At 41.3% G+C, this 72,089-nt stretch overlaps 1 protein-coding gene and 1 long non-coding RNA gene across 5 annotated transcripts; one reads left to right on the plus strand and one right to left on the minus strand.

Moving 5' to 3' along the window:
* The first annotated feature begins 2,458 nt into the window (after positions 1-2,458).
* NEUROD6 (neuronal differentiation 6) lies at positions 2,459-39,020 on the plus strand. Of its 4 annotated transcripts, XR_004407774.2 has the most exons (4): positions 2,459-2,715; positions 4,982-5,075; positions 37,495-37,537; positions 38,642-39,020. XR_004407774.2 is itself a non-coding variant. In XM_032997428.2 (3 exons), the coding sequence occupies exon 3, from the start codon at positions 28,689-28,691 to the stop codon at positions 29,700-29,702; it is 1,014 nt and encodes a 337-aa protein (XP_032853319.1). In that variant the 5' UTR covers positions 2,459-2,715; positions 4,982-5,075; positions 28,668-28,688; the 3' UTR covers positions 29,703-30,600. The 4 variants fall into 4 exon arrangements, 3 of the variants coding, with proteins under 3 accessions (XP_032853319.1, XP_032853320.1, XP_009972037.2); XM_032997428.2 differs by lacking the exons at positions 37,495-37,537; positions 38,642-39,020 and adding an exon at positions 28,668-30,600; XM_032997429.2 differs by lacking the exons at positions 2,459-2,715; positions 37,495-37,537; positions 38,642-39,020 and adding exons at positions 3,837-4,512; positions 28,668-30,600.
* Positions 39,021-49,372: 10,352 nt separating this feature from the next.
* On the minus strand, positions 49,373-51,823 carry LOC116962740. Its single transcript, XR_004407766.1, has 3 exons — positions 51,756-51,823; positions 50,686-50,730; positions 49,373-49,452 (listed from the first exon to the last, which is right to left on the minus strand). It is a non-coding gene; the product is annotated as an uncharacterized LOC116962740 (long non-coding RNA).
* Positions 51,824-72,089: the final 20,266 nt, after the last annotated feature.

The raw sequence follows: 72,089 nt of genomic DNA on the forward strand, positions 1-72,089 counted from the left end.
AGATTTTCTCTTCCTTTTTCACTTTAATCATCACCTACTTGTCAACTGTGTCCCCATTTCTGTGTTGTTCTCCTGCCTCTTCTGCTCATTCCTCATCTGTTCTTTGGTTCAATCACTAGCAGTAACTTTCCCAAAACATTTCAGTGATTGAAGAAGTTACTCCGGCATGATTTGGCAGTTCTCACGCAGCTTTCCAAAAACACCTCATTTTTTGACTTTTACTAATTTGAAACACAAGTAATTGCAGAGGATCATGTTCTGACCATCCTGTCCTAATGGCCAGTTTAGGTATGGTTGCTCCTGCTCTCAAAGGACCAGGTACAGAACTCAGATCTGGCAACTTCAGAGAGCAAATGTCCTGGATTTCTTACTCCTTTCTAGTACTTAGGTCATAATAGATCACCTCAAAACAGGCCTCAGACATTTTTGAAAACCAAATGAGGTGTCTTCTTGCATCATTTTCTACCTAGATAGCAGAAAACCCCCCATACATGTCTTATTAGTTAAACTTCTACCTTCTTGAAAATCAGTGGGACTTAGGCTTCCGTATTTCTGCCAGTCTTGAAAGTTGGACTTGGGATTTTGGAAGTGAAGGTCCATGCTATGAATCCTTCTCTATCAGACCTGGCTCAAGAAAAAATTTTCTGCACCCTCCCAAGAACCTCCCATTCCCACAGCTTCCCTGTCAAAGACTACGGTCTCTCCATTGTGACAATACTTGTGTCTTTAAATTCAAGACCAACTTTTTAAAATTTCCTTTAAAAAAAGAAAAATATTATTTCACACAAAAGAAAGGATGGTACTACTACAGTGATGAACTGGAGCTGAGATAGAAAAGAAATTTCCTAAAATGATTTTGCGAACAAATATTTTGTTAACTAGCATCTAAAACTAAATTATTTAGGGCCTTGTAGTGTTCAATGACCAGCAAGGTGGGCTTCTCCCACCCTCAGGCCTCATACCACTGTTACATCCCAGCATGGGAGGATGGGAGCAAGAGAATCAAATGCTGTTGTCACTCTGACATATCTCATCTTTTTATAAAAATACCCTTATCCCATCTAGATCTTGAGATCACACTGAGACTTGGTTTGTCAAGGTTTAGGTCAAACCAAGCATTTGCAAATCAGTTCCCTATTTTTGACTGTAGCGATTATGATGTGAAAAACAAACTTCAGCAACAGAACTGCAGGCACAACTGCTGCCATATTTTGGATGGTGTGAGGTGTCTGTGAAGCTTAGTTCATCCTTCTAACACAACATTCAGGTAGGGTAGCTGCACTACGTTCCAAATTGTGCTATTTTAAAGTAAATTATTTTCCTTTCACAGCACAATAATTGTCAACTGTGAATATTTGCAGCCACTACAGGGGTACACATAGGAGGCAGAGTAACGGAAGACTTGTTAATTTATTTTACCAGTGGGATATAATGGTTCCTCAGCACTTCTCTTCTTCTTTCAGAAAAAAAAGAGGCATGAGGTAAAGATTTGCTGTATGTCTTCCAAACTCTCCCTTTGTATCATCACTGAAATTAGATATTTGTATAAACACCTACAGCATCGTTTGTAATGCTGCACTCTCTAGAACTGCTCCTTTAATCACATGTAATATAGGCAACAATATGTACAAAGCAGGAAGGAAGACAGGTGTTCAACCATACTTGACCTGATATCTCTTGACTCTCATGAGAAAGTCCAGAGTAGCAGGTTCTGGAGGCTGAAAGTCAAATGCTTAACCATCACAAATGTTATGTACAGATTCCTGTCCCATATACCTTCCCATCTAAACCACGACAAAGCTTTCCCCACCCACAGCCATCATCAAAAACGAGAATACAGTTCAGCCTCCATTCCCATTCTGGTCTTAATATCTGTGCTAAAGCAACTGCAAGAGAAGATCTTTAAAGCCAATGGTAGCCATAATCATCTTGTTGCTTGGCCAGATCTTCCACTAACTAGGACTCAGTTTCCACAGGATGCCAAACCACCACCAGATGGTTCTCTGAAACCCTTTTTGCCAAGCTCACAGTACGATTTGGATGAAGATGCAAACCTTGTGTTAGAAAGCCTCTTTCTGCCACCACCAGTATTTCTGGACCTCTCAAGCTTTTCATCCCCTGTACATGCCACCCACGCATGGGAGATGCGGCTCTGTCGCACTCCTCCACGGCAGGCATGTTAAGGCATGGTGGCATGACCCAGAGAGAAAGCATATTTCCAGCCTGAGCTCCTTGAAATGTCATCCCCATCGCTCTGTTTTGTCATGATCTCTCCTTCCCACAGACACTTCATATCCCATGTCTCATTGGTAGATGATGGATCAGGAAGGAAACCACAAGGCTGTCCTGAATATGCATGAAAATGAGACCTAATTAGGAGGAGGCGGAACTTGATTGTGTAAGACCTGCACGAGACACATGAGCCTTGACTACTCGCATTCTTCTCTGTGGGACTGTCTTTGCATTCAGATGCCTGCCTTCTTTCACAAACCACAGTGGTGTTTGGTGCTGTGGTTGAAAGGAAATTTCTCGGGGTTTCCCCTTCACTGGAAGTCCCCTGGTTAAGGCTGCTGTTGCTGGGGAACTCGGTGCAGGCTTTCCTCTGGTTGAGGGCTGAACCTTGTAATCTTAATCTTTAATTAGCTTTCCCTTGACCCCTCCACAAGGCTTGCCACTGGAAGGCTTCTCCCTGGGGTGAGGAAGACACCTGCTTGCGTAAGTAAGACATTTTGATGAATCTCTTTAGAAGTGCTCAGGTCGAGAGTGCTGCCAGGACCTGCATAACACTTTGTCTCGGCTTCACGATAACGGGGCTTTCTGCAGAATACTGCCGAGTGGCCACCAATTAAGGTCATTTCAGCTTTGGCCCTTTGGTCTTACTGATGTTGTGGGGGTTCAGGCCATTCCCAGCCATGAAGATTTTACACAAGATGGAAGAAAACAAGAAGGGCTGATTTAATAAGTCTTTTCACAAGCAGACCGCTGGATCTCCGCATCCCACCTAGGTACCCACATGCAAGGAGACTGTCTCTCTGTTAAATGGACATCAGCCACCTCACTGGACATAGACATGAAGTATTCTCCGTCAAGAAGTCAAGGAAGTTTGGTAACGTTGCTACTACAGAACCAGAAGCAAGTATTACTTTCTGAATGCAAAGAGACGTGAAGAAGGATTATCACAACACCCACCACGGGGCAGCTTCCTATGGAGCACCCACCACAGAGCTGAATTCCCCAGGTCTCTCCATGGTCAGCAATGGGAAACAGGCACCGTCAGAAAAAGGAGTAGTCCAGGACCCTACCGCAAGCACTCAGGACTGTCTTCTAAAGAAGTTTCTCTTTCTCTTCATTGACTATAGATGATTCCTTGGAAGATGAGGCTATAGTTTGGCAGTTACACCAGTTACACCAGTTGGGTGGCTAAATACACACTGGTAATGCCATTGACTGATCATGTTTACAGGGGTTACAATTGTGTTCTCCCTTTACTCTTCTTGCTGGCTTTCGTGATTGCTGCTAGCAATCTCACTCACAGTTTCTGCATTTCAGCCTGAGTTTTCATTATCAGAAACAGTTGAACTAATATTAGCAATTCCCTGGAGCCTGCAGCTTCACTTCGATAACTACTTTTTCTAACTGAATGTTTTGCATTTCACCTGGGTGACTACCACATCAGCCTAATACTGTCCAATAGGGTTTTCCTCTGTTAGAAAGGAGGTTTTCTTCCACCTTACGGCCTTTAGTCATAGGAGGTTTTCCTCCTCCTTCCTCCTGCCAGCAAGTTGTATTAATTTGCTGAGCTTTCCAGTGTTGGGCCATGAAATGGACAACACCTTCACAACTCATAACTGGAGTCAGGGGGAAACCTCATCAGGCATACTGAAGTGATTCAGCTGTCTGAGGAAACAGTCTGGCTCCTCTTCTGTCACGCGGGCTTGCTGCCCCTGGGATGGCGTGGCATGCAAGCCATTAGTTGTTTGTGCATCAGATACCCATCCTCCAAAATCTTCAAGAGTCTTCAGGCAAAACGTCTTTTCTGCTTTCTGGGCTTACTTTGGTGGTAATACAGTATCTATCAGTCTTGTTCTCCTTGAAGTTGCCTCAAAAAAAATCTGTTTTCTTCACTCACCATTAGGTAGTTTTTCCTCCGTGTCAGAGGAGACCAGCTGCTGCCTCACTTTTCTAGGTCCAACACGTGTGCTCAAAGGTTCCCTGCAGCAACAGCCCTGCCACATGGAGCAAGCCCAGTATTTTATCATTGGGCTATCTGTGCACAAATGTTGAACTGGGAAGGAGTGTCTCCAAACCGTATTTTGGATGGTGCTACATGAAGGTGTCTGCTGGGAATATTTTTTCTGGCTCTGGCCACAGCTCCTTTGGACTCAACTTGCTACACTTCCCACAATTCATTTTATTTCCAGACCAAAAGGAACTTCGTCTTGTAAAGACCCTTTTGACATGATCTCTTTCTTCAAAAGACTGATTACATTGTCACTTTCTGTTTCTTTCCTGGTAAGTGTTGCTGCAGCTCACACATCTGCTCCTTTAATTCTTCCTCCACTTTTGCAACATGCTGCACCACAAAACTGCAGTCAAGAAAAATCTGCTAAAGGAATTTTTCTTCTGGGCTTGTACTGTGCTTTCAAGGAGCAACTCCACAGATTAAAAGTGCTTCAATGTAGTCTTGGCCATGCAGATACGAGAGGTTTATCAGGAATGTCCTCTGGGGGCCTGTGATCTGTTTCAGTGGTAATAGTACAGTTATATATATTCTGATTAAGATCCTGATACCCAGGGACAAGAGCAATAATCCATTTTTTTCCCATCCGAATATCATTTTGTTGTGTTGACAGCTATACTATAAACCCTTTCACTGTGGAGCTGCTTCTTGCACTAGTGCTGTTCCAACAGCTGCTTCTTAAGCACTTCCTTGTTGTTGGACTTCCCTGGTTTTCATAAAGTATTTTGTTTCTTTCCCAAGGCAACAGCGTCCTTCATGTTGCAGATCACTGCCCCATCCCAGCTGTTATGGAGGCCCTGTGACTTCTGCTGATCTTGGTACCCAGTATTAGTTGGTAAGTAGTTACCCAACACATGGCTTCCAGTTTCTCTAGGGGAGGTTGTTTTATGGCAGTCACTTCATTCATGGGGCTTGAAGTCCTTCATTTGCTATGCAGTGATTTACATTATGCTGTGATCCAGGTTTAGTTTATGCTTCCCAAACTTTGGCTGAGTGGCGGTATTCCCTCGTGTCTTGGTCGCATACCTCTAAGTTGTCATATATGTTTTCACCTCCTGTCAACATTCATGCATCGCACACCCTTTTCCCAGGAAATCTCGTGTGCCGATAACAGGCCAGCAGGTGCTTCCTACCAAATGTTGTGGCTGCTCATCTCTTCTTCCAGTCTCATCTGCCTCACCCGGGATAGGCAGGTTATATTCAGGATATGCTGCGGAGTCCTGATAAATAATAGCCTATAACATAGGGAGCGCATAGCCTATAGCCACCTTGAAATACTGAGTTGCTTTTTTTGCAGTGATTGGTACGTATCCAGACTGTAATTTTCCTCTTCTTTGTACCCATTTTAGAGGTTTGGCTACTTCAGATCATACTCTTGTGTCAGACACTAAGGTTCCTTTACCTCTTTGCACCTCGCTTGTGAAAGTGGCTCCTGAAATACCTGAGCTATTGGTATCAGAACCTTGGGAGGTGACTTATTTTTGCAGTTTCCAGGATATAGCCCATGACTGTGGGCAAAAAAATCTTAACTGTTAGAAAAAAATCCCATTTTACTTGCCTCCACTATGAAGTGGATTGTACAGACATCAAGTTTTTTATCAAGTGAAACCATTTTCTGTTTCGGGACGGATTTGCCAGCCTGTCAACCACATAGAAAGAAAGATTCTGACCTTTCCCTTTGCATCTGTATTCAATTTCTATTTCTCCAACACTTGGGGTGGAAGACCTCCATATTTCGTTAGTCCTACTGATGCAGGCAACATTAGAGTCCAAATGGGAGCTGGCTATTGCCCATCTTCTGTCCCATGAATACAGATTACTTTTTCCTGTTACCAATTTTGAATGTCACAGGTTTTCCTTTGGCCCTGTGAAGCTAATTAGACCTAGGAAGCTAGCTGCATTGTGATCCTTCTCTTTGTACTGTACCGTAGCCAAGAAGAGTGCTGTGTCACTGCTGTCGCTCGAGTCTCTTTGGGGGTGCTCTCCTACTGCAGGCACTGTACACCCTGTACTTTTCTGTTTGCTTATGCGTCATGCTTCTGCAAAATGGTTTACTTTGTGGTTGGAATCAAACAGCCTTATCAAAATGCAACTCTTCAATAAAGCTGAAATGAAACATTTGGACCTCGTGAAAACAAAATGTTTTGCTATTTTGCACGGGGGAGTTTAGGAAGAAGGTGAACAGCTTCTCAGTTGTTGAGTCAGCATTTGTGGGGGGTGAGAGGGGAAAGGATCTCCCTAAACGGCCAGAGCATTATTTTCTTTTAGCACAGTTTTGACGGTCAGAATTGGAGACAATGTCAGAACACAAAGCTGCAAATATGGGAAGATGATATTTCAATCTAGATCCAAAAGCAAATTCACAGCTGTCTGTAAATTAAAACAAAGAACCGCTCAGTGGCTTGGGAGCTTGCAGACATGTAGAGCTGTGCATCTGCCTGCACTTCAGGCTGACAGGGCAGGCACTGAGCAGCCCTAACCCGCCAGGAGGGTAGCTGTGTGCCTGAGGTGCTGAGTCCTGATAACTCGCCTTGTGAGCTGGCCGTGTGTCCTACACCGGGGTGAACACCTACATCACAGGGTGCCACAGCCCCTGGGCCAGGGCTGCCTCCCTGGCCTCCGAAACGGCTCCCACCTGCCTCCAGGGCTAGATTCTTAAAGAGTCCCAAAGGATGCAGGTAGACAACTCGATGGAAGTGGGACGCTGAAAACAGCAGTGGGAACCAATTCGCCTCTATAGGTCCCGAATGTGTTTGGAAATCTGGTTACGTTTCAAGCATAGTAATGACTTGGGTCAAAAGCAAGTTTGGTTATTTGGTCCGACAGATTGTTCATTTTTCACCTGAGATGACATTCATGAAGGACAAGCTTTATTTCTGCTCCTATTTTCTCCTAATTGTTTACGACGCAGTTGAATATGACAGAATTTTGAATAATATTCTTATGAAAAAAATGACTGTAAACCCTATATCTTTAGCTGTAGTAGTAAAAAGGTTCTTTTAAGTAACATTCTTTACCCATATTAGTTCTTTCTGCATCTAATGCTTATACACAAATTCTTTCTTACTAGTACTGGATCTCATAGTTGAAACAAATAATATTTTATAAATAATAGTAATAGGAAATAACATTTGCTCATCTTGTAATTATTTTCAAATACTGGTGGAATTTATCCTTTTTTTTTTTTTTGTATTAAAAGAAGAATTAAAATTTACTGATTGGTAGAGGGAAAAAAAGAATTTTGCTTGTAATCCCCACACAGGCATTATAATAACAAATTATTGTACCTGGGTGTAGGTGTATAAAGGAAAAATAGGGGTTGTCTCATTTCATAGGGGTGATTATGTTTTGAATTATCTTGCATACATCTAATCTGCCAGGGGCATCTTGGGAGCTAATCAACACCTGCAAATCTCACAAAAATTAATGGATTCAAGTTTATAAGATATTCCTATTGACTTAGGCCCAGTTTGCACTTAGATTTTACAAACTAATGAAGTTATACCAGAGGGGACAGAGTTTATACCTGCAAAGTGTACATTACCTTAAACTCATTCCTTGAACAGAATAGAAATATACTTTATTGAAGATATAACTGCATCTATACTATAGCTCTAACTGCTGTAGCTAGATTTTTAAGCTTAGTAGCAAAAAAAAAAAAACAAAACAAAAAAACCCCCCAAAACAACACCAAAAAAAAAAAAAAAAAGAGGAGCAACGTAACTTGCTGTGATACAGTAGAGGAGTGAGAGGAAGCTGCTATAAGTCTTGAACCCCACCGTGCTGTAAATTCACGGTGATGGCAAGTGGTGGGCAATACCCATTTGAATCTCCCAGAAGTGTCACAAGTACCACCAACAGCTAAAATCTGATCAAAGCTTTTGGACAAGGATGCAGTGAGCTTTCAGAGGACTGTCACAGTAATCATGAAGAGGAGATGGTCAGTCTCGCTGAGGGAGGACTGGAGATTTCCTCCAGCTGTAGTGGAGAGAGCAATGTAAAGTGCCCCAAAGAGGTATCAGGGCTTCCTCTGCTGACCCCCATGAAAACCAGCTCTGCTCTGGCACCCTGAGAGGACCATTAGTAATCAGCCTACAGATATTACGGCATCTGGATATATTACCCAACAGACAGACACATCTCTCTTCAAATGTCCTCTCAAACCTCATTAAAACTTGGGACAATGGCTGTCCAGGCATACCAAGTTCAGGTATGGAGAGCAGAAGGACTGTCGAGATGTATACAGAGAGGCATGCCCACAAGGGTGTCCAAGGAGGAAAAGGCGACAGCACAGCAATCTGGAAAGGTAATCGCTTATCCCAGGTTTTTATGGGCTCTGCTGAGTTTGACCTCTCAGTGTTAGCAATTGTTAGACGATGTAACTAGGAAGAGGGGAAATATCCCTGTCCCATCTATCACATGGCAAGGAGGCTCCTTACAGTTCCCCTTCGGCACCTAAATCAGGAGATCTGCAGCAGCTACCCTCCCTTAAAGATGTGACTGTTCGGAAGCACCAACGAGTTCCGTGGTTGCAGCAGCTCATTGCAGGAAGTAAATTAATGAGAAAAGCTGCTGAAAAGGTGATTAAAAAGCAAAAGCAAAAAGAAAGATTAAAAAAAAAATTAGCAGTCTTAGTATCTCAGACCACATATTTGCACTCCGTTCTTATAACAAAAGACATGATGAGCTTGCGCGCGCGCACACACGCACACGCTCATGCTTATTCTATGCTTTTTCGCCTCATCTGGCAGCCGCTTTCCGGTCCAGCAGACACTAACATCTAATGAGTCAAACTTCCCATTTTCAGACTAATCAGTCGGCTGCACTAATTGCAAATGCAAATATGCAAATTTATATTAATTAATTACTCTGCTAATTAGTTCTGCGGTCTTTTTGGGGTAATAAATCATTGTGCAGTGGAAGGGAAACACGTCCTGTCCCATTTCACTCCACATAAAAATTTAATGTACTCATTGAAGAAAATATATAAAAAACCCTCCGATTCTGATAGCTCTGCTTCCACTGATGAGTCCCCTACAGAAAGGTATGATTGTAAGAAGGCTTTCACATCTCCAGCAAATGCCATCACTAAGGTGCCTGTTAGCAATTTAATTATCACATTATGAGCTCCAGGAAAAGCCAGTTTGCTGTGCTGCAGGCTGTGACTCTGAGCTCCATAGTTCACACATTTTGCAGCAAATGCTGTTTATACATACATGAAAGATAATCTAGAGGAAAGCATTCCGTTTGCTCTACCTGAACGGACTGCTAAATCTTGTGTTCAAATCCCAGGAAGCTGGATCTGCTAAAACTATCACGATTATATACGCTTTAGTTCTGCAGCCTTGCTAGATCACATCTGAATGGGTTGTCAGGAAAAATGAAGAGTAGCTGAAGAAGAAACGGCTTTCAGACCCCTTTCCCAGGCCTTGAATTTGTCTCTGATCCACTTGAATGGGGAACTTGTGGCTCCCCAGCCAGTGCCACCTCTCCCTTGCACCCCTCACCTCCCCAGCGCACCCCAAGACAAGCGAGGGTCACCCTACTGCCCCCCCGGTGGTGGTCTGCCCAGCCTCAGGGGGTCCGTGGCCTTCCTTCCCCATGCCAACATGTGGAAGGTGCAGTGAGCTCCCCACACCAACCTCGTGCCCCGGCAACAGAGCGCTGGTGGAGGATCCGGTGCCAAAGCCCGTCCATTCCAAAGGGTGTGGAGATTAGCGTGGCAGGGCTTGTTCTACATCTTCCTCCTTTTAGGACAGGAGAAAAACCTCCCCCGTAGCATAGCAAACCCAACGGCACCTGACTGTGAGAAGAGAGTCGTCGAGTCCCCTCATCAGACAGAGCTACACCAGTTCACAGCAATGCTGTGGTGCACAGCTCTTCACGGGCATCCCGGGAGCCAAAGGATGCCACAGCTCTTTCCCAAGAGGTTTACACAGGCAATAAACAAAGCGCATCCTCTTGCCTCACACAAGTTAAGGCTAACTAGAAATACAGCATCTCCCACAGCTCTCAGAAGGTTTCTTATCCTCCACTTGCTTACTTTTCACTGTTCTATACCATTGTTTCAATAAACATGAAAGGTTCACAGAGCATTTTGTTTAGAGCTTGAATGGGATCAAGTGAGTTAATCCACCTCATGGAGATAGGCTGAAAAGCAGATAAGGATGTTATAAAAGTCAACAAGACTATTCTTGTATCTCTCAGAAAAAAAAAAAAAAAAAAAGAGGAAGAAAAATCATCAGCAAATGTTTTGCTTTATGCTTTAAATTATTGGGTTTAAATTGAAACAATAAATGAGGTTTACAGGTAATTAAATTCCAAGAGCCTATATCATGCTAGGTTTAACCAGAACTTGAGCTGTATGTTTTTCTCATGGTTTGGAAACCTAGGATAGCTTCTTTCCTATTTATTTATCTTTCCTATCCAAACACTGAAATAAAATACTGTCGAACAGGTAATCCGAAGTCCTGTGACTTAGGTTCTGGGAAATAGAGGAAACTAAAAAAAAAACCAAAACATCTTAAATTGACCAAGCAGTTTATGGAACAGCCAAAGATTAAATTTTATCTTAAAATGTTGCCAACTTTGCTTCAAATACTAACATGTACTATAATGGCTATGCTATTTAACATTGTGCAAATTAAAATATTTATTTAAAAGCAAACCACCTTTGTGATCCTTCTAGGTTTGCAGGATCCTGGAGTCACATGGGATCCAAATTGTTTGTTATAGAGTACAGTTCTCCCCACCTACTGTGAGTTTTTCCTGATATTTAAAAAACAGCTTTTTTTTTTTTTTTAAAAAAAAAAAAAGAAACTGTACAAGTTTTCAGAGATTAATATGTAAAGATTTTGACAAAACTCTGCAGGTAACTCTTTAATAATGAATAGGTACAAGACGGTAATGGGACTTTGTTCTGGTTGTCTGTAGTGTTCTTTAAAGAGTTACATTTAAATCGTAATTGCACTGGGACATGAGCTATAACTTAAAGACATTTGACAAAGTCTCTAGACCCTTTGATGGGTTAGCTTCAATTAGAAAGCTTCAGCAGCACATGCATCTTTTGGAAAACACAGTAGGCTTCCTCACGGCAGGCACCGTGAACAAAATTATCTTCTTTTTTTTTTTATTGTGTTCATAAAATAGCTAAGAAAGTTCTGTCAATACTTATTTCTGAAGAATATTGTCCTGATTCAGAATACTTACATACAGTCAGAAAGAAGCGATGCTAATAAAAATTCCATCATGATAGTCTATGTTTATTCCCTTTCAGTTACTTCTGGCTGATATTTATTCTCCTGTCAGGGCTGTGAAATTAAGACTTTTCTTAACATATAGGACAGCAAGACCCATTTGGCATCCAAGATGAAACCCAGATGAGTGTTAAGATTGACAGTGTTTTCACCCTTATAATTAGCTATTCACACAAATGGGGTTTTAGTTTGCACTTATGCTTGGAACATGGCACTTCTTCATACAGAGAGCAGCATTCACATGTTAACATTTTCACTTTTGTTTTTTGTTGGCACGTAAACCAGAGTACTTGCTATTGACTTCTGTTAGCGTTTTGCTATATATTATTCACTATTTATTAATGCCCTATTTAAAAAGAATTTGACATGAGCAAAGCACAAATGAGAACTACAGTGGTGCCCCTTTCCTTCGCCCTGCACTGGAGGTGGATGGCACCTCCAGAGTCTCTCTGCCACTTCCAGGTGAATGCTTTGCACATGCATAAGCACTGGGGCACCGCTTTCCAGCATAATTTTTTTTTTTTTTTTAATTTTTTAAGAGTTAAAGACCCCCCTCCCTTGCTGAGGGAAGAATGGGTGGCCCCGGTGGAACAGAACGCATACCATGCCGAGCTAATTTGCAGCCTTGTCCTCGGCTGTGCACTGACTCAGTGATGTCTGGAGGAAGGGCACAGAAGTAGGAAACCTTATGGCAGTACAGCAACAGTTGCCAGAAATTCATCAAGGATTGTGATGGGTTCTAAACAAGGTCCTGTTGTTCTAAATCGAGGAATAAAAGGCTCTCAGTGATGGAAAAGAAGGCAAAAGGATGGATAAAATGTCACTTTTTTTTGCTAGATTTGAGATGTGACTGATTTGCTCATACACATTAAGAGTTTGAAACAGAAAAAAAACAAACAAACCCAAAATAAAGCATCCTAAATGGACTGCACTCAATAAGTACTCAGGCCAGAGAGCTCACTGCCACAAGAAGTGGATTTCAGAAATGTGTTTGCAAAAAGGAATTGATATGCATATCAGAGTTACTGTAATTAATTACAATAACGTTTTTGGGTCATGCTTCAGGGCTCACAGAATTCAGCAACTGTTAGAGAACGGGCTGAGATTTAACAAGGGTAATCTCTTTCTAACCTTCATGTACACACTTTAGGGGTCTCTCTTTGGCAATGGCTATTGCCATAAAATAAGTACAAGATGAGACCAATCTTAGGTCTAAACAAACAGGAAAAATTCCTGTGTTCTCAGCTGTGGACTATAGCCCCACGTGGTCCTTCCTCTCATGGGAATGGATGGCTTTTGGCAGTTGATTTAGTCTCTTTCCTAATTCTTTATGAGGCTAGAATAAAAAGGGGATGAAAAAAAGAAAAGGAAAACTTGATCACTTCAGCAAAAGAGGTGGTATAATACACAAGGTCTTTTGCACCAAACAAATTAATTAATATTGTTTATCTCTTTAGAAACAATTGCATCTACAATGGACAAGAGGACAACTATCAGGCTAGATTAAAATGAAGATTACATATAAAATCACTGGGGGAAAAAAAGGAGAACAGACTAATGGTGGAGAAAAGGCACAGAGAAGCCCTAAAGGCAAACAATAGAATGAATAAGTATGGTAACTGCAAACCACCTAAGCAAAAAATAAAAATAACGATTGGGCAAATAGCAGTAAAATGGGAAAATCATTTGTCTATACCGAAGCTCCACGAACGCAGCTCTTTGCCTCCAGGCACACCAAGCACAAGGATGCCTTCTCACCCAAGTTGTGAGATATCCAGAGAAGCAAACCGAGACTGCTGCTCCTCTCCCTCAGAGGAGCAGAGCGATGCCTCCCTCTCCGCTCCCCCCATCGATGCAGCACCACCACCATAGCTCAGCGGGGGCAGCCACCTGGGGAACTGGTCCCGAGGCCAGGCCGGGGAGGGTATAGCGACCTACAGCAACAGCAGGAGCCCAGGGCTCGGACGCTGTGGTTGCAGCTGCCCGGGAAGGCAGCAGCAACGAGCATCTCTGATGCAAATCAAGGTGTGAAGCAGGTCAGTGCTTCGGGGACGGGGACTTCCACTGGCGCAGGTCAGAAAAGTGGAACCGAACCACCACATCCCTACCAGAGATAAAAAGGTCCGGGTTACTCTTTTTTACTGTATTTCAAAGTGCTTTGCTCACCTTCGTCAGGGATACTTCACAGCGCTGTGCTGAGGCAGAAACACTGAGCTGCTATGTGGCAGGTTAAAATGGAGTTGTGGCCACAAGGCACCTTGGGGTCACTAAAATTAAACCAAAATCAGTGTATTCTTCCAGGGAGCTATCCCAAAATTTCTGTGTTTGTTTTCAATCCCAGCCATGATGAAACATTGCAATATTCAATTGACACCCTCCCTAACTGTATTGTCAACTGAAAAACTATTTAAATTTCAGAAGCTGAACCTTTTCGGCTTTGATGTACAAAGTAGGAAACAACAGCCCATTGCCAGAGGCTTAAAAGAGAAAAATGCCTATTTCTCTCATGATACTTGGTATTGTGGGAGTTTTTCTCAGGAGCAAGTGCCCCCTGCAAACCTGGCTTCCTGCCCCAGCTGCACATGGTGGTACAGAGGGATGGTCATTCAGGGGCAGGATTGCACCGTGCCCTGGAAAACACATTATGGCCAAAGAACAAAAGCCACAAAGAAGAATTGGGGTGCCCAGACCACAGCTCCCATGACTCAATGTTCCTTCTGGGACAGGACACATTGACATTTAACTGACTAGAGAAATATACATTTTGGGGCAGCCCAATGAACAGATTATTCCTGCCGGGCTTTATTGATCCCACAAAGGACTGGTTTTGGCTTTCTGAGCAGAGAGTCAACAGACTCCACGAATGATAAAACATGCCCAAGAAAATTCTGATTTGTGAGGGCAGCTTTACCATGAAGAAATTACTCTAGCAAATAATTTCCATCTAGCTCTAGTCCTGACCCTGCAAAGACCTACAGTGGAATTCAATTTACCTATCATCAGCCACCAAAAATATTGTCTGTCCTGAGCAGGTTGCCTAACACATGCAGAGAGTTAGTGGTAGGTAGTAGAAGGTGATGCACTGCACTTAGTTTAGGCACCGCAAGAGAAGATGGTGCCTGCTCTTCCCATTCTCTACAAGGCAGCTTAGGCAATCGGCTTTCACTCAGGCAGCTAGTTAGCAGTAAACTGGGGGTATGCGAGTCCTTGCACAGCTCCACTTGTACGTGCAGGGTTGTTATTCATTGCCCATCTAAGGTGGTGCTGGAGCTGAGCTCTGTGAATAGCCCCTACCCTCAATGTCATCCTTACCATCACCGTGGCTGCTCGTGGATGCCTGGACAAAAAGAAAAATAACGTTCCTGGCTCTATAAGTGTAAGTGGCAAAGACCTGAAGCTGTGGCATGAAATATGTGGCTGAAAGCAAAGGTTGCAGCAGCCTAAGATGACAGGAATCTCTTTTTGTTCCTTAACTGGAAAAACTCTAATTGGAAATGGGACTGGTGGATTTGGAGTAAACTTTTGATGGGATTTTAAATGTCCTAGCAGTCTCGAGTTGGCTTTACAACATTGCCTAAAGTGTTTAGGCAGGTCAAAACCAAAGACTTGAAATGAGTGTACTAGTACCTAAATAAAGAAAAAATGATCCATGGTCAAAAAAAATCCTAAGGGAAAAACAAAACAAAAAAATCAACTAGAGTTTTGGGAGGATTCTTACATGTTTTAAAAGGTTTGCTTTGGGGAAAAAGCTTTTGTTGTTGTCAACTAATCACTGATTTTTAGTTCAACTTTTGATCTCTCATTTGAATTACCCTCTAATGTAAAGAGCAGAGAGGAAAATAATTTTGTACGTAGTTCTTTAACATTCACTACCTAGCTAGCTTAGTGAAAAAAACAATTTAAAACACCAGCTTTCAGTTAAATAATTTTTTCATCAGTTAATTTATTTTACTGTATCTTAATTATTTTTCTTTTTCAGAGTTTTACTTATCCAGGGTCAAAAATTAGCTCTGAGCAGTAACATGATAGGAACAATGAAGTTTAAGTTTGTAGCTGATTCTAAAACCCCATTTCCTACATAAAGCATGTGAATTTACACCTGTTTTTCTGCAAGAGCAAAGACATACAGTTGTCATATTTGACTATAGCTTTATGTACACAGAGGTTAAATAAAGCATTAGTGTACAAGATGCCATTTGACCAGAGCAAAGGTTTCTTGAACATACACTTGCAAGACACATTTTAAACATCTGGGTTCCCTGAAAGTTAATTATTCAGTTCCTCTGGAATAGAAGAGGCAGAACAGCCAGGTCTGGATGGATTTTATCAGACTGCAAACTAGCTGTGCTGTAAATAGAGAAATACTTGAGCTAGATTAGGCAGGAGAGGAACAGAAAAATGTTGATGCAGTGCTGCATTACCAATAGTACAACTGCGTGCTCCACAGACAACTGTCACTGACCCTTCTTTTTTCTGCTCTACCCTCAGTCTATCCTCTTCTAGATCACACCACCATTGCCCCAGCTCAGTAATAGTCAGTACCACCATTCTTGCCTCAATCTATCACCAGTAAGAGATTTCAGAAGGCAATCGGCCCAGCTGGAGAACACATCAAAGTGGAAAATATATTTGCACCTAGGAAACGTTACGTGTGTACTTGGGACTCGGACACATCAGGCTCTCTCATACTTCTCTAGCCACCTGAGCACCCTCTTTTCCTAATCACTTGCAGATATAAATTGGGCTCTGTGCGCGTGGTAGTGTTGTACATGGAATTCACAGCAATATTCACAGCATCCACCTCAGGGAACTTGTCCCTTATGGTTTCAGTCAGGAACAGATGTTTTAAGTATGTAGTTTGAATAGAAGTTTCTTTGTTTTCCTTTGAGGTTGAAAAATAAAATTATTTCTCTGCACGACCTTCTCACCACTTAAAAGTTAGAGTTAGGTCGATGGGAAGGGCGCAGGTGCCTGTGGGTTAGATCCAGAGTCTGAAAGTTCCTGAGCTCTCACCGGATTTCCCACTGTACGGCTGACTCACCACAGGAACTTGAGCAATAGCTCCTCCGTCTATGAAACACTGATATGAACTCACTGACCCAGCAGGCACTAACGCTTAATTTCAGTGTGTACAGTGCTGCGAGAGCTTTATTTGCTGTGTGCTGCAAGAAGAGCAAAGTAACTTTCACAGTACCAAAAGTAAAAGCAAGTAAAGCGCATTTCTCTTGCACATTTCCGATACAAAGTCCTTGGTGCTGTATCTTCGCCCGCCACTGATGGGATTTCACCATTTTAATAGTAGCACGTACAAAAATGTTCCAAGTTTTTATTCCTCAATGCCACTTTTGTGCATAAACAGTTATTAACTTTGCATCAACGTCTCCATGGATTAAACAGTCCCTAAGTACACATTGACAGCACGGATCGTTATGGGCCCTTAACATTTAAAATGGGAGGGGAGGGAGGTTGCATGTGTGTGTATTCATCTCCTTGCTCCCTCTCTTTCACAAACTATAAGGTTTAATAGCGATTAACACTAGACCACAGCACTTCTAAATTAACGATAGCCCTGCCAATTCTAATTGGTATTCTAATTAGTCTGACAATTCTACTAATTAAGAACATTAAACTTTTTAACAAAGGCTATCTTTTTTGTGTTGTGTTTGGCAAAATGGAATTGAGGGTATAGGGGAACTTGAACTGCTACTTCAGAGAATTGTTGATGATTAAAGAAAAATAAAATATTTGAGGAGCATGTAGAAACATTTATATATGATAGTTAAATAACAAGAATAGGCTATCTGAATTACAGGATATAGTCAATGATAGAGAAGTGGATTACTAAAGCGAAAACTGCAAATCCAGGATACATGGCTGAAAGAGGTTTGCCTTTTGGACACACTGATTTAGCCCAGGTGCTACAGGGATTTTGGTACAGTACTCAAACTGAGACATTCCTTTGTTTGGAGAAAGCTCATGTTTTTAAATTTGCTTTCCTCTATATATGAAAGAAAAGAAAAGAAAAAAAAAAAAAGTGTTCCACAATGCAAAATTTTCAGTAAGTATTTGTTTCACATCATTTGAAAGGTCTCATTTTGAAAAAAAAATATTTCTCTGATCTTGATTTTGTATGATATGTGATTTTGAAAAGAAATATCCTCTGAATCCCTTTGAAATTAATTAGACCTTACTTTTCCTAAATGTATTATTCTCAGAATGAAATTTCAGTATAATGCACTTAATACACAAAGTTTTATACTGAAAATAAAACATGTTATGTTTTCTGCCACTTTACGTTATAAGGTAGATCTGCAAATATCTTGCTCACAATGAAGATTTCTGTTTCCACGGGAGTCAGAACACTTGCACAGCCTTTGCAAAAAAACTCCTTGATGTTAGTTGGTGCTGCAAGAAGCAAATGAATAACAGACCGAACTGAAAGCAATATTTACTCCAAACCCCACGAGCCTGAGCCTCACAGATTTTACTCTTCCAACACCCAGCCTTGAAGGCACAGTGCAGGAGCTCCGAATCTCTCAGGATTTGGCCCCATGCTGTAACACTGAGTGTATTTCCTCCATCACTTCACCAAATCATTATTGCACTGCCTGTATTCACACTGTTCAAGGGCTTAGAGGTATGGGGAGAGACGGCTATTCCAGTCACCATCTGCTGGTGACAGCAAATGTTCTCCACATGGCTGTCTTCAAAATTCATAGCAAAGTACCCTTTTGAGATAAATTTTACCTAGATAGCTTTACATAGTGAGATGCCTTACAGGTCCAAATGCAGAATGCAGAAGCCAGCACGTCTCTCTAGGCAGAAAGCGCACTTCAAATTTCAACCCAAGCCACATATAAAACTCCTGAACACAAGAATGAGACCCTGAATATATTATAGTACACTCTTCAGAATGCATATCTTTGAATACTTTGTAAAGTGCCTATTTTTTCTCTCCTGGACACACTGCAGTAGTAATGATTCAAACTGCAATAAGTATTTCTCAAAAAATAGCAACTGAATAAAGATCATCATGAAGAAATCAAAATAAGTCCAGATACATACTGGCTGACACTACGAACAATACCATAGTGAAAAAAAAAAAAAAAAAAAAGAAGTTCTAACTTGCAAAAATATATGCATATTCAGTACTGTATCTGCTGACCACTGACTGTTTTAGCGTTTTGCAAACTATGCCCTGTATGAGCTTTTCCCAGCACTTCAGAGCTGAAAGAGTCAGGCTCCCAGTAAGGCCATGCAAGCCAGGTAGAAAGTCAGCTTATACAGCAGCTAACACAACAGAGAGGAAACACAGGCAGGATTTGGGCTCATCAAGCCTTACTCCCTTCCTAGGAAAGGGAATTTGGCCAGAAAAGAAGGCTTTTTGCCAAACTTCCAGGTGCATTCTGGCTGTGGTTGCTTTAAACTATGTGGGGATTTGAACCACTCCTCAGCCAGCCAGGGGACTGAAATGAAAACTCTGGGCTGCCAAAAGATACTACTCAATTTCCTTTGCACACCCTGCAAGGTGAGGCCACTTTGCAGAGTGGTTACCTCCAAAAACAACACTGTGTGCTCAAGGCTGTGGCATGAAATGCTGATTTTCACGCTGCCTGGTGGCCAAGGAAGCTGGCAGGCTGTAGGGCTTACACAGCTCCTTAGAGAATATGCAGACCTAAGAGATGGAAATTACCGAAGCTACTGTTTACTTCGGCTTGTACTTACATACGTGATAACCTCACCTCTCTTTATGGCAGATTATAACTCCACGTTGGTTTTGGCAAATTTTATTGACCATTGTTAGGCAATGTTGCTTCCAAGGGGATGTCCACAGATCTTAACAAGAACATCTAAGCAGGCATAAGCAAAATCCTCCCTTGAGCTCTACTTCTTTCAGTTGTGTACTTGAATAGATGGGAACCATTGCTCTATTCTTAATCTTCTCCTCTTTACTCTGTACTAGGATAATTATGAGGCTTGCAATGGGAGTCTAAGAAATTTACAGTTTACAACATCAGTGTGTCAACTTGCCCCAGAAATTTGGTGAAAAACTCATTAAAATGGTTTTCGGTAAAGATGAGAAACATCAGTTACTCTAAAAGTAGATCCACAGCTAGGAGTAATAGAATTGTTCATTCATCACTGAAAAAATGTTCTTTAAACATCAGTTTTCCAAAATTATTTTGGAAAAAGATCATTACAGCCCAATCTGAATTCAGCATCATTTTACAGCTGAGCTGAAATTGGCTGTGCCTTTCACTTTCTCAGAAGCTTGGGGATTGAATCCAGAAAACAGTTTTATAAAATCCTGTTCTATTTGCGGTCAAATTCTGCCACCGAATCTCCAGTACTGTCAGGGGAAAATTGATCCTGTGGCTAAAAGATTGCAAATGACCCAGCTTCCAATCTTAACTGTGACAAACTTTGTGTCTTGAGGCAAAATCTGATGGTCAAGATCATCTGAAGTATATTGCTGTCCATCTTCCACTGCCTTCAAACCAATGAAGATACATATAGCTTTGTGCAACAGGAAAAAGCAGGAAGGCTAGAGGATCCAGTGACTGTACACTTCACCTAATCTGCTTCTGAAAAAATAGTTTCTGAACTGCTTATCAAATAGACATTGGGTTCTTGATTATTCCTAACATTTGCATTGATCTTTTTAAATCAGGGAGACAAGCTCAGGATCTGTGCCATAAGATCCTTGTGCCTCCCTTTTCCTTCTGGAAAATAGCATTTCCCTGCTTCATAGGAGTGGTATAAAGATAAACATTTAATTCTGGCACCGCCTTAGTTTTGTTTGGTTTTTTAAACCCAAAGTTACTTTTCTTTTTGATAAGGGAAGATCTCCAGTAAGGTTTTTAAGTACACGCATCATCACATGTTGCAGATGCTGGCTGGCAATTGCAGAAGCTGGGAGGGGTCAAAAGTGTAACACAGATTTGGGAAACGTAAGGGAGGCCATAGTTCATTAACAGATTGGGTTGCCTGATTGCACAGCTTTTCTGTTTTTTGAATGGAAAATTTACTTACCTTCATCAGGCCAGTACCTCAGGAATTGTCCTGCACAAGGAGGGTTATAAATTCAGATAATATAAGGCAAACCAAATGGAGCAGATATTCCCATTACAGTAAGCCTGATTCATCCTGCCCCACACTTTATATTGTTTCCTAAAAACAAGCACTTCAGCTGAGCCATGCTGTTAAGAAACTACCTGTGTCTTTGTACATAAACAGAGGCAACAGAGGTTTCATAGGCCACAGTAGCACTGGCATTTCCTACAGTCAGCCACTCAACTTCTCAACTTTAAAAATGTGCTTTCAAAACAGGTTTAAAGGAATTATTATTTCTAAGGTGGTGGTGGGTTTTGTTTGTTTGTTTGTTTGTTTGTTTTTTTTTTCCCCCTCTAAGATGTTTAGGTATTATTTCAGCATACTGCTAAAATTTGCCTGAGGAGTACACACAAGAGAAAGGAAATGATGATTCTTAGTTAGGAGCTTACTGCTCACCTGAACCTGGATAAAATTTCATGCGGGTAAAGAAAAGTCATTTCTCTAGCCTGAGGGCTTTCTCCCTGCTGAGTTACAAAGGTCTACTGCAAATAATGGAAATGTCAGAGTTTCTCATATACTTTGCAAGGATCTTTGACAAAGTTCCCCTTACAAAACATCCTATAATTTCCTCGGAGGGAGCTGTCCACCAGAAGGTGACGTTACTCTTGGATTTATTTTGCACTTCCGTCAGGTCAGTGCTAATTCAACTTCCCTGTTTCCTTGCATCTTGCATTTATTTTAGAGCATGCTGCACAGTCCTAAGCAAACATGTGTTTTCTATGAGACCGCTCTGCTCTTCTAACCGAGTCGCTGCCATCACCACACGCTCAGAGCATCCCCTCACCAAGTAGAGCTCAGCATATTGTCCCTCCCTGCGCAACAGATAATCCTCTCACAGGGAGAAGGCTGCAGGAAGGGGAAAAAAGTGTCAGGAACATCCATACAGGTGACCTAGGGAGAGAATATCCCATCAGGAGCCCCTTGCTGAGGGAGATTTGCAGTGGGGAGAGGAAAGCACCCCCATCAGCCTCAGAGAACTTGCAAAGAAGGAGTGCTCCCTGGTTTATGGAAGAAAAAGCACGTGTCATAGCCATGGGGTCTGCTCAGTGAAGGGGAAGCAGCACAGGTCTCTTCTGGGGTCACACACACCCACACTGCCTCTTCTAGAAGGGACTGGCTGCAAGGTCCATCCCCAAAAACACTGTCTGATGGGGACAGAGACATTCTTAAAATGGAAACACGGAGGAAGCGTGCCTGTGAATCACTGTAGGCACCGGCAGAAGAAAGGGAGTTAAAAAGCAGAATCACTAACTAGCTCTTTGACAGGGATTGCCATTAAAGAGTAAACGCGGATCAGCCGCGTCAGGGCATGTGCTGCAGCCTCCGAAGGCTGCCGAGCTCACTGAGCTCAGAGCATCCTCAGGGTAGGGCAGCAGAGAGTGTGACAGACCCAGCCACCAAGTATGAATGAAAAAAATCAGACAGTTTCTGAGTTGTACTTCACACCGCAAAGCAATAGGGATGATCTTAACCCCGTGCAGTTTCAAGAAGTGACTGGTCTGACTAGAGCATTTTTCCCCAGGGAGAGAAGTACCTTAAATCCGATATTGCTGCAAGGTACATACCACCTCAGTCTGGTAATAAAACTTTCAGGCTATACTGTGCCATTACTTTTCTAGGTGGAAGGCATTTTATTAATTGTTTTTTTAAATGTCTTTTCCATTTTAAGATTATTTGGTTCCGCCCTCTCTCAGCTCATTTATATTAGTGTAAGCCAGGAGTAGCTCTAAATTAATACGATTATGCCAAATGTATATCATATCTAAATCAGACCCATTCTAGTTATGTGTTGCAGAAATCTTAGAGCAATGTCTGGTCACAAACTCATTTTTGGTTAACCATTAGCAATTACTATTAGAGATTGTTCTCAGATTCTAAATTAACGTTTTACTCAAGCAACTCCCATTAAAATAGACTAACTAACCCCTCCACAGCTCTTTCATATTTGTCCCTAACAGCCTATTCAAAACATAAAATTAAGGATGTCTGATTAGAGCAAGAAGTACATCATCCTTACAGGGGTTTTAGATAGCGCAAAGCACATTTATAATACTGTGTAGCATTAGCAGATGGGTTAAAATCACATTTTCAGACTGAACCAAATCCTCTTGAACTAATGTAGGTTACTTCTTTGAAGTGGGGGTCCTTAACAGTGTCTTCTTTAATCTCTCATGGGAGAGGGATGTATATACCTGAGCATCATCTTAGCGCTGGTGGGAGAGGGCTTAACCAACTTGATGGGAATGGCAGGTCCCCCTCACAAAGCAGTCCATAGTCTACAGCAGCATACTGGGGATACAGAAAGGGTCTGGGCAGGGAACGCACATCACTGCACTCCCATAGTGTGCAAGTTGCACACAAGACCGGCAGCTGGCACACAACATGTGTGTGGCACACTGGTCTGGGTGTTCCTCTGGCAGCGCCTTCTCTAGGGACAAAGTCCTGCCTTCAACAGAGGGTCCCAGCTCTGACCAGCCTGCAACTCACTGGGGCTGGCAGACCAGAGTCCCTGCCCAAGACACTATCTTCTTTTGCACTACTTTTGTAAAAAACAAAAACAAAACAAACCAACCAACCAACCAAAAAAAAACCCAACCCAACCAACCAAAAAAACCCAACAAAGCAAAACAAGCCCAGCTCACTCCCCACAAAAACCCCCAAGCAGGTATTTCCCACCTCCTCCTGAGCTCTGAACTCAGCAAGAGACTGGAGGAGGGAGCTGCTGTTTTTCACACTGTTAGTCATGTATTTGCCCCTCGTAGTCTGGATTTGCAGTTTAGGCTGCTCTAGACATACATTTTCCCCCAGTCTCTCTCCCAAGGCAGCGGAGGTACCTGTTGAGGGAAGCCAAGAGCCCAACTCCGCTGCAGGCTTACGGTTGGGTTCTGGCTTAGACACCAAACAGCAGAGCCTGCTTCAGGCTGAGCGGGTTTGGAGGGGGTATTTCTGGTCCTCTCCCAGGTGTTTGGGTTGTGACAGGAAAGCAAACTCACACCACATCGCGAGTGAAAGAGTGGCATCGCAGGATCACTGTTGTAACTTTACACGTGCCAGGAGCAGAGTTTCGGTGGTTTAGTGCCTACATTAGAAAGATGAAGAAACAAAGAAAAGAAAAATATTTGGCTAACTCCCCCTTCTGAACAGTTCCCCCACTGCCCACGAGGTCCCATTGCTACCAGTGAAATAACCCAGATTACCACACACCTAACTGGTTCTGAGCAAACGTCATTAGAGTTCCTTACTTCTGATGCAGTCCTCCTGTTTCAGAGAATCTGGGAGATACGGGCCAGTTGGGAAGGGGTGGGAGAGAATGATGGAAAAAAATTAAAAATAAAAGAAAAAGGGAAAAAAAAAGAGAGAAAAAAAAAAAAAAAAAAAAAGAAAAAAGATATGTTCCCTGGGGATCCAATGATAGAGTATTGAAGTTACTGGAAGGACTCCCATTGATTGCAGTGCAGTTTGGGTCAGTCTCCCTGACGCACCGTGGAGGTTCTGCAGCCCCTTGAACTCAGTATTATTTAAGTGAATCTATTAATGTTTGGCTGAGTTAAATGTATTATAATATTACATTTGAAACACAGTCACTTATAATTCAAAACTATACAGCCTGAGCACAGGGAAAAAAATCCGTGGTATATGTTCAGTAACATATTTGGTGCTGTGCAGCCGTTCTATAGAGTGCATTTAACTGTGTTTTGTGTATTATTCTTAACATGCATTCACAGTAGACAGCAAAGCAGCAGTTATGGGGTATGCTGTGAATGCATATTAACAGCAGTACACATTTGCATATCATGGATCCATAATACAAAATGCGTAGTAAAATCCTTATGAAAAGTTATTATGCATGCACAGTGGAGGCTTTTTAAACCTTGATATCTCAGCTATTTTGTTTCTCCACTATTTATTTGAAAATATTAAAAAGGTCAAATGATGGATTAAGAATCTGCAAAAATGTAATGTTACTACTACAGAGGGAATCCTTCAACACAAACTAATTCATTTATTTTGTTTTTAATAGCAATATAAAAACCATTCTTAAATGCATTTTACAATAACATTTGAATACTTTAAAAAAAAATCTACTTCAGCAATAAAAAAGGACAGAGAAAATATTTTTATAAAAGAGTATTTTGGAGGCTGGGTGATATAACTGGATTTTTTGATGGTCCTTCCTTTAACACAGAGCCACTACAATGTCAATCTCTCTTTCAATTTCTTGTAGTATTTTTAGTATGCATTGAAACAGGGTTTGGTTCCTCAGGACTTTGCATATTTAGATTATCGTGCATTGTATAATACTCTGAATATGCAAAACGCTTGAAAAGGTTGACAACCCTTAGGACCTTCCACAATATAAATCTTAATACATAAATTCCTATTGAGAATAACAAGATTCTACCCTCTCCTCTGTTACACAGATTGTAATATTTGGGATAAAGTGAAACGAATGTTATGAACAGTACAGCTCTTGCTCCTTTTGAACAGTTGCCACTTAAGTTTTAACATCTTTGTCACTTCAAATACATTTGCATTGAAAAATTAAAATTAAACAAAAAAAGACATGAGCTCCATAAAGAATGAATGACCTGAGATGTCTCAGTACTGTAAAAAAAAAAAAAAAAACAAAGTTTGGGGTGAGGGCTTTTTATTTTTTTTTTTAATGAAAAGCTCCAAAATCACTAAGCACATTCACACAGATGTACATAACACACTGTCCCCCCTCCACACACATGTTGTTCTGCTGCTGCCTTATTTTTTGTTCCCCTCTCTAATCAAAAAATGCTCAAACAGATTTAAATGAAACTTTGTGAAAACAAAATAATTGGATCAGGGCTGAGAACATTAATGCCAAGCTTGGGCCCAATGTGAATTAAAGCAGATGAGTTATAAACCCTTCAAAACCAGGATTTATAATGGAAATGCTGACACAGACCCATAACAATAGCAGCTCTGCCAGGGATTATTTTAATACTAAAAGCATACTCAGTCGCTCACTTTTTTAAACCAGAGATTACTTAGTCACTAAAAAGCAGTGATAGGCGATAATAATGAAAGCAAACTTTAAAAAAAATGTTTCTAAGATGACACATCGTTCCCTCTGTAACTCTCTTGATATCGCTTGTATGTGACACGACACTCATAAAATAAAAAAAAAAAAAGAAAAAAAAAAAAAAAAACAAAAAAAAAAACAAAACACCACAAACCCCAAACACACCAAGGTGGAGTTTGCCATAAGCTCCATGTCAAGGCTGAGCCGAGAGGCTTTGTCAGCATCATTTAACAGTTCCTTGCATGTGTAAAAGAGACAAAAGGGTTAAGGGAGGAAGAGCAGGGCGTACAGGAGAGGCAGCTGAGGGGAGAAACAAGGGCACGAAGAAAGGAGCAGCCAGGGAGGCAAATGGAATAGCAGGGGGAGATTTTTTAGGAGGAGGAAGAGTGTGTCTCCAAAGGAAATAACTCAGTTTTTAAAGAATTTTCGGGGAAGCGTTCGCAAAACAGGCCAGGCAGGCAGAGAAAATTTGGCCGAGGGGCAAACCCTGCGAGCAGCCCAAGTGACACCTGCGAGCGTGTCACCCCGGCGGGAGCTGGGGTGCCCTGGTCACCCCGCATCACACTGGGGCAGGACGGGGACCAGTCAGCCCCGCCACATGCTTCCGAAAAAAAAGGCACCGCTTGTTAAATCTTCACGTTGTATGTCCAGTTCCCCACAAACGCCTCTCTTCTGTTCGGAATGTCAAAACCCACCCAGGGCTGGGAGGGGAGGATTTCTCACAGCCGGCGGGATGTTTGCTCCTGTTATCCTGTGCTCTGGGGTGACACACTGCACTCCCCCCTCCCACCCCACCTCCCCCCCCCCCCCCCCCCCCAAAAAAAAAAACAAACAACAAAAAAAAAACCACCCCAAAAAAAACCCAAACCCCCACACCCCAAAAATCACTCCCAGCAGCTTTACACAAAAACTACTTTTTGTGGCCATGCTATGTGTTATAGCACCGGCATTACTTCCCCATTCTTGCCTTCCCTTTTTTTTTTTTTTTTTTTTTTTTTCTCCTCCCTGGGTACCAGGTGCACCGGAGGGACTCGGATCAATACAAGACAGCACTTTTCGTATAAACAATACCGTATTAACAACCACAGGGCAGCCGTACCTGTAGGCAGGGATAGCACCAAATGTTGGCACGTCTATCCGTGCAGCTAGGCTGCTAAAAAGAAGCAGCTCCAGTGGAAATGCACCTACTGTATGTGAAATGCTGGTGCAGATTTTTTTTTTTTTTTTTTTTTTTTTTCTATCAGTCTAACCTTCTGTGTTGATACATGAATGCTGGTACCCACTTAGAGGGATGCCAGATGATCAGTGCAGAATGAAGGTCCCAGGAGAAAGGCTCACGTGGTTTTCTCTGCCCCGTGACGTCACTAGCAGATGGCATGGGTACCAGCTCTGGCAGTTGGCATCAATGTCACTTTTTAGAGATCAATGAGATAGTGCAGATATACACAGATCTAGACTCCAGGAGACGATGCGACACTCAGACTGAAAAGATTTGGAAGGCAAAAAATGAAAACTGATTGTTGAATGAAATAAAAAGCTAAGGTAATACAAATAAAGATATATTTCAGTTGGTGCTGGGTGTGCATGCAAGTGTTTAAAGATACAGTATCATTGTCTTGTATTTTATGTATGCTATTTATTGTCTAATAACTCCTCCTAACATTTTATTCTTCTGATGCAATTGCATACTTTCATTGGTGTTATGTAATATTGCAAGTGTGTAGACAATACTAATAGAGTTAGTCTTTGACTGGGGTTTTTGTTTAGTTTTGTTCTATTAAAAAAAGTCCCTGCATTTGTTTTGTTTGTCTCTTTGAGGACCGTGGGATCCAAGCTTTTGCTGCTCCCAAACTGCAAGCAAAAGCAAAATAATTGGGAAAAGGAAATTATTTTCCCATTCCAGGCTGGATTCTGAGCACACGTGCAGGGCTGCAGTCAGAATCTACAGACCGCTCCTGTCAGCTACGAGCTGGAGGGAGACGTCTGAGCCTCGCAGAACATAAACACTGCTATAGCGTGCAGGGAATTTTTCACCTCCCCCCCACCACAATTGATGGGGAAGAAAAAAAAAAAAAAAAGGAAAAGGAGGAAAGAAAAATAGAAAAAGCAAATAAGTTGATTGTAACTAAACAGATAATATCAATTAGAATTTTTGCTGAGAAAAGAGAAAAAAAAAAAAAAAAAAAGGAAAAAAAAGGTAGGGGGATTTTATTTCCTGACTCTAATCTGAATATATTTAGGCTTAGATCATTCTGATTTCTGTCTTAATATGAAATAAGTAATATGTGATTTTCATACAAATCATTAGACAAAAAAAATTATTCATTTTTAAGTGTTACTGAGTGATCGGGGGGGTGGGGGGGAGGATGATCCATTAATTTTTTTTCTCACCCACTCTAACTTACTAGAGTTTAATATCTTGATTCATAAGGGAAGAAATGTGGATGGGAAAAAAATCCAACTTTGAAATATAAGTCAAAAAGTGATTTAAAAATATTTAACCATCAGTTAATAGAGATATGGCACTTTTCAATTTTAAATCTGCTCTCACTCTCCTCATTTTTCCACCCAGGGGAATTTGGATTAATGAAATTTCTGTATTGCTTTATCATGTTTTGCATTTCTTTGAATTCCATGGTGGCAAGGGTTCGAAGGGCTTGTTTAAAAATAAGATAAATGAGCAGGGAGCTAATTGTACATTTTAAATATTGATTTACTCTATACTTATCTGTGAGAAACGTGGCTTTTTAGTTTCAAGATCCTGAATATTTTGAGTTATTTTAAAATTCTGGGCAGCTTTTTTTTTTTTTTTTAATGAGCATTTGCAACTGGCATTTTATGCTAAAAATGTAGATTGTGCATTTATATATATATATATACACACACACAGACACTCATACACAGAGCATGCACGCAGACACATGAAAGGTGGATGAGGATGTGTGTGTAAGTCGGCAAACTTTAAAAATGGAAATATTTAAATATTGTGCTGGCATTCTTTCAGGTAACTTAAGATTATAGAACCATGTTAACACTACCGTTTGATGAGTCTGTTGTAATGCCAGAATCCCAGATGTGCAGAAAGTTTTCCAGAGAAAGTGATGACCAAAAGCAAATGAAGAACCCAGAAAGCTTTTCGAAGCAGATTGTGCTCCGAGGAAAGAATATTAAAAGATCTCCTGGAGAAGACACAGAAAAAGAGGAGGAGGAGGAAGAGAGAGAAGAGGAGGATGAGAATGGCTTGCCTAGGCGAAGGGGCCTCCGGAAAAAAAAGACGAGCAAGATAAGGATGGAAAGGATCAAATTCAGGCGACAAGAAGCCAACGCTAGAGAGAGGAACCGGATGCACGGCCTTAACGACGCCCTGGACAATTTAAGGAAAGTGGTCCCTTGTTACTCTAAAACACAAAAACTGTCCAAAATAGAAACTCTAAGACTAGCCAAGAACTACATTTGGGCTCTTTCTGAAATCCTGCGAATTGGCAAGAGACCCGACCTGCTCACCTTCGTCCAAAACTTGTGCAAGGGTCTGTCCCAGCCAACTACAAACTTGGTGGCGGGATGCCTGCAGCTGAATGCCAGAAGTTTCCTGATGGGCCAGGCGGGCGAAGGCGCCCATCACACCCGCTCGCCCTACTCCACCTTCTACCCCCCCTACCACAGCCCCGAGCTCGGCACCCCCCCGGGGCACGGGACTCTCGACAACTCCAAGTCCATGAAACCTTACAATTACTGCAGCGCTTACGAGTCCTTCTATGAAAGCACTTCCCCTGAGTGCGCCAGCCCACAGTTTGAAGGTCCCTTAAGTCCTCCCCCAATTAACTATAATGGGATATTTTCCCTGAAGCAAGAAGAAAGCTTGGACTATGGCAAAAATTACAATTACGGCATGCATTACTGTGCAGTGCCACCCAGGGGTCCCCTTGGGCAGAGCTCTATGTTCAGGTTGCCTACAGAGAGCCACTTCCCTTACGACTTACATCTGCGCAGCCAGTCTCTCACCATGCAAGATGAATTAAATGCAGTTTTTCATAATTAATGAGGAAAATGAAAATAAACAGTGGTCATTCACCTCCCCATCTAATTAAGAGCAAGCAGATGCTTGGGCACTGCGTAATTGGCACAACTCTATTTAACGTGTTTACTAGTTCCTAAAGTGTGTTTCAACTATTGTGGGGATTTTCTATGTATTAATAAACCCTTTTTCCGATAAGTATTTTTCCTTTCGTTTTTTTGTCTGTAAACACTGTGAGATTCTGTTTCCTCTCAGAGGTTATTTCCCCCCTCCTTTTTTTTTCTTTTTATTTCCCTATTTGCTTGATTTGTTGAGCAGTGTGTCTGAATAATATCGCCGAAATAAAATCGTACACACTGTGTAAAGTCAATGTCTATTTTGATTGTACAGTAATTATACAAATGCATGTTATTGAAATCAGATTAATAAAAATGATGTATTTATAATTGGTAGAAAATATATATTATGTATTTGAGGAGGAGAACTGGATTAAAAATATTCAGAACTTTAAAAGAAATTATCTCAGAACTGAGATGGGCTTGCAATATGCAGAGGTGAGAGTGCAGCAATATTGAAAGCTATGCAAAAAAAAAAAAAGCAAACAAAAAAAAAACCAAACAGTTTTTTGGGTTGTTGTTTTTGGGTAAGCTAAGGAAAACCAGTGATTGTCACTGACATCATTCAGCCTGACCTTTAGAGTGTTGCTGTCAGGGGCCACATGCTAATATTTTAGAAGATGTTGTCGAAATTTTGCCTCAGTTATTTTGACCATATATAATCAGCACTTTTTTTTGTATTATTCTGACTTCAGATGTAAAGGTTTGTTATAACAATGTATAACTGTGGTTTCTCACTACGTACTTTAAATGCAATTAAAGATAGATGTTTCCACTTTTAAAATACATCTATTAGCTGTGATACTGTATTTTGCCTGATACTTATTATTTCACAGTATACAGCTGCCTTTGGTCTTGCCTACACAGCTTTCTTCCCCACACCCCTGTAGTGCTTGAGCCTGGGGATGGAAATCATGAATTATCAGAGCGAACCTCGCGCTATTTTCAGAAGGATGTATTAGCGACGCAGCAAAAGCAGACCCAAAATATCACAGAAACAGCTGTGCACTAAATGAAACACAGGTTAGAGGAAGAAGGTAACTTTATAGCTCAGTGAAACAGCGAATTTCATACGGGAAAGGGCTCTGAGCAGACACGCAGGCCACTAGCTGCCCCTCCAGCTCTGGCTCACGGAGGGGTGCAGAGCAGGGGAAGCATGAAAACTGCAGAGAGGAGGACTCCCTGAACATTGCTAAACTTAGTCTTGGCCAATAAACAACACCAGCAAACTACAGATGTGTCTGCAACCCACATTAGCTCAGCAGCTACAGGGGTCTGCACCACAGCTCCTCGCACCTTAACAGAGCTGAGCTCAGCTGAGCCTTGGCCGTTTTCTAGCTGCTCAGAGCTATTTCTCAATAAGCTACCTGAGTGACAGAACGAATGAGCAGCTGAGCTAAAAGCCAACAGCCTTTAAGGCTGTGAGTAAGCAATACCTCTTGATTTTGAGGGATAAACAGCAGTTACCTGACAAGCATCCACTCGAAGTACCAAAATGCTATGCTGTGAATGAGCAGGGAATAATTAAAAAAAAAAAAATCCAAATCAACCAAACAAAAAACTACCTATAAAGTGCAAATTCCACATGCAAGTTAGAGGTCCCTGGATGAATCACGGTCTGGGTCGCTGCGTGTTGATGACACGCCAACCTCAGACCCTCACTTGAGTATGCAGCTCGACAAAGAGGGGACGGGCCAATTTTTCCTGATAATTTGCCTAACTTCACAAGCGGGACTTGCTGTAAACAGTCTGCCCCGTCAAGCATTGCAGCTGCTTCGGGACAACAGCAGCCTGACATTCATCTCTTCTAAATAAGACCAGGCTACCCCAACTGCTGGGGAGGGCTAACAAATCCCAGAGTTTGGATCAGAGTGTAAATGCTTCCAAGTTTGCAGAATGAAGGGTGGTAGACATGGGGTTTTGCTTGACCAACATCCTCTCTAGACAGAAATATCAGGCCCAAAATAGAGCCTTTTGAAGCAAAGCCTTGAGCCATGGTTCAGGGGGTTTGGCTCAGGATTATCCCGCCTTTCATCAGGGTCAGGATCTGTGGAAGATACAGGCAGCCGTTTTCTGCCTTGGATGAAGGATGATGGTGATGACTGTCAGCTCAACAGCATCCCCAGGTGTTTTGTGCCAAATATAGGAGGGGTTTGGGAAAAGAGAAGAGGTTAAAATAGATTGCTTCTGCTGTTATTCAGAATTCGCTGATATTTAACAAAGCATGGAAAGGTGACAGGAGAGAGCAGAAGGGGGAAGAAGCCAGTTAAGGAGAAGAAATCTTCTTTTCCTGACACAGATTCACACAAAGAGACACTGAGGTATATTAATATATCACAGGGAGCTATAGGCAAATGGGCCGAGAAACAGAGGATCCTTTGAAGCAGGGAGGGGCAGGGGGAGATGCCATCCCACTGAGCAGTGGCAGCAAACTTATCTAACCAAGTTTTGCAGGAGGAACCTCCTCTCAGAGGCTGAAAGTTCGGCGGGCACCTCAGAGCAGCGTTGCTGCACCGGGGAAGGGTGCGTTTGCATCAGTTGTGAGCAAAGCGAGGAGGCAGCTGTAAAGTCCCGCACCAAGGGAAGGAAACGCCTGCCGCGATACATTCAGCAGGCACCCGAGGGGTGTTAAGGCTCCAGGCTCTGCAATCTGGGGGTCTCCAGCTCTGTGGCCCTATATTAACTCAATAACTCATGGGCCAGTTCCAGTTTCCCCTTCTGGCAGCAGAAGCAAAGGGAAAGGGGAAAAAAAAAAAAAGAAAAAAAAAAAAAATCCCTGCCAGTTCAGATCTTTCTCGCTCACTCCACGACAGATGGGGAGGCAATTCGCAGCCAGATTCCCCCTCTGGTAGCTCAAGGCGGGCACCACGCTTGCTCAGGGCATTGCAAATTGGAAAGCCAGTCCAGAATAAATAATGGAGCAAGTCATAGAAAAATATTGAGATAGAATAAAAACCCCTGACATTCCCTGTCTGGGAGGGTATGGATTATTTAGAGATATGGAGGTAGGGGATCCCCTTGAGAGCAGGCTCTCTCACATACCTTCTCTTTCAGGCACACGACAAACATTTCTGTGCTCCTTCATCGGCCAGTCACAGAACATAAGGTGCTCCGAGCTCTGATGTGATTTATAAAAGCTTTTGAAGTCACCTTATTTTAGGAGACAAATCTGAGCGTTGAGAAAGTTCTGGTGCTTTAAACTCACAGGAGCAAAAACCAGTGGGTTTCTTTACCCATAATCTTCACTTTATAAGGTTTGTCTCCTTTCAGCCTCATTCATACAGCAAAACAAAGCTGCTCATTTCTGCCTGCCTTGTTCTCCTCTTAACTGCCTTCACTTCCTTGAGGATAGAAATATGTAAAATAGCAACTGCTCCAGAAAAATTAGGTGAGAAGTTTCTATTCTCCCCTGTCCTCTAGCACAAGAGTAATGAAGCCTTCTGTCAATTTTAGAGGTGGGAACCCCAAAGCTGGCAGAAGAAAAGCTATTTCATACGTGGTTTTATTACACAGTGGAACTCTTTGCCATTTATTATTTCCCAGAGTAACATTTTAGTGTGATTTTTAAAAAGCACTGTATGTTTTTATGGTATCAGAAATACACTAATTATTTAAGAATGGCTGTACTGGTTCAGATTAAACATCCATCTAACCTAATATCCTGTTTCCAACGTGAGGGCATAAAAAAAAAACGATGTCCAAAGATGTCAGAACAGCGTGAGGAAAATAAATATTTGTTTTACTAATAAAAATGCTGGAAAAGAAACTAAACATCATGTTCCAGGATTTCAGCCAGCCCTGTTGAAGACAGGGATGCGCCTGAATTGGAAAAAGGGGTGGGAGGCATGACGACGTACTTCAGGGTTTGCACCCTTTCCTCTGCAACACTGGGCTCACCAGTAGTTGCCAGCTAGGATGGACTGGGTAACACTGGGCTGTACCTCTGAACTTCATCTAAAAAAACCACCTCATCACGAGTAAAATTTAAAACCAGTGGCCCCAGCCCTGCAGTCCTACAAACCCCAGTGCGAGCGCAAAAAGAGAGGGAGGGGTAACCACTGCTTTGCCAGAGCTCAGAGGAGATCTCAAAGCTCCTCTGTATTACAGTAGGAATATGCTCATTTTAGGACACATCTTGGCTGTTCTCCCTTTGGGACTGTCTGCATTCTTTCACTTCATAGCTATCTGCACAAAGATTTTTAAAATGTATGGAGATTGCACAGGCACAAACGTGATGGCAGGTTTTTTCTAGACTAGCAATTCCCTTTCCCATTTTTACCCCTACTTTACTCTTCTCTTCTCCCCTTTGCCTGTAGGGCTCTCAAATGGCAGCAAATTAAGTGAAATGCCATCAATAAAGATGAATGAAATCCCAGTGAAACACATGGCAGAATCTTTCTTTGCAAAAGCAAATAATACTTGCCTAATTTTAAAAGTAGCTACGTGGTTTTGTTTCTCAGATTGTGAATCGATCTTAACTCAAGCCTATGGTTATATTTTATAGTCCATACCCAAGGTCAAAGCAGGTTTAATCCTGGTACCAAAATCCTACAGCTTTTGATGTACAAGTGGCAGAGATGGTACTGCTTCAGGCCGAATTGTCATGAAAGCACCTCTCCTTATAAAATTTCAGCAATTTTCAGATTAAAAGCAAAACCAACCAACCAAACAACCAAACAAAAAAACACACAACCCCCCCCCCCCCTGAAAATATACAAAATCCCGCCCCTCGGTAATCTGTCTGTGGGTCTGACCCAGAGCTGAACCATGGCAGCAGGTTGTGATTTTGCTCTGGAGAGACACAGATCAGCGTGGCGAGCAGCTGGCACCACGCCACCACAGAATCTCAAGGGCAGACCTGCCGTGTCTCGCTGATACACATCTAACCACCATACACGGGGCTGCCATGTGGAATCGCACTCCCAAGCCCTCTCCACCACGCAACCAGACCTGAGCAAGTCGCCTCGCGAGATTCTGGCATGTTATGCCCAGAGGATGGACTGTTTTCTTGCAGAGCCTTCCCCCTTACCCCAGAGGATGTGTAAGAACGAGCTAAGAAAACGGGAAGGAAAGCCAAATTCACAGGCAAAAGAGCTCTGGGGAAAAAAAAAAAAAAAAAAAAAATTCTTTTTTTTTTTAACACCTGCAATGTGGCGTCCCTATGACTCGCAACTGCCTTTGAATTGGCATCACCCACAAAGGTTGTTACAGAGTTAGAAAGAGGTTTCCTCTCCCTTCTCCCTCAAAACACTGTTTTTTCTTGGCTGTTTTCCTTTGTCACTAGTGCCTTAGACTTCCACATTTACCTCTGTAACTGCGCTACTTGCACTATTTAATTCTAGGACGCTGTGTGTGTATAACATACCATACAGAAATAAAATAAGATCTAGCTGTAGCTTAAATTCTGGGCTACTTCAGGAGGTTAAGAAAAATAATAAAATCAGAACAGAAAAGCAACATTTATGATTTACCATTTTTCTAGGTTATTCAGCGTATCCCCATCTCCACCCCAACCTAATGAACATTGTACTTTCTGATATTCTCCGGTATTTTTTTGCATTTTTGTAGAGCATTACTAATCAGTTTTTGGGGGTTTTTTCCACTTTTTTTTTTTTTTTTGATTGGTGTTGATTAATATGTGAAATAGTATTTTTCAAACTGATGAAATTTCCTGGCCTATAAGTATAGCCACACATAAAAGGTTATAAATTCTTAACTGCTTGCACATTCTGTTTGCAAATTAAAATTATAATAATCAACTGAACTGGAGGTCCTTGTACAGACAGGGAATCCAGGCTAAATCAGAGATTATAACATAAATTTTGTACTGTTGAAAGCAGGAACATGAGGGCTTGGGACTGCTCTTGTTCTGTGGGAGTTCAGCAGATACCAGATTGGATTCTAAATCACACGGGAAGCTAAACGTAGCCTTATCCACTACGTTATTTATTTACAGCCACATGAGCAGATGCATAATGCTTAGATGCAACTGAAATGACATTTCTGTTGGGCAGACAGCTTGCAAACAAAGAAACTATGATGGGATCTTCCTCAGAATCCAGGGGGAAGCCCGCATGAATACTAGTGGATATTTGCCCTGCACCAGGAAAAAAGCATGTGGGAAAGAAAAGCATTGTCCAGACACTGAGAACAGCAGGAGCAGGACTCTTGTTAATTTTAATAATTAAGCAATTGAGATTCCATTCCCAAATTCTGAGGGAGAGTCTGTGTCACTCATGATGCAAAGCCCTTTCCCTCTGGATTTATGAAGAGAGCTATTATTGTGCTTGGCATCTATTCCTGATAACAGGTATTACTTTAGAAAAGTAAATATATTCCCCACAGTAGATATAATAACCATTTTGGTTCACTTCTCACCCATCAGCGTATTAAAGAGGCACACCTATACCCACTGGGACACAGATTTTGCAGGTCCCCATCAGAAAGTGGGGAAATCATTTGACTGAATGCATGCAGTGATACTAATTTTGATACCACAAGGGCACAAAATTTAGGAGCATGGAAAGACAGTGAGTGAATAGCTGGTCAATATGTCCATTTCCCATATTTACCAGGTGTTTAGCCACACAGACTTTCAGCCCATAGATTCAAAATAGTCGCAATTATTACGGTTACACCCAGTCCTAGATTTCATATACTCTAATTTTTTCTATACACCCAGTTTTTCCCTTTTTCAGTAAAATAACAGAAGCTTAGCTAAAAGGATAACCCTGTCCCTGCTCTTCATCTCACACTCTCTTTTTAGGAGAGGCTTTAGATAACTAAACCCAGAAATCATAATGACAAATGTTGAAACCACGGAAACACAGCCCCAGTGTAACAAGTGACACAGGGTGCAAATAAATGCCACCCGAAGTGCGACCATGACTTTGCCAGTGGATAGAGTAATTCTGCGCAGGATGCACTGCGGCGCCCAGTGGAAACACAGGTAAGGGAGGACTTGACTTCTGCAGGGAAAAAGCAACTCCGTGGCCACAACAAATCTGGATAATCAGCTCCTCAGAGCTGGGTACGTTAAAGGTGAGCGGGGCTGCCGGTGTGCTTTGCCTGGACAGCAAGCGCGTCCCAGCTACAACTCTGCCTATCCCCATTTCGAACAGCGCAGTTGCTTTGCACAGCAGGTCATCTACCCCATAACAGTTACTTCAGCCTTCATGCTGGATTAACAGGCACTTCACAACAGCTGAGCCTGCAAAAGATGCCCTAGAGGAGATATGTTGCTGTACAATACATCCACATCTTACTTAATCACGGGTTCCCCGTACCCTCAGGTACTCACACAGATGTCAGCGCGTTCTGTAAGATGGTGACTCTGCCATGAGTAATGGCCTCTACCACAGGCACAGCCTTATGGAAAAGCTCTTCAGTGGTTCATTTAAGCTGTGCCTAGTGGCCTCCATGAGAGACTAACAGCACAAGCTGCCTGAGTGCAATATCTCACTGCTACTGTGGTCATATTCCCTACACTCTTTTTCCTACCCATGTGTCGGGAGGTGCCCTCCCTTCAAATTCAGCACTGTTCCGGGCAAAAATGACACTAGCAACATCAGTATTAATACATTAAATATGTTATTAATGGACCAGGGCATAAGAGAAGGTATTTTATATGGCATCACACACATTTCTAGTAAAACCAGACTGTTAGCATACACTCACCATCATCCTTTGCCTTCTTACAGGCACCAAGGACATGTCTGGGAAGCAACTCCTCCTCCGAAAAGGGTAAGTTATTGGCAAGGAATGACTGCACAGAAGGAGAGATAACTCCTGTGCTCAGATATCTTAAAGCAGTGTGATACCTGCCCCTTCCCTCCTGCAGGCCAGTACGTGTGAACGTAGCAGTAGACAATACAGAGTCTTTGCTTACTTTACCCATTTCACCTGTGATTTACCCCAGCTCCTGCATCATGTATAGGTCATCTGGTCTCCAGGTCACTCAATTGCTATGTGACACTTTGAATTTATTTAATAATTCTCTAGACATTTCAGTCTCAAACAATAATCTAACATTAATTTAAAAAAAAAAAATCCTCAGATTTGTTCCTAAATGTATTTAAATCTTAACAGTGAACATGATGCTGGTTATTAAAAAGTAATTCTGGAGAAATTAGCTTGCAGCTACAAAATTAATATAATTCATTTATTACTTGCAGCCACAAATCAAAACGCTGTTAACACTGCTGCATGCAATTTAATATGCACAGTAAGTTTCCATATGGCTTCAATTTTAGGTTCCCTGGTCACTACAGAGGCTCATTTGCAGAATGGTCTGTAGGCATGTGAAGTCAGCTTGTGCTTACTGGCAGAAGAGCTGTTCTAGATGGTTCCTACATAGGCACAACAGTCCAGACAGGTCCCAGATCACTAACACCATTTGGGATTATTGTATTTTACATAAGACTGAGGACTACCTACATGCATTCATAGAATTACAAATACAACCAGTGTTTTTTAAAAAAGACATCCATAGTCAGACTGCTATTACCAGTTCAGCCTCCTGAACACGAAGGCACATTCTGTAAAAGTGCTGAGCTTGCAATACCTCTTTTGAAGCCAACATGATACAACATCAGCATTGACTACAAAGCTTAAAAACAACCAAAAAGCCTAAATTTTAACAGTGACGAAGAAGTTGGCTGTTAGTGAAGTACTGCTGAGTTTTTGCCTAGAGTTGTGCATACACTGTGATTGGTTTGAACACATCAACCAAATAAAGACAGTATGTTGCACATACATTCCATTTTCAATAGGCTTGTTGCAGAACCTTGTCATGTCTGACTGAATGACAGTGCTTGTTCAAAGTTATCTCTCTCTTACCTTTTTCAGGCACTAAGACCACACCAAACTCCAGCAACACCAGGCCCATCTTTGTCTAACAGAGCCCACCAAAGAGTGATTACTGTGGATTTATGTCCCTAGGTTCAAATCTGATTGATCGATTGCCTGACTGAGAACAAGAGCAATAAACTGAGCCCTTTCCAAATAAGAGCAGGCCACGAATGCCAGCATCCCACGCCACAGCTCTAGTCACTAGGCTGCAAGCCCACACAGGTCACAGCAATACTCATTCCGTCCCTCTTCCCCCTCCTCCAAAAACCCACCCAGTGAAGACTCTCTCATAACAAAAGCAAGATCTTTCAAAGCACTTTTGTTTTGTTGGAAGCTTTCTGATCAGCTTTGCTAATAAAATTGTCGGAGATTCCCAGTGTGCTTTCTCTGTAGCGTCAAACAGGCAACCAGCATCAGCTGTGGCACGGCGGTCGGCACCAGGTCAACAGTGAATAAGGCCAAAAATCATAGGCACAGAATTATCTTTTTTTCATTAACAGCACTTGCAATTGAACCCTTGCCACTTGTTTGATAAGTCAACAGCTGGTTTGGTTCAGCACTGTTCAGCTGTGCCTGGGTTCCACTTATAGCTGGGAAACCACATCAAGCACAGCCCCAGTCATATCCAAACTCAGAGTAAGAGCGCGTGGGGCCGGGGCAAAAAAAGACACTTTCACATCTTGACACCACAGTACATCAACTGACAGACTGAAAGCACCTAACAAAGGCACGAACACTGCCCAGAACTAGGAGGTCAGGCTTACCAAATATCCACTGAGCTAGACAAAAAGAATAAGAAGGGGGTGGGGTGGGGGTGGCGTCTTGATGACCGCTATTTATCAGAGGCATACCTTTGAGGCATCATTAACTGTTGGTTGTTCAGAATGGTTGATGTCAACATAGCCCCTCACCTGGAAAACATCTTTGCCAGATCTCTCCTGGGCAGCAAAGGCATCAGCATGCTGTTGCAGCCTGGCTAACCACAGATGGGTAAAACCATCAGAGATCAAAGCACTAGTGATGCTGAAGTCCTGATTCTGAAGAGGTTCAGTGAAACAAGTCTCTGATCTAACCTCTTCTAGGATTTCAGGTTATTTTGACTAATTTCTAACTGACACTTTTGGGACAACCCCAGGCTAAATTACTGTGAAAGAAAGGAGACAGATGGAGGGAAGAACAATAGAAGCAGGCAGCCTATTATAACTTAAGTCCTACTCTTTCTAGCGCTCCTGACATCAATAAGTCCTGTCCACCAGAAGGGCACCGCGATGGAAAGCAGGCTCACAGAAATATTTCACTGCGTTTCCACAATGATTTCCCAAGATGGGAGGGAGCGGGGGAGCTGCCTTCTTTATTTTAGTACTGTCAACTGTTAGTACAGAGAGTCTCTCTCTGGTGTGTTATGTTCTCGTGAGCTGGCAGACCTGTTGGGAATATAATGAGGTCTGTGCATGCACCTCCTGGTGTGATGTTTAAAAACTCCATTTCTAACAACTTATTCCTCAGATGCTCTCCTGATTTTCTTGAGGCGTAAGGACCAGTTGACTATGCAAATGAAAGAAGAGAATGTAGGAAATGAGTTAGACACAAAAGGGAGTTGCTGGCAAATGCCATTGCTTCCTCAGGGCATAATGGTAAGAGACAGCTGCTACTGCCAGCCCAGAAGCAGTAGCTGAGGGGGTTAGCACAGCTCTGTTGAAAATCTTTCATCTGATGAATAACTAGGCAGAGGCTGCCTATGCTTAGGAGGCAGGACCCCCAAACCAAGATCTTTGGTTCTTGCTCCGCTGTTCCCCATTATCATCTGCTGTAAATCCACATAGGAGTGATATCAGATGATTTTTGTAGCAGTTTGCGAGTTTATTGTCTGAAAGTCCTTTGTAACAGGAGGGGCAATACTGGAAATTGACTGTGAGTACATGAGAAACATTGTCCTTTGCAACTTCTAAAAGGTGTTATTGTAACAATACTGTGACCATTTTGCAGGAAGACGTTAATTTTTCTGGATCAAAAATTTTTAAATATGGACCACCTCCATGACTGTAGAATAAATCATTCCACAAATATTTAATCACTGCACACGATACTATGGTTTTATTTTTAATTTTCATTATGGAGAGATTCCCTCAAGTAATTATCACAGCAATCGTAATTCTGATACATGTATTTTGTCGTTCTGCCCAATAAATGGTAGCAGAGTACTGTAACTGATGTGCATACATAAATATTTTAGGACTTTGTGCTTCTTAAATTGTTTGGAAATACTTATGGTAACCAGTAAATACTGATACTTTTCTTTCGCCTCCAAAATAATCTGTCACTTGGAGAACTGGCACAATGCTTAGAGTACCACTTTATGGAAAAAATAACAGAAATGTTTATTGGTAGTATTAAAGGAAATGCTTGGTGTTTTTCAGCTCTGAGCAGAATAGCTGTCTGGAGTGCCACATGTTATGATCACCCCACAAAGACAGAATAAAAATCCTTCTGCAGGGGAACACCTTTGTTTCAAACAGGGGAGAAACCAAACCTCTCAATATTAAATGATTTAAAAGCATACCATACTAAAATAAATAAATGGACATTTGTGCACTTTTCCTGGTAGGATAGGGGCACCTGATATTTTCCAAAACACCCAAAGAGAGGGAGTGGTAAGCAAAAAGCACATTTCCGGATTCTTCTGCTCCTCCCTCATCAATTCCCAGAAATTGTGGTAAATCTCAGCTGAGGTTATGTGTGCTCACCAATAGAAGGCTAGATCCCTATGGCAAGATTCTGCCCTCGTTTATACCAGCAAAACCCTTTTAAACACATTGGATTTACTCAGGTATTAACAAGGACAAGCATGAAAACTTTGCATTAAGATCAGCCGAAGTTCAACAAACTCCACACTTCTACCCAGCAACAAACAGAAACATCCTGCTCATGGCATTCCCCCCTGCTTTTTTTTTTTTTTTTAACCCTCCTCTCTCCTCTCCTCCAGGGCACTTCACAGTTTTGAGTTGGCACCATTACTACTGCTATATGCAGGAATAAAACCAAGATGAAATGGCTGCTCAAAGAAGTCACGAAGTGAACAGAAGCCTGGTGACCTACCTCCTGAACTGAACCCAGATTTCTTAAATCAGACTTCAGATATGTGACTAAGCTACCTTGGCTTAATGGCTGCCATGCATCAGCTGAGCCCCAGTGAAAATAGTTTAAATTAGCACGTGCTACCCTACATTTGCAACAGCTCAGCTGCTACACAGGAACTCATTAAGCTATGGTAACTTGCTCAAGTGTCTGAGACCTCAATCTGATGCTTTACCCAGTGGCCCACATAACTACCCAAATCATGCTCTCTGCCTCCATGCCAGGGAACATCCTGAGCCCATCTTGCACAAAGTAAGGACGTGCCCAAGAAAATAAGCTCAATACAATTTTCCAGTGAGATGCTTCAGAAGATTTGTTCAGATAACAAGACAGCCCACAAGGATGCTTTTATTTCTTCTCTCCCTGACCTAGATCTGGACAGAGCTCTCTGTAATTCAGATAAAGACAGTACATTAAGATAATCCTAGTAACCGTCCATGAAGTTTATCTTCTGTTTCATATACAGTGTTTTCTTCTTCAGCCCAACAACAAGGATAATACTGTTCATTCCTCTTACCTTCACTATTGTAATTCCTTCTACTTCTGATCTCCTCAAGACCTACTTCTTGAGAACACCTCAAGCAACTACTTTTTCCTAGGGAAGAAAAAAATTTAAAAAGCCAAAACAGCCATATAATCCTATTTTCATTAATCTCTGCAAACTTCTTCTTCATTTAAAGATCCAGTTCCAAACTCTCTATCCTTCTCTTTCTCTCTAAACCATCTGTTCATCTATTGTCTACTAGAGATGTATTGCAGGAAACTTCAGCTGGTGCTGTGTGAAATGCACATCCTGATCTTTGAGCCATATCCCTCTTTCCAAAAAGAGGACTCATATTCATTCTTGTTTGCTTCCTTAATCTCTCTTTTGGGGTATTAAAAATGTATCATTTAACTCTATTAAACATTTTAGGATTCAGATCACATTAAAATGTTATGCAAAATTAAGTTGTGTTTTATTGTTTTGCATGGATTTCTTGTTATTTTGCAACCTGTAATATTCACCAAGAGAAATATCTGTGAACATAATTAAATTGTATTAAATGCAGAGCAAAAGTGAATATCCCTATATTTCTGACCCAGTGTAGCTTAGTATCTCAAGTTTTCTAAATCACTAGTTTAAACGTTGGAGCAAGTGTTATCTTACTATTATGTCTACAGGTAAAGAAAATTAGATTGAGCCAAGAAACTCTATAGGCATCTATAAAACTACCATGATAAGATTTGCAATTCTGCATGAACAAGCACACCAACTTATACCAGATAGTCACGTTTTCAAGGGGGTAAATGCAGGGAGAGCAATTACTCTCTGACACTACAAACTTACCAAAACAGTTCAAAAGCAGGCTAGTCTTCTCCCACCTGACGATGATATTATCATAGCAATTTCAACAGGTAACCAGGATTTCATCTTTGTGCTGTAGCACAAAAGCATTGATCTGTGAGTTGCCCCCAAACACAATGAAATGTTTTCCCTAGACCTGCGACTCCTGAGCTCATGAGCAGCCCAAGTCAGGCTTAGCTTTAGGAGTACCTCCCAGAGCTGATGGCTAAGCCATGCTAGCACAAGATCTGCTAAAAGATGCAATTTCCTGGCTGAGAGAAGAAGTAGGAAAGGGAGGATTGCTGTAGTTGTTTTTACCTGTTTGAGCTGAGACCTTGCTGCTTGTTCAGCCCAGCCCCACCGGCTGTGAAATAACGGGACCCTAAAGGAACCATTGCCATTACCATTCTTGTTCTCTCAGCTCTCTGAGGGGATATCTCTTATTACTTCTATCTGTGAGGAGATGTCACGGATTTCAGGGTCAACCTGTCCATTAGGACATCGTGCAATCTCTCTGCTGTCCTACAGGAGTGCCAGGAGGCAGCTGTCAACGGTCTCAAACTGGGCAGCAATGGGTCAGGGAAGGGCTGGCCTCAGGCTTGCTTGATATAGACTCCAAATGGCCTTCCCTGGTGGCAATTTGTTCAGATCATTGGCAGGTTTTAAAGCTGTGTATTCACAGCAAAACCTCTGGGAAAAGACAACGAAAATTTCGTTCTTTGGCATTTCCATGAAGGAATCTCTACTTTAGCTCGATCAGGAGATACTGGAGTGATGGAGGAAATGAGATGCGAATCCCTTTCAGCGAGGGGGAAAGGGTATCTGTCCCTGAGTGCTTATGTCTAGATTCCATGCCAGGAGCAGAAAAGCAAACAAATGAAAATGAACATGTTTTATAATAAAAAAATTGCAAACAGGGAATGTTCCCTGAAACTAAGAAGACTAGAATAGCTCAGCAAACTAAAAAATTGCTGGAGACAAAACCAAATGCATCCTATTGCATTTTCCCAGAGCTAGGAAGAAAGTAACTAGTTCATAAATTCCATCAGGAGCTTGGGGATTTTTGATGTAATGAGTTTTACAGTTTCAGAGGAGACTGCTTTGCTAATAATTATGTAACAGTAATTAAATCTGAAAAAGGCTGTACTCTAACTATGTTGATTTATTGCAGCTCCAACAAAGTACTCCTAGAGTGTGCTTTGGAGCGTGCACCTCCTCCCTCCAGTTTTCTTTAAATTCTCACAGAGCACTGGGTCACAGATGGTCTGAGATGCGATATTTTCCCTATTAAATTCCTAATAATCTTTTTCCGAGGCTGAGTCATGGAAGCCTGGGGATTTCTCATTTTAATTAGAAGGTTTAAGGAGCTAACTCTGTTTGAAATTTCCTCCTAGGAGATATGGGTGCAGGTGATCCCATTCAGAAGAATGACACAATATCAAGGCCAACATCTCATTTCCATATTAGATTACAGCTAGTTTGGCATAACTCCTGATCTGGATGCTGATGATGTGCCGCCTGAGCAGGAGGCACGAACTTTTACCATTTGAAAACAGGATTATTTTAGGATTATGTCTGAAGACGTTTTAGGCTCTAGCTGGATGTTTCCTACCCTACCACAATGTTCCATCACCCTGTGTAGAAACCATTTAGAAATGTGAATTATTTATTAGTCTGATCGAAACAATAAGTCTATATCATTTGGAAAGCAGTGCTGTTAAGGATGCTTATACAAAGAGATTTACCATATTGTCCAAAGGGCTGGTCCTTGCAGTATTTAAGATATTAGTAGTTCAGATGGATTTTGTCTGCAAATATTATAAGCTATATAAACAGAGCATTCACCCAGCATAATGTTTTATGTACAGCTTTAGCATTTGCAGCACGTGAAGAGCAATGTCCCACCCCTGCCATCCAAAGGAGGTTATTCTTAGGCACTCATAGCTGAGTTTGATCATTTGTAAGAATGCCTGTTGTTTAAGAGTTAGTCTGGTGTACTATTCACATGTCCCTTGATAGTCTATTGTGAAAAAAACCTGCTTCTTAGAAGACAGCTGTTGAAGTTTCGTCAGCCTACACTGTACAGCCAATTCCTGTGTTTTAGGAAAATAATGAGCATCTCTTATTCTTCCAGCGTGGCATGCAGTTGTCAAGAAGTCAGATGAGACATTATTTTCCTTTTATAACACTAGGTAGCTTCTCAGTTTTCAAAAGACAGAAGTGACTGTATTTTGGGAAAATAAAAAATTTCACCCACTCTAAGCTGTACCACTTAAACATGCTAAAAATAAGATTTTATTGGAAGTAGTACTGCAGCATATAGACTTGGCTGTGAATAGAAGAAATAACCTTTTCCACATTAAATCCTGCCAGTTGTGCCATCTCCATGAATGGCTTTTGATGAGCCTGAAGTTTTAATTTTGTTATGCATTTTAAAAATACTCTGCATGTAATTGTTCAAAAGCTTAAGTTGTCATAAATTGTTTAAAAGGTTTAATTTCTATATATAATCCATCCACTTGTATATGCAATTTCTATGCTCTTTGTTGCTGAAACACTCTGAAGATTTGGGATTTAAATTAATGGCAGGTATTTCTCTTGTCACAGAAACAAAAACCACAGAGATACAGAATAGTGCTTTAGACAGTTTTCCAAAGATCAAATCCATCCTTACTGTCATATCACAGTCTGCAAATGACCCACAAGTAGGGTGACTCCCAGTAAAGTGCTATGCCACTTGAAAAAGAGGAAGCAGCCATACTAGTAATGAGTAAGAAAATCCAACCCATGCCTGGGACATAGTGAGAAAGAAGAATTTGACCCAGCCTTAGATTACATGTAGTATTTTGTACATGGGAACATCATCGTGTGAACTACAAAACCAGCCATTCTTCTGAGTGCCCGTGAGCCCAGCCGATGCCATGAGAATTGGCTGGGTTTGGACACTGGCTCCACGATACCTTTTGGGAAGCTCAGGAAGGAGGCGGCTGGTGGCAGCCACCTCTCCGAGGCTCTCCTGGGGAGGCAGGTTGGCCTCCGAGTTGTATGTCGAGAATTCTGTTTCTTCTTGGGAGGAGGAAAGCACACCCAGTGCTGTAATTGCGTGGAAAATCCATTTGTGTTAATTTCCCCAAAACTGACATAGGGAAAGGCAAGTACTGCTTTTCAGGCCCCAGTCGCATGCAGGCTGAGATACAAAATGAACTCCTCAGCGGAGGGTCGGCAGAAAGCGTGGGCAACAACAGCTTTTTCCAAAGCAAACGGACTTCCAGATCTGTTCTCCAACCTTGAAGGCCCAAAGTACAAAACCACAAGGAAAAGTAGATTCAAAATACTCTGTAAACCAAAGAGTTAAAATGGCAGATGAAATCAGGTTCTGTAATGAGTTAAAGGGAAAATGTCTCCAAGTTCTGATTAATGACCAGGGACACCTAGAGCTGCTTTGCCTGTCTCAGCAGTACATGACTGGTGCAGCAGGGTAATGTCTAATAACTAATCTTTGACACTAGAATTAAGTCATTTTGCAAGAAAGCAGGTCATTAGAAGCTAAATTGAATTATAAGTAATACTATCTCTATGGAGGATTGTAAATTAATTGGTTTTTAACAATAACATTTCTGTGTTTTATTAAAGCAGTGTAAGAATTCAGCGAAGAAAAGAATGTAGCAGATAAACAGGGCAGGTGTTGATGATGCAAATGAAATAGATGACAGATGGTTAGTAGCACGATCACTCACTGTGTGTGTATAATGGATAGAGGTAATCAAATTCCTTTGTGAATTGGTGACTTTCTTTACATCAAGAACTTTAACTGTGCCGTGCTTATACAGCTTCTCCTTAAAAATTAACTCCACTCCTTGTCATTATCTAGAGGTGCAGGACACTTGTATTTGCATACTGTCACAAACAAAAGCCAGGCATGCAAACAAAACCCCACCTGGGCAACCAGCTATGATTGCAAAGTGGTCATGGGACTCTGAAGAAGCCTCTGTCATCAAAGAGCTGCCCACTCGATCCCCGGTGTAAGGGCTTTTCTCCAGCCCTGTGGATGAACCACCGGGCTGAATATGACCCCACGACATGGGTTCTGCCCCCCAATCCCCAGTTCATGGTTCCGTCTCGGAGGGAAGAGATGAGTCAATGCCGCAGCAGGAGAACACGACCGTTACTTGCTGCTGGGTGCCAAGATTGGCTCAGTCCATGACTGGTATACTGTTTTTTGAGGGAGATTTATTTCATAGCACCACAGCTACGCCTGATGATTTGACATAGACTGCAAGAGAAAAATCACCAGGCTCTAGATTCAGAGATATCACATCATTATATATCCACATACACGTGCAAACACACCCAGGGAAAAAGCACAGAATGCTTAAGCCAGCACTTACTTTACAGAAAGCGGTCCTTGTTCTGAGCCAAAAAAATGAGCAAAAATAATTGATCAAGGACTGCAGACACCACATCAGGAGCCAATCTATTAGCAGAGCAGTTTCCAGGATGACTACAGAATACGCTGCAGACAGGGTAGATGGGAAATATTACCTACACACAGCACTTTCTTAGCACTCTGCATTTCATCAAAACAAAGGCATGCATGTTCCGTGGAAGTACTCTGCACACAGCAGAGCTGGAAGAACCCCAGGAAGGTATTTCTAGGATTGCTGCTGAGACTAGGTTGACATTGCCTCAGCCCTTGCTCTCACTAGCACAGCATCTCTGCACCAAGGCAGCCTCTAGCTCTTTAGCAGAGTGGTGGTGTCGGTAAGGGTGGCCTAAAGGGGCAACAGTCTTGGTTTTGTGGTCTAGCAACGTATTCCTGTAAGGATCTGTCCCGCCGAAGCACCTGCGTTGCGCACCCCTTCCTCACCCTCGAGGAGCAGAGGGCTGTGTCTGCAGGGGCAGAGACGGGTGGCAGGATCCTCCACAGCATCCCTCCACCACAGCTAATGCTACTAAACAGCCAGAACCTCTCCTAAACTCTAAAACTGCTCAGCAGAAGGCTTAGTTTGCTTTAAGGCTAGAGTATTTTCAGGGCCACAGTGTCAGCTGCTTGTACCCTTCACCAGAAGCCTGGGGCTGGAGAAATGCAGATCACTCACCATGCTTATGGAGAGCTTCGTAATACAATGATTTTTGTCCAAGTGCTGAAATATTTTGGTGATGGGTGTCCCATTGCACACACATTGGAAATCTGGACAATATATCTGACGCTTTCCTTAAAGTATGCAATACCTGTTACATTTTACTGAGGCATGTAACTTTTTTGTACTTTGAATATTTGTTCTTGAATCTTTGAGTGTGGAAAACGAAAAATTAAAGTAGCTAAAAAAGTACCACAGAAAGGATTTTTTTTTTTTCTATTTTACCTCTTTGTAGCAGGAACATACTTACTCAGTTTCTCTTACCAGCAGTACACTACATGAAGTCAAGGAAAATAACCCATGCAACTGCATTTGTTTATGAGTCAACATGGAAAAGTGAGATAGCTACCTTTCAATAGAAACAAATACACTTTCTTTGGCTGTTAAGAAAGCCATTTCAGCATCAAGAAAAAAACAAAACAAACCAAAAAACATGCTGCACAGTAAATACTGTGCTTGAAGCTAAATATCAAGAGTTCTATCAAGCTTCTGTGGTGAGAGTACAGATATACATAGATGCTAAAGAAAGTTTACTACAATTTATATTAGGGAATCGAAATACTTCTCTATGTTAGATGACAGAATCTATTATTAAATCTCTTTTGTAATATATCAAGAACACATTTCTTGACACTGTTTTGGAGGGAAATATTTTTTCCCTCTAAAAGACTACATCTACACCCTATTAAGATGAAATTGTAGCAGGTTGCTGTATCACTAGAAGAGGGGAGATGCATACACAGTCCAGACAGTACCATATGCAACAAAAAACTAGAATTATATTCAAGATCCCTTGATGTTTCAGTTTATTCGTGCTGTATTTCTGTTTTATGATTCTTTAATATTATACAAACATTATTTTGGTTTATTCATGTCTATACTTATGACTGACACCTGCAAACAATTTAACAAAGTTATTAGGGAATTTTATTATTTTTCCTATGGGAAAACTGCATATTTTACAAAGGAAATAAGATTTGATATTTATTTTTGGGAAGGCAAAACACAGAACCTTCGTGTTGTTAAAGAAGCTATGCATAAATTCTTCAATATCATAAGTATTTGGAATAAAGAGAATAATTGTTACTGAATAATAATAATAAAAAAAAAAAACTATTTAGAAAACATTTTCTCACTGCCTTTAAATTATATCTGCTTAGGCATCAAATCTTTGTTGTTGTTATTGTTGCTTCTGCTCCTTGCCTGCCCTGCAGAGATAAAACAGCAAAAAATGAGCTTGGTTATTTCTTTTTAGGAAGCAACATTGACAATTAATTTCAAAATACATGGGCAGTGTGTTAACCGTAACTTTGTGTTAAATCTAACATTGAATGAAAAGCTGTGGCAGTGGAAAATATAGCCTGTTGCATTTTCACTGCTGATGATAGTTAACAACTAGAGAAGAAGGTATTTGGACTCTTGGATGGCAGGCTCAGGTAACGAGTATTTGGTATTAAAAAAAATATTTTAGTGTAACGTACACAATAGAGAAAGTAACAGGGAACAAAACTGCATGCAGTAAACATGCACACACTATTTTTATGATCAAGTTTCTGAGTTGAAGAATACTTTAAAGTGGTTGAGGTTAGATCCCATATAGAGGTATTTAACTGTCTTGTGCTTGACTTATTGTTCACAAAGACAGGTACCAGAACAGATAAATGCTTTGTGTGACCAAGGGTTTGTATGTGGCTGTTAAAAACAAACAAAAGTTGTAAAATAAGATCCCTATGACAAGACCAGGTCCAGGTGTACGTGCCAAGCTAGGGTCCTAACTCATAACAAGCCAAGCCAATAAAGTATTTGACTATTGCATATGTTAAAATAGCATTATACCACCACTATTTTTACAAACTGCTGTATGGTCCTTTTGTTCAGAGAAGGGACCTTAGAATCACTTCCCACCAGTTCTCTCCTGTGGGGACTAGAACTGTTTCCATGTTGGCCAGAAGCTCTTTTAAGAGGCCACACAGTTAGCGCTGCCTCATCCAGGGTTCACATTTCTGCCTGGACACTTAAACTCACTGAAATTTGTGAAGAATTACATGCCTAACAGGAACAAGAAGTTGAATATTCATTGATTTTAGCTGCTTTCCCCCTCCACGCCCCCGGGGTCATTTTGAAAAAGAGTTACAGATTCCCAAAAGCTGTCAACATACTGCAGTAGACCTCAGTCATGCATTTCATTCGTATTTTAACAACTATTGTACAGTCTTTCAACTCTATTCCCATCTTTGAGACCACCACAGAAAACTTGTATTGATTAATATGTTACATCTCACTCACTACCCTAGGGCAGGTGTTGGGGAAGGGAGAAAATATATCCCATATAGTTAAACTAAATTAAGATAGACTTCAGGTGAGTAACCCCTATCTATCCCTGTGTATGTTGTGATAAGTGAGTCTTTGGAAGAATAGCAGAAATGCCAGATTAAATTTACCTTTTTGGAATGCAAGTCTCCTCTAGAATTATTGGTGGTGGAAAGCTGAAATACAGAGGAAAGTTAATGAGGGGGAGAAACACCCTTACAGCATTTCTGTTTCTTAACTTTTCAATATTCCTGCTGCCAAAGAGGATCTAGAGAAATAATGTGATCATCAGTTGCTTATTCATCAAAAACCTTACTCTGTGGGGAGGTGTGAAAAGGAGAAAACACAGAAGAAATAATAGCAAAGTTACCTTTAATTTCTCTGATTAGAGGAATCCAAAATATCAAAAGAATCCCTGTTTCTTTTATAAATTACGCAGGCCTTTTCTTTGAGCTATTTTGGAAGACCCAGGAGCTCTCTAGGGTTAAAATAATGGTCTGCATCCAGCAAGTTGGATGCATCCTTATTTCAGTGACAAAACAGAGTAACTTTCATTTACACTCTGCAGCAGTTGCAAGGGTGAGTAATTCTGCATCACTTCTCTAGTGTGCTCTCTTCAATGACAACTAAGCATCCATGAGGTGAAAAAGCACTAAATTATCACTTTTTCACCTTGATACCTGCCCTGCCTATGGGACTGGCCCTTGGTCTGATTTGTTACCATCATATTCATCTTAATCTTCTCATTAGTGTTAGGCAGGAGCTTGTTGTGTTTTGAGATAGGAACAGCCAAAAACCACTTGCATCAAAGGCTTGTTCAGAGAGTTTTTGGCTGCCCTTGAACTTCAGAGGGAGGAGACGGAAGGCATTTGCCCGTGGGCTGGGAGATCACCAGCCAGAGAAAGGGCTGGACATTGGGAAACAAAATGGGACACAGCTCAAACCTGCTACAGGCCAGTGGAGGAAACTGGACAGAAAGAGCCTTTAAAGCAGGCTCTTTGGATCTCCTGAAACAAATATAAGATTTTTAGAAAAAAAAAAAAAAAAAAACAAAAAAACAATTAAGTAATACTTTTTAAAGCTGTTACTGAGAAGCGGCTTTTCATTTTAGATTGTTTTCCTACTCAGAAAGCACATAATTTCTGTTACGTTAACATCATTTTGTGGCTGTTACATTATGTATGTTAGATAATGAACTTACCACTTTAGTCTTTAACTGGAATTTTGGAATAGGAATCCAACATGGAACAGCTATCTTGTAAGGATCAAACACCACCTCTTCTGCTAGGGTCAAAAGACTCCACAGCTGCCATAAAACTGCTGGGGGATTTCAGAGAGAAAATGGCATTCGCTGCAGTCCATGGAGCTTCTCGGGATTTCACTGGGCAACGATTGAAAGAAATGGCTGCCACAGCTTTAGGGGAAAGCAAACGACGAAGAAAAGGGAAGTGTTACAGTAAATGAGTCCTTTTTTTCTCACATAGAGAATAAAAAATACCCTCTCCCTAAACGTGTGAGGGTTCTTAATGAGAAAACAAAAGTCAAAGATATGGAAAAATGGACACAAAAGGTTTGTCATGAGCTAGACCTAAACCATTTCCAGAAAAAATTGCCAAAGTAGCCAGCTGAAAAGACTGTGTCTGCCTCTCGGTAACCACGTAGCACCGAAGGTGAAGTTAGACCTGCACAAGTCATAGAAAAGCTCATTTGTTCCTGAGAAAATCTGTAACCTAAAATCAGCACTGGAGGGCACAACCCAGAGATATGGCATGCACATGTGGCCCATGATGTCCGTAACACAGTCACTCAAACACCCGATGGAAGGATTTTGAGTTGCTTTCACAAGAGCTTGACTGTTGTGGAGGAGGCAGCTGACGGGAGAGCCAGCACAGCTATTGCCATAGGGAGGTGGGATGGAGAAGGTGCTGTGGGAAAGACCCAGACAGCAGTTTGGCAAGAGCCACATGGTAGGCCCAAGAAGGAAAAAAAAAAGAAAAAAAAAAAAAAACAAACCATCTGCACTGAAACACAATCATAAACATTTCAGCCTCTGCACTTGTTGCTAATGAATAAGGGGAAGTTGCACGATACTCGTGGTGTTCAGAAATGACTCGAAGCTAAGCAGCTCCTTACAGGCTGTATCTGGGCGGCAGCCGGTCAGCTCGGGGAAACAGGAGCCTCCGTGTAACACAGCCACTGGGTCCAGTGCTTCACGGCAGCATCGCACAAGGGACGGTTCCTCATAACCTTTTCCTCATCAAACTTAAAAATAACACTGAATGATCAATGTGAACACAATGCACATCTGCAGTTGCTTGTAAGCAACCTTCTGACTCAAGCGGAAATATTTAGTTGCAGGGGCACATGGACCTCCACATCCACGTGTGACTTTTGCAAGGCAGCAATGAGAAGTGTTCCACCTACCCCCTGCCCCGGGGCTCAGCTCTCACAGGCATCGCTGCTTCGGCTTAGTCTCAGTGTCTCTTGATAGAAACAACCGATATGGTGCCCTCACTGCTCTGGGGTTTTGAGGAGCTGCCACATGTTTTTCCCATGGGAGACCCACAGCTGGTGAGAGTGGAAGCTTCATGCAGCTGGAGGGCTACCTCGTACGCTATCCCCATCCTCTGCAGCTACAGCCTCCTGGTGTAGACACACACAACATTGCTCCTTGGAGAAATGACAATACCCAGGTGGTCAAATCATACTAAGCATCTGGTTTTTTGATCTTTATGCTTTCCATATCTCTACATCTCTACTGAGCCTGACATCAGTGTCTAACCGTGCAGACATTGTGCTCTGCAGCCGTCAGTTGAACAAAATGTCAGCAGGTGATGATTCATGCTTCATTGGTGCTGCTCTATAATTTAACAGCAGTATATACAAATTAGGTCTGCCTCCACTGTCTTTTTTTAAGAGAGGCGATATTATTTTGATGCTGTTTTCCAACAACCTCCTTGCTAGTGGTTAAGGAAGAATAGCATTTACTGGTAAAAATCGCTACTCAAAATGAAGAAATGGCTCATGCTTGTGATAATTCATTTGTGGAAGTTACTCTGCCAGATCTAAAACATATAAGGAATAGATTCAATATGAACAAATATCTAGCTATGAGATCTTCTAGTAAGAACAACTTGGGAAAGAGAGAACATCAGATTAGCAGAAATACCCAGTTATCCCCTTCGAACTTAGATAAATGTGTGACTGTTTTGTTTCATGCAGATGTACATCTAGCTTGCTTCCCCCTCCATCACTAGGTTCACCAATTTTTCTTAAATTAGGCTAAATTTCTGGCCTCATCAACAAATTCCAACATTTTTGTGTGTGCGTGAGGCCAGTACAAAGTAACTGTTCTATCATTTCCATTTTTAAATTTCTAAGTGATATACCACTTAAGAAAGATGAGTCACCTTGCCAGTACCTTTAAGAAAAACTCCATTTTTTACTGAGACATTTTCTGAAACTAGTAAGAGGAGCAGGGAACATGTTGTTATGTCCACTACATTTTAATAGTGTTATTTGGTTTTGTTGGGTCTCCTCTCAATTCTGGCCAACATGTGCCCAGCAAGACCAGTGATGCAGAAAAGTATTTCAAGAGTTTCTCTTGGGACTTTGCTTCATTGTGTTCTTTTAAAATGCTGAATATGGCATATCCACAGCAACTATATGACTCCCAGACTTGCATTGTATTTACAATTATAGCTGGAAAAAAAGTCTAGTACCACTGCATGGAGATCGCATGGAGATAGGAAGAAAAGAGGAGGAAGAGAAAATGTCAAGCCAGGGATGGGTGATTTTTCAGTCCAGTTTCAGTAAAAGCTGATCCCTCATAAGTGACAAGATTAATTTTTTTTTTTTGCACCTGGTTACCTCTAGGAGATCAGTGTTTACTAACACCAACTCCAGTTTTACATCTACCTACTAAGACCTAAACTTCATCTTCTGCTTCAGCATTCTGGTAATCCACCTTGCCAGCCCTGATGACAATCTCCATATTGTAAGAGAGCAGTAACAACAGCCTGAGAAGTGACAGTAAGCAATTCAGTCTCAGAAATACCTTGACTATAAGGTAGCTGTTTCAGCCACTCAAGCAGTTGATTTGCAGTTACTCACCATAGCTGGTTTTAAACACTTTACTCAAGGATGTTGGATCAGGTAGCTAATTAAGATGCTTAATTCCTCCACCACATGTGGTATATATTTTAAGTCTCCATATTTGCCATAATTTACGTAACAGTTCATGTAAAACTGGAAAATATTACTAAATCTAGCCTTTTAGGACTACTCTGCAGTTAGAAGACAGCATTTTTTTAATTTGGAAAAAACCTTGAAGCTAAAATAAACTTGTTCCTAAGGACTAAGAAAACCCCCAATATCTTTGGAAATGCTGCCCTGTCTCTCTTTCAGCTTGTTACCAAAGAGCAGATTTTGAATGATTACCCCCAATGAGTGAACTGCCTGCTGGGGTTTATAACACTAAACCACGTTTCATTTATAAATGAAATGTTTTTTCAGCTTGCTGTCTCAAAGCAATCCCCATGCTCTGCTGTCTTATGAAATATCAAGCTTTAACATGTTGCTGATGTTTTATACATACTGACAGTCTTGTTTACTAAATACACGTATTGTCAACTGTGCTATCCCTAACCACATTATAATCTCTATTTACACCAATCTAATTGGTACTGCTGCTAAGCATTATCAGTATTAATAACAGCAACCAAAGCATGGAAAATACAGCAAGTGTTTCCTCAGCGGAAAGTCACACTCTCCGTTGACCTACTCCCCCCCTTCCTATCACTGAATTTAGGGCAGCACGAATAGAGAAGTGCACAACAAGACTGAATTGGCAACTGATTTTATACTATGACACTTCTCAAAGTCCTGCCTTGCTTCAATCACATGCAGCTTCACACACAAAGGCTTTACATGCAGCTCCAGTGAAAGCAAAGATCTACTCTGGTTTGACCCAAAGCCCATTGCAGTCAGCGTATCCACCCCGACAATCTGTACCAAGCCCTTGCTGTCCATAGCATATTTATAATTATTAACCAGCATCGGTACCAGCTAAAGCTGTTTGAGTAGAAAACTCCTAGAATGTCAAAGGCAATAAGAGCCCTTTTTATAAAAAAAAAAATAATAAAATTTAAACATAATCAGAGAAATAAGGTTCCTCACTATACTTTGTAGGATGTTTGAAAAACTACAGAAATGGTACCATTCTTTATTAAATGTTAAGTAGTTCTGAAAGAGTAGTTTCTAGGGGGGCCCATTTAATTTCTAAACAGTCCCACTGGGTTTCATCTCTTCTGAATTCCAGGGGGAAAGAAGAGATAGAAATTGCATTTAAAAAAAAAAAATAATCTGACAATGGGGGGAAAATATCTTGCAAGCACTGTACCTTCCCTGGGAAAAAAAAAAAAAAAAAAAAGTAAAAAGGATGATTTAAACAAAAATTAAGGACAACTCACATTTGAATATTATATCTTTGGGCACAGAGCCAAATGCAGATGCATCTAGCCATGTTTTGGACTGAGGCCAAATTCTCTCAGTCCCAGTTGTTCAATTTTATAGCGAGTGAACAAAAGGGGGGGGTTGATATAATATGGTCGTTTGGTAACCAATGTTTGGGGGCTTGTTAAGGTGCAAGTGAGAGTGTTTATGTGAAAGGAGAGCATAAAATTAACACTGTGTTCTTCAAACCAAAGGATGATCTGTGTCATGTAGCACTGTTTTTTGTGATTATTTCCGATAGCAGCAGGGCAGCTCAGCACAATGATTTACAAGTGAAGACACTGTGTCAATCCACTGGGTTTCACTTCATGACCATCTTGAGAAAAATCAAATCTGGACACGATATGCAATGACAAACCCAACTATACTACAGCAACTGTGTGTCTATCTACAGGCAAACAAACATCTACAGCAATATTTTTATTCTTCTCTCATAGCACAGCTAAATCAAGTCAAACCTTCAGCAAATCCCAATGCCTGGGAATACTAGCATGCTAATACTGGGGTTTTTCTCCGAATTAAAATACGCTCACCGGGCCCCCCCAACTCAACAGATGGGAAGGGAACCCGCCGGCTCCGGTTTGGGATGGAGCAGAAGAGGCGATTACCAGCAACGCGGGGAACAGGCACCCACCCTCTCCCCTCCAGCCACGCTCATGTATTTCACGGTGTGGAGGATCACTGAGTGGGGAAGTGACAGCTGCAGAGGCAGCACCAGCCACCACAGACCCATGAGATATTAGCAGGTACGTTAAGGCTGATCCTGTCGGCATTAATTTCCTGGCTGTCCTCTCTGCAATGCGAAACTCTCCCTGGAAAGGTTTTGGGGCAGCAGAGGGGAAGCTGCGTGTTCTGGTGGGTACCCAAAGTGACTGGGACCAATTGAGGCAACAAAGGGGTCTTTGTCACCAGCCCAGACCTCCATTGCCATGACAGTTTGGGGTGACTGCTCCTCCAAGGGTAGAAGAGAACCCCCCCACCTCAGTGCCTACTGGGAAACTAGTGAGAAGCTCAGTTAAATGAGTAACAGTAATGATTAATAATCCTGGGGATTTGTAGCTGCAGGAAGTTAGAATAGCTGGCCAGAGGGAAAACAAAGAGTCTTTTTGATGTTTGGGATATTTATAGTGACCAAAAAAACCCCCAACCACCCCTGCAAGGGAAAACACAGAATACTAACTTGCACAGTTGCTCTTGGGCCAACTGGAGAAGCAACGTGACAGCCAGAGGGTAAGGATGGGCGTTGGAGCACGAGTGGAAGCAAGACCACCCCACCACCCAGGGCTGGCTCCAACTCCTAATTACCCTCCTGCCCCGGAGGGGAGGGGCAAGGGCAGCCCATCCATCACTGCCGCGGCCGGCCCCGGTGCCTCGGTAACACCTGCAACATGTCCTCGCTCACACCAGAGATGGCAACAGGTCTTGGAGGACCATTTTGAGTGCTCTCCAGGCTGTTCTCGGGCACACTTCTCTAAGCCTAAATTCAGCTCGAGTGCAGGCGGCTGCCTCACAGTTGAAGTCAATGAAGTTGCACCCACCTACACCGGATCTGAATTTACTCTATGAATAGATATGTACAGGGTAGGATATTCAAATTCTGTGGTTGCCAAAACTAGACATCTGTGTCAAAGCATTTGACAAGTGCACTGATATATGTCAGCAAATTGCCTGAGGTACTTGCTAAAAAACTACAGTAACTTTCTCATCCTGAAATACTTCATCTGCACAATGATTAGAAAATGGCTACAAAGGCAAAATGCTAATAACTCCTGCCTGAGAATTTAACTGTATGCTTATATTCAAGAAACGAGACTGCAACTTAAATTTTATGTTCAAACGAAAAAAAAAAAAAAAAAAGACTAAACCAAGTTTCAAATACAGGACCTTCAAAAGCAGCTCTATGTGCCAAGGATCTTACTGGGATCTGATGGTAAAGCAATACTTCTGCAACTTACCAAGTGAGCCTGTAACTGCTGCAGGAAACTCAATACTAGCATGATCATCAATTCCAAAGAGCAACCTCTGTGCAAAGTAACACTGATGGGTCGAGTGCCCTGTCCTGTTCTCTGGCTTAATAACAGAGTTGTGCACCAGATTGGTGCTTGAAGAATCCATATGCTGACATTCTGCCTCGCTCGCCTCAGCCCAGGCTGCACTGCTCATCGCTGGCATCTCAGGACACCACATTCGAGGGAGGAAAAAAAGCCAAATTGAAAAAAAAAAACAAAAAATCCCATTCTGTCTCCTTTTATTATCAAGGGAGCTCAGAGCTTCTAAGGCATAGAAAGGGCCATGAGCAAATTCTGTGGAAAGGAATACCCGAGACAGAAGACATCACCTCTGTTTCTCAGGGGAGGAGGGGTGTAGCTTGGGTTCCAGCAAGACACGATATATATGTTCTGTTTTGAAATGAAGATGCATGTACTCATAAGTATACGTCAATAAATATGAGCTGTTAGAGAATACAAAAACAGCCCATTCAGGACTTTGATCATTAGGATTTGTATTATAAATATACATTTTTAATTTTCCTCTGGCAAAAAAACCCCTTCATTTGGAATTGCTACAAAACCACACTTCTTGGCTTTTCTTATACATTCACTGATTAAACAGTCAGAAAAAAAAAAAAAAAAAAAAACAACCAACCAATAAACCAAAAACCTGCAGATATTTTGAGCCCAGCCTGAACAATTAAACAAATTATGTTAAAATAAAAATAAAGAGATAGTCACAGGGAATAATTAAGAACAGGAGCACATTTTATAAAACAACTGAGATAATGTAGTTCTCCAAAACCAAGCACAAAAAAAATAAGACAGTTTTCCTAAGAATATGAACCCCGCTGGAAAAACGTAGTTAGAAAGTCTAACAACCCCAAGGAGCAGAGCAAATTACCCCAGTGCACTGCAGTTGTGACATGGCTGTCTCCATTCTGAATAACAGGTAGTATCCCTTCACAGCACTGGCAGTATTTGTCACCAATTTATTTAGAGCTGCATTGCACAGGATAGCTGTATTTCAGAATTTACTGTAGCTTAAGCTATGTTACTCTTATAGCTGCAAGATTTATTTCAGTAATTTTATGCAATTGGCAAATAGGCAGAAACAGTATAATTTAACATTTATGAATTGCCAATCTCATATAAATACTGTAAGGAATGCTGCAATTATCAAATTATCTAAAGAAAGTAAATTGCAAATTGGGATGCTGCTTATTTGTTAAAGTGATTTATAAATGAACATAAGCACATCAACTTAAAGAGTCTAATCCAGTGACTCAACAAAAAAAGTTACTCAAGCACAGGTGTTTTCGTAATTGTGATACATCAGAAAATTTCACTGTGATTAATGGACCCCAAACTCACTCTTCCTCTTGAAAATGAACTATTGAGATCTTTGGTGGAGGAGTGCCTAGGAGCCCTCTCTGCAGTCAGAGGTAAAATGCAATCATCAGCCACATTCTTACATATATATATATATTTATGTATATATAATCTCAACTATAACCTGTTTGGCTGACTTATGTTTGGAGCTTCACTGAAGTTTAGCACAACCTGAATTCAACACCCTAGTATTTATTACGTGACCTGTTAAAACCACTCTTATCAAATAGGTTATGTTCACTACAAGGTAAAGAAAGCCTTTAATTGCCTTCCTTTCTCTTGCCTACAGGCAAGAGCACCTCCTCTTCCCCCATCCCATTTCCAGGGCTGCTCAGAAGCACTCGAGCAGGCAGCAAATCTAGGACACCAGAGCAGACGTGCAGGCAAAATTAGCCCTAGTTAACTGGCAGGAAGGGAAGTTTCTGCATATGAAAGGAATTGTGTGAGGAGAAGCCACTTGTTCCCTGAAATCTGACATTCATTGCTTAAATATTGGATAAAGCCCACAATTTGGAATGAATCAATGAGCAGAAAAGCTCAAAACTTCCTTGAGCCACAGACATACAGAAATGTATGTACTAAAGAAATTTATATAAACACCAAACGTATGCAGTAAAGTGTAATGCAGTTAATGTAATAAAGAGTGTATATAAACATCCATAAATAATTGCATTTCCTATATTAGCAGAAATACTTTATCTACAAGGACAAGCTAAGTATTTCAGTGGAATCCACTTACACATTGTCATCTACTGTTTAGATACGTAGAAGCTTTTATTGGAGAGCTATATGCAGGGATCCTTACATCTCATTTTGACATGGTCCCAGAAAAAGAACAGTAAGAATTTGACAATTTAGCAAAAAGTACTTCTATTCAATCTCTTGCATTGCATTCATCAGTACAGTATCAGAGCACCTTCCTGTAGAGCAGAAAGCAACATGGCTAACTTGTGTCACACATTTGTTCTTTCTTCCTCTCTCCAAGGGAACAACTATTTGCGGTGTTTTCCTTTTGCTTTTTTCTTGCACACATAGGCTGCTGGGGAAAATTTGTGCCAGGGAAGCTAGGTTAAAAGACTTGTGCTAGTGTCAAAGATGATAAACTCTGCAGTGGTACTTCATCTTTGTGCAAAAGCATTGCAAGCACATGCCAAGATTAACTTTGTCATTTGAGTAAAATAATCTCTTAGCCTTATGTATAAACTTGTTCTCTCTTGTTGGCCTACCCTAAGTACTTACTGCATAGGGCACCTGATGAGGGCAGAGGCATCAGCATTGTAAAAAATACAGAGTATTGGTGAAAACGTGGTCACAGCCATCCACTAGAATTCTCAAAATTCTAAGCTGGACTATTTTCCATTAGCAGACACACTAATTTATGTAATGAAATATTGAAACCACTTACTCACCAAGAAGAACTTGTGAATATTCCCCCAACAAAACTCTTTGAACAGAAAAACTGGTGTTCTGACTAAAATAAAATTTTTACAAAAAGTATCTACTTTCTAAGGAAATTTTGCCTGCTTGTTGGAAAAAAATAAAAACGTGAAAAGTTTTTGAAGCCCATTCTCTGAAAAGTTCTAGTCACAGGCATAAACTTAGCTTCTTTTCACACATCTTGACAATGTTTAGATCTGTTGACAGTGTTGTTATCAAGAAATGCCGAGGGGACACGGACAGAAATCTGTTTCATGTAGCTCATTTAAGTTAATACCTTCTCCTACCGTTTGCTATCCCAGCACAGCCAGCATGTCCAGAAATAGATGGAAGCAACTGTGTGCAAAGGGTGGCTGGTGATAAATCCATCAAAATTAAAATTCAAGGTTCGAAAACCTTGACAACAGGAGGGATCCAGATTTGAATCTGACAGCAAAATGAAAAGAGCAAAATTCTCATTATAAGCACTTCCATGGTGATCTGGGAGATTCAATCCTAGAAAGCTGCATTACAACTGGGTGCAGGTTGCCCCCACTCTCTGGAGGACCAAGAGCCTCGCTGTCACCTTTGGAGGTTCGTTCCCCTTAGGCTCAGGACATCCCGTTCCCACAGCCCGAGGCCAGGAAGAATATTAGGAGAATACCAGAGTACAGAGGACCAGGCCTAGAGCCAGTACTGAAGCATAGGAGCTGATTTTGGCCTTTTCTATTCAGAGTCTAAACATTCTCTATATTTCATTGTTCAGACCTCAGATTCAGAGTAAGTCCATCTCTAATTTAATCAGCAACCACCTGCCAAATTTATTCTAACATAATAATGCCCTGAACAGCTCATTTTTTGTTAAATTTGTCTGTTAACTAGTATCATAATAATCTATTTTAAATTGCTTATAAACATATAAAAACAACAGCAAAAAAAAAAAAAAACAACCACAGAAACTCACCACCACCAAAAAAAAAAAGCTTTACCTTCCTCTGTGTAAGTCCTTCATTCGAGATGACCCTTCTGAGACTCACTCTTCCGGAAATTTTAGGCAAACTCCCCCTATAACTCCAAATCCCAGGTGCCTGGAGAGGAGGCAGGATCCCTCTGCCCAGAGAGAGGGGCACACCACAGGATCAAGGGTGCTAGCCATAAAACATAAACAGATAAGGTCAGGCCCTGAAATCTTATCCCCTTCTTTTCAACCTCTTATCAGCTCTCCTCCCACCACCAGGTGTGTCAATAACTCAGTCAGGTCGCACAGCTTTGGGGATAATTGAGTTTTCAGGCTCTCCTTAATTTTTCCAGTATCACCATGTTGTTAGCTCTGTCTGCACAAATGAGGTTTAGTCTTACCAAAGCTCCCAGGAGCTCTAAACACAGAGCTGTTACTACAGTCTCCATTCTGGAGAAGTAAATGATTTCTTTAGAAATAAAAGGATGTCAACTGAGCGCCTTGAATGCAAGGGGTCAAGATTTGAGAATAGATTTGCTCTTCACCGAGTCACTTGGCATGGAAAGTAGCATCCACACAATGCCTCTGTTGTTCGAATATGTTCCAGCGTTGTGTCTTGCTGGTGGTTTCCTGAATAAGAGACCGCATTGCGTATGTACACCATGCTTGCTCACAAGTGACAGAAGCATGTTTAAGTAAGGACTGGCCAACATATACAGATGCCAAACAGAAATGTTAAAAGTCAACATGGAAAAATGAAGTTACGTGAAGCCTTTCCAAGAAAACTCTACAAACATTCATAAGTCATGCAGCTTCTCAAACACCACTTTTTCCAACACTGTCCTAAAGCAGTGAGTCACCACAAAGAAAATGCAAGGCCACTTGTGGTAAAAGGCAATTGAGGGTTTTACCTGTCACCTATATATGTCTGTTGGTTGAGTTTATTTTGCCTTACATTTCACTAATACCTGCATATGGAGATTCTTCAGGCAGAAAACTCATGTCCTCATGGGACAAAGGTGCAAAAGGTGCACCCTCCGCTGCTTTTGACAGGCACCCTGTGGGGAGAACCTGAAGCTGGGATTGACATACCCAGAATTAGTTTCTTCAATGTGGATTACATTATTCCACATCTCGAAGGAGGATGGGACACACTCTTTCCTGACAAAGGTGTTGAGTGTTTTAGCTGTGAGCAGCACCAATTCTTCAAAACCTTCCTTCTCATCAGCCAGGGAGGATGGGACTTATATATTTGATATTTTCAGTACAATCTCTTTATGCAAGCCTTGAAACTGCACATGAGTAAATGTTAAGCTCTAGGAATGCAGATAGGGAAGTGAAGACATCAGCTTTGTGATTTTTTTATATCTGCACTCCCGTCAGCATGAATGCTGAAATCTCTGGAGGTAAAAGTCTGGAGTATTTCACCATCATTGCCAACAAGGTATCAGTAAACTCCATTATGAACCCTCTGGGGGCACGGTAAATGAACAAAAATGTATGTTAGCCTTGGCTCTGTTTCATATTGTTAGATGAATGAATTAAATCAAACGTGTCTGATCTGAGGGATCGCTTGGGTTTTAAAGTTTGAAGGGATGATAAATGAAGTGTAGCCTTCCTTTCTCTCTTCTCTGAGTTTGTGATGAGCCCAGTGGCCTGCTGAGAGAAGGGAGGCAAAGGGAGTGACAAGCAACGGAGTAACACTGGCTTTGCAGAGTCTTCTGCCTGGGAATCTGTGATAAAAGCTGTGTCATACGCGTCATCTCTGAGAATTCTGTGTAATTTTTGGTGGCAAGTAATCTTGCGTTTATACTAATGTCTTCAGTGGGGATAAGTAATAGGATGTTCTTCTATCAACCATATCAAGTAATTTTCAAGTCTCAATGTCCACTCTTACAAATACGTATACATGTAAGACTGATCTGACCGAGGCACCTTAGGTATGTTCTTTCACTGAATATCCCTATGAAAGAGCCTCTCTCTCTGCTCAATCATGGACAGAGCCCATGGAGACCATCTTCCTAACTTTGTCAATAGGTTAAGGTCCCAAACTGCAATTTCTCATGTATTTTTCTTCTGTCACTTGCTTTTCTTGAATGCAGTTGGGTTTATCAATGGCATGTTTGGAAAGACAATCTCCTGCAACAATTTCTGAAGAGGAGCCTGCCCCATATGCTAGGACCCAAGGACAGCTGCTAGGGTCCCCAGTTTTCCAGGGAGATGAGTAACAGTGGTAGCTGAAGACAGCAAGGTCTAGTGACTCTGAAACTGGTCAGGAATGCAGGAAGCCTGGATTTTATTCCAAATCTGCCACCAAGTGTTGTGTGACTGACTTTAGGCAAATCTTTTTTACCTTTCATTAGCTCCTTTCCTCTCCCATTCCCTTTCAATCTTATCTCTTCATGGTATAAACTCTTTGAGATAGGAGCCGCTACTCTTTACATATAGAAAACCAGGAGACCTAAGCTGGCAGCTACACAATTAAATCATAAATACAGCATTTCAGTTCTTTGGTATGTGCATATAATTTTTTAACACTTTACAAACAATTACTTAAATCTGCTTTTACAGAGTAGTAAACTGATACAGGACACTCAAGTGACTAGCATTAACTTCTGAGAAAAGGTGGCAAACTATGAGCTACAGTCTTGAAATCCTGGCTGCTAACCACTTGATACAGTCCTTGTTCTCTTTGTACAGAGTCTGCTAAATTGAAATTACTCTATTCTTTCCAATGACATACATCCAAAGCGCTTGATAAAAAATCCTCTAAACTTATATAACAAATGCACAAATGTATTTTAGCTCAGAAGTATTATGGATCCAGAGTTGTCTTTACATGTCACAATCACATTTTCTTACCCATGCTTTTACCATGTGTTGTAAGCATATGGCATGTTGGCAACGCATGACAAGAATGCACGAAGTATGGTGTCAAAAAAAAAATCCTACCAAGAAGTTTGAGAAGCTGCCTACTACTCTATTTGCTCTTGAGTAAGTCAGGCATCTTCTAAAGTACCCATTTTCTTGTAACCTGAAGACTCTTTCTACTATTGCCAGAGGCTTTTGTTTTCATACTAAATAGAAACAGGCAGCTCTGGAAGGGGTTTGGTATTCTGGTCTCTTGCTGACAATAAATAAAGGTTAAATCATCAGTTGGGTTACATCAGTGGAGAGTTTAGGCCATCTAATCTACCAGGTTCCCACGTGTTTTCCTCATAGACATAGGAATCCTGATTTTGACTGCCTGTGTGCAACACCAAATCTCTGCTTCTACTCTTTGTTCACTGGCTAAGACCTTCTATTTTCATTATTCAGTGGATGAAACAGACAATTAAGGTGCTGCTTAGCCTACACTACTAAATTAAATAGTGCAAAGGAAATTTCCTTGCCACTGAAAGCTGAATGTGTAATTCTCAGAACAGACTGCAGCCCAGTTTTGGCCCAGGATAACCAGCACCCCCTCAAACAATTCCTCAGTATGGTGCAAGTGTTAATAATGTGGACGTAGGCATCACTGTGCCAGATGACTTTGGGGCCAGGGAATAGTCACGTCCCTACTAGAGACACAACCAATATGAGAGAGCTGGTGACACCTGATCAGAAATCTTAAGATTTGATCAAAGACTATCAACAGAGAATGAAGCGCCATATGTCTTGGTTAGTCAGTGAAGGCAACAGGTACACAAAAAATCTGGTCACTGCTTAAAGAAAGCCGGGGCTATTCCCTCTATGAAAGGCTACAATAAAGTCTAAGGCTAATTCCCTCCTCTTTTCAAGCTCCCTCCCATTCCACCCCCAAATTATACCCTCATCCCCTACTCCAAATCTTGCTCCTTCCTGTAGCAAAAAACTCAACTCCTCAAGTTGACCCTTAAACATTCCTGCTAGGTGAGCTGGTCCTGCCTCCAAATTTCTGACAGCAGTAGGAAAGCAATTGCAGTAAGAAGCAGCAGTAAGAAGCAGCCAACAGTTGAAATGGTGCCACCTCCCGCTCACACTTCCCAGCCAAATCCTGGGTAAACACTATTTAAAGCAATTGAGAAATGGGCCCTGAGCTGCAGAACCTGAAGGAAGGCTGCAGCCATCACATTTAAAAATTGCTTTCTAATGACATCAGAGTGGCTACTTGTTATGTATTTAAACTTCTTGATAATCACACAGGACACTAGAAACAATATTTAAGCAGGCCAAGGAATGTTTAGCTCATTTACTGGATCAAGTGAGTGATTTTGGTACCGAATACCCAAATACATTCTCAAGTAAGAGGATGGTAAAAAGAGTAAACTACTTCTTTCAACTGTCAAAATACTTGACACCATGTGGGCAGGTAAGTAGACAGAACTTGTCCAGTTAAAAACACTGGAAGACAACGTGAAAAGAAGCAAGATAAACTATGAATTATAGTATGCTTTCAAAGACTACGTTATAGCCAGTGGCAAGCAGTGTATCTGAGCAGCTCAGACGGAGACAAGGAATCACAATTCGTGGCACAAACCATTCACAGCTGCCCACCTGAGAAGTCGTTGTCAGGATTATTTCAGTAGAAGTCAGGTAGATAACAAGACCTATAGCAAGGCTGCCTAGCATTGTCAAATCTATATCCTCATTGCAAAATGGGCAATGCTAAAAATACCCATAACGATAGTGATGTTGAATAGCCATAGCCCTGCTCATCTTCAAGGTGCATTATAGTAACTACCCGAAACCACAAAGGACAAGTGATACGGTTGTGCTCAGTGTAATATCTGATCCATCTGTGAAAATAGACCTGTATTCTCTATTTGACAGCATCTCAGGCTAAATCCAATTGGCCAGTCACACATTTACAGTACCCCAATTTTGCTCACTACTGTAAACAACACGTTGGTTATTAAGTAAGTCCTCTTTAATAAAAGGCAAATTCGGATAATCATGTGCATATGAAATAAAGCACCAACTGACACTATGTAGAGGATGCAAAGTCACCCCCTTTCCTTCCCTCACACAAAACTAGCAGACATGAACTCTACTAGTGTCTCTTGCTTCCTGATAAAATTATGATACATACTCTAGAAAACCTAAACATTATTCTACAAAACATGATGCATTAAACAAATGAAACTCTTAAAAAGTTAATTTCATTAAGTGAATAGAAAGATAAAGACATTAGTAGTGATGAAATTAAATTTTTAATTAGCTAGAAAATAAAAGGTAAATCCTTTAGTAGATATAGGGCAGCAAAGGAATTAACACTGAGAGACATTAGGGGCAAACCTCTTCTTTCAGATACATGGGAGTCTGCACCCTAACACTATTTTCTCCCTTGTTGCCCTGAACTTTCCTGTTGACATTAGGGTGTGGAGAGGGAGCAGAGCATCAAAGAGAGCGTGGGTGTCTCTTGGCAGCTCTTCTTCTTTCTCCTTACCCTCACCTACCCCTCACACCTCCCCTGCTTAAGAGGAGGCGGGCAGTAACGCTGCGCAACTTGCGCTCCGAATCGATTGCACTTTGCGGCCTCAGCTCTGGCAGATGTTGGTGGGTTTTACCCTATGGGGTGTAAAATGAACAGAGCTTTTTTATTTTTTTCTTGTGCAAGTAAAGGAGCAGGAAAGCTGGAGCCTTGGGTCTGTAGTGTGCCACTGGGACAAGGAGTGGAGAAATCCTGAGCTCCAGCCCAGTCCCCAGGCTCACTTCTGCTCTCGTGCTGGGCAGGTCTGCCAGCTTCAGCACCAGAGCTGGGAATTTTTTTTCTCTGAATAGAAAATACATCAAAACCACAGCTTGGGAATCATTCAAAACCCCCCCAGAACCCTAGTCACATTCAAGTTAAAGCCCGTGAACAGTCTCAGCTGACAAAAGTTCTGGGTTTTTTTTTCACTGAGAAGTTGAAATGCTTGCTTTAAAATTTCAATGCAAAATGTTTTATTTGTTATTTTAACTGGGATTTCAATTTCAAAGTAACCTGACTTTTTAAATATATAAAAATTTTTTGAGAAGTGCTACAGAATCCCAAAATAAAAATGGTAAATTTTGTATCAAAATAAACGTTTTTGCCAGTGTTTTTATTTCAGTCTAGTCATCGAAACTTCAAATTAATGTAAGAAGGTAAGATTGCAAACAAATAAAATATTCAGAAGTGTTCCACTTAAACTACATGCTACATATCCATGTGATTGATTTAGCAAAATAAGAATATAAGCTAGAGCACGCAAAATAAAAAACTCCACCCTACCCCAAAAGCATACTTTTGGTATCTTCTTCTTATAATTCAAGTTTTATTATTTCTTCAAGGAAAAAAGTATTAATTTTCCCCTTTGTGATCACAGGACTAAGATAGGGTTCTTTCAACGCCTTAAAACAATCCAAAGCAGTACATGTATCTCAGTCCTCTGCCCTTTAAGGTTTCTCACTCTGATCCTTCCTCAGCTCTCTCTAGTGCTCCTGCCTCAATCTGCAGGAATGCAAAAGCAGCAGTGTTGCAAGAGCCTTCAAACTGCCCATCTCCATGCAGCAACATAATCGTAAAGGGCAGTGACAAATGGACCAAGCAACTCTCTCTTGACACGTGCAGTTTCGTTGAAGCGACTGAAATCAGTAGAACTGTTGAAAGCAAATTAACATCGGTGGAAATATAATTCTTGGCAGTCGCATTATAGGCTCTATTTAAGAGTTACAAAAACTGTTGAACAAGGCACATCTATAGCTTATAACAATCACCACAATTGGAAACAATAAATGTTAATAACTTTGTTTAATTACAGCCTACTTTCTTCAAACATAGCCTAAACACAAGATCTGGATTAGCTTTATAAGGAAAGTTTTAAATGACTTTTATTATGCTGTTAAGACCGTTTGGGACAAAGGAAAGACTAACACAGGTGTTAAATTTTGTAAATGACCCAGTTTTAAACTAGTTTTATCTGGCAAACTTTATATGAAAGTCTTTGGAAATTCATCCAATACTTGTAAAAGGAGAACTCAAAGTCTGGTGAGAACATACTGCACTGTTCAGAGGTAAATAAAGAGATTAATATATTTCCTATAAGCGAAACAATACCAAGCTGTGACTTTTGGCTGTTGTCTCTCTGCTGTTCTGTGTTATCGATTTCATGGACTTGAATGGACCATAAATATCCTAGCAAATTAAGACATCTTAATTTTAAATGTTTCCTAGCTCATTCTTGTTACACTTCAGCAGAGGAATTCACTTCCATCAACTGAGTCGATGCAGCTTGCAGTCTTGAAAGAGGTCTTACCTTGATAACCTTATTGCTTTTTTACAGATATACTTTAGGTATTTAAGTATAACTCCAGAATAGCTCCAACAGAAGAGGTGCAGAGAAGTCCTCTTCTGCTAAAACACACTTGAACCAGTTGGCACTTGCTTGGGTAATGATGGGTTTGAATCCCATCAGACCGAGAAGGGAGTTATATTTGCTTGCCCCAGGCTGAGGACTCTGGTTTGCTGCATAAAACCCAGCAGCAGCAATATTTTAGAAGGAAACGGCCACAACAGCATTTCCTGAAAAGTCCATTCCTGTTAACATCCATGAGGCACACCCATGACATACCTTCTGGCTGAAGCTACTGAAGAGACTGAAATAGTGGAATATGGAGGTTTCCGGATCCTCGTTGTACTGAAATAAGCTGGCAATCAGCACTGCCGTGCTCGGAGGGGAGGTGTGGGGTGCCAGCACACTTCTAGGCACGTGGGCATCTCTGGCACGACAGGGAGGCCCACAGTGGCTAACTTAGGAGTTTTGCACTGCAAGGCTGGACCACCACCCTTACCTTCCATATCCATCCTGCTGCAGGCCCCCCAAGTTATTTACCAGTGAACCTTTTAACCAGCAGTCAGGGAACATATTTTTCCTGTGGTTCTGTAGGTTCCGAGCTAAATAGCTGCTAGAGTGTTGTCATGCAGCCTGAAACACACGCACCACAGTGAGACTTGCATTGTCATTTGGTACAAAACGTTCAGACACTGCTACTTACAAGTCAACTCAGTTATAACACCATTTGCATTTGTACCTAATATTAGTTGTAAGCATCACAGGGACTCTATACTGCATGGCTGAAGTGTTTGATTTAAAACAAGGCAACAAAAAAGCCTGGTAATGGCCTAGTTGCATTTAAAAATGTCCATCCATGTCTAAAAAGAAAATAATCCTAAAATAACCACACTGGTCTAAAAATCAAGCAATCAGATTCTATTTGCAAATGATTGTAAAATTGGGGTAAAAAGTGTACATCGAGCTGAAATGCAACACTATTAACCAACTATGTTCTAGAGGCCTCTCTTAATTTACTTTTTTTTAATCCAAGAGGAAAAAAAAATAAGGTACTGCTGTTGGTACATTATCTGCTTAACGCACAAGATCAGTAATTAAATATATTTCTGCTGGTCTTGTGGCCATATGCCTGCAATATGTAAAAATATATTTGCTTCTTTTCTTTTTTTTTAAATTCCTTTTGTTCCCAGTACTGACTGCCTGTCAGAGTGAACCCTCCAGATTCCTGTGTGCTGGTATCCATGGGCTCTTTCTTGCCAAGCTGCCAGTCTGGAGCGTCACACCTTACTGCCTTTAAAGATTGCCCTGCAGAGATAGAGGAAAATGGCAATTTTTACATGATGCAGTCTGGCGGCCCAGGAGATTTGAAGTCAGAACTGGTGCCAAGATTTACCCAGGAGAGCAAGCAGAGGCAAAACAGAGAACCTGGGCCAAAGGAAAAAAAAAAAAAAAAAAAAAAAAAAAAGGAAAAAAATAAAGCAAAGGAAGAGGGGAGTGAAAGGGAGGAAAGCGTGGCGGAGTGGAAGCAGGTTTTCTGATAAAGGGTGGGACACAGGGCTAAGCAATGGACACTACATGTTGTTTGCATGTGCTTATTAAGAGGGTCAGGGTCCTAAAGAAAGTCAAAGGGAAGAGGTCGGCTTTTTTTGCATGCCCCAAATTGTAGTAGATTGCAGAATGTAAATGAGACAATTATTACACCAATGCTCATCAAGCTGTGCTGGAAAGACTTCAATAGCCTGATGAATATGCATGCAAATTTGTTAATTAAGTTAATTATTCTGCTGAAAATTCATTTGTCTTCCAAGGACATTTTCCCAATGATTTTAACATGCTTGTGCCATTAGTCATGCTCCATGCTATTTAACATTACTTTTTGTCCACTTTTTCTTTTTCCCTTCCTTCCTTCTTGCTCTTCTGTTCTATTCAGTTTTGTTTGTTTTTTTTTTTTTTGTATTATTAAAGCTTTAAAAACCAGATGATTGGATCTCTTAATTGACCCCTGCAACGCTGGAAGACGCTAGCAACCAGCTCTGTAGGAATCCCCTAAAACCAGATTTCGTTCAAATGCAAGCTTCATATATAAAAAGTCCCTAAAATGTCACCTAGGAAAGAGGGGGTGCCAGGGGGAGCGGAGAGGGGGGGAGCAAGCCTATCTGGCATCATTAGAGCAGGAGTCTGGATGAGTCCACGCAGGGGTGGGGAGGGATAAATCTGTCCCTGCTGCAGGCTATTTCCTCCGCCGCAGCCTTGGCTTGGCACAGGGAGTTACCTTGCTCTGAAAGGTGCGATCTCCTCACACCTCCCTTCCCTCTGCCTGGGCAGCTCTATGCAGAAACATATGCGTTCAAAGAGGAACAAGAACTGAGATACTTTTCTGTCACCATGAGGGCCAAAACCCGTTACCATGGCAACAAAAGGGAATCGTGAGTTTAAAAATCATGTCTAAATGGCAAAATGAGATACTTTAAAGAAACAGAAGGATTTTTTTTTATTATTATTTCTGAGAAAGAAAAGCATGGTATTGTTACAACTTTGCGTGATTACACTCTCAAAAAACAGGACCTTTCTCTATCCATTCTCAAATCCCCAGCATTTGAAAATGTGTCAGAGTGCACAATGACTATTTTACATTTCTAATACGCATTAGGCTTTTTCTGAAACTCCATAGCATTTAGCTGCTGGTTCTTCCTAACTTCACCTATTCTTCTTCTATTATTCACTTCCTCTATTCTGTTACCCGTGAAAAATAAATTATTTGTTTTTTTCAGCAAACAGAAAAAGTCCCAATATGACCATGGGATGCTTTCTGCCTTCCTATAGCAACAAGGATACCAGGAAAAGCTTAACAGGAAACGGATTATAAGGAAGGGAAAAATTGCAGATAATGGAGTTTAAGAAAATTAATTGGCAAGATTTCTCTTTTGTGCAGTCCTTATACATTACACAGTCTGAATGGCACTGTAGTGTCACATAGATCGTAAACCAAT

This window comes from Tyto alba, unplaced genomic scaffold (genome assembly GCF_018691265.1).
Source record: "Tyto alba isolate M040663 unplaced genomic scaffold, T.alba_DEE_v4.0 Super-Scaffold_46, whole genome shotgun sequence".
In the NCBI taxonomy this organism is placed as follows: domain Eukaryota; kingdom Metazoa; phylum Chordata; class Aves; order Strigiformes; family Tytonidae; genus Tyto; species Tyto alba.

What these genes read in the sequence shown, in the direction of transcription:
- NEUROD6 (XM_032997428.2), top strand. Translation starts at nt 28,689, where the DNA reads ATGTTAACACTACCGTTTGATGAGTCTGTTGTAATGCCAGAATCCCAG.